Raw genomic sequence first — 72,089 nt, 5'->3', positions numbered from 1 at the left:
TAAGGATAGGGAAATAGTTCATGATCAAATGAGTAGAGAAGAGCACAGAACATTAAAATAGACACTTTTCATTTTTTATCATTTTTAGCAATATGATAGATAGCTTTGATGTAGAACTTCAGAGCAGCTTTAATTTGTTTTTACCTAATTATTAGTCATTTGGAGCATTTTTTCACATATCTCTTGATAGCTCAGATTTTTTTTCCTTTTAAAACTGCTTATTCATAGTCTTTGATCATTTGCATTTTTTTTCATTTCCCACTTTTGAGTATTAATACCTTTGTTGAATAGGTCAAATTGTTGCTGTCAATGATTCCTTGCCTTATCATCTTCTTTAGTCTTTTTTAAAAATATATATATACTCTTGGTTTTTACCTTTGCTCTTGTTCATTTATTCATTTGCTGCTCTAATAGGCCCACAAATATAGGATTCATAAACATCAGTAACAAAATATTTCTTTCTCAGTGAGATGGAGTCACTTTCTTTTTTATTGTGATATTATTCCATGCTCTCTATGTTCCTTATCTTTTGAATCTTGTCTTCAAGAAACTATGGAGTGATATTTCTAAGTATTTCATAAGTCTTTAAACTCATTCATGTCTTATTTTTTTTTAAATACTGAAAATCCAACAGGGTTTTACCGCTCTCCCCTATGCCCAAATTCATATAGAACTCACAGAACATTAACTATATATTGACTTTGTTTAGAAGATCTTGCCCAAATTCTTTGTAGTATGTAACCACCTCTTCATTCTGTGGAAGGGATGATGGCACATAAGCAACAAATACCTCCTTGGTAGTCTCTTGCTCTTGCGCTCTATGAGCAGCACAGTGTGAGGTGACTAAGTGACCCATTTTAAATAATTTCTGGTTGCGTGGTATTTAACGAACTCTTCCAGCTCCTTTATTTACCCCTCTAAGAAGAGTCTACCATATTTACATTCAGTTAAAACTTTCTTAAATATTCTGATTTCAGTTATACTGAAAATGTCAATATTAACATAGTTCAGTCGTTAGATAACAACTCATTAGTCTTTCAATAAGGATGTCTCATTTAGAATACTGTTTATATGTAATATAAAATCTGTGATTCTTGCACCCTCCACTTTTCCTACTCTCATTTGATTTCTTTTAGATATTCAATCACCATATGTAATTACAGGAGCAGAAGGGGCCAACATAAGATTGAAGGCTATTTCAATAACAAAGTGCTAACCACATAATAAGGACTCAATATGTACTGCTGAATGGAATTATTGATTATCTCCTTTAGTAACACTTTCCAGACCTCCCTTCTTATTACTGACAAAGACCATAGCCCAGAATCAAAAGCTGATGGGACCCAGTGGCATTGCTTTTTATTTAAGTTGGTGACAAAAACAGATGTTTTCCAGCTGGACTTGTTGAGATTTTAGCAACAAGAGTTAGTCACCTAGAGGAAATAGTTCCTAATCTTTCTCCTTAGGCTTACCTAGGGTCCTCATTCAGAGACCAGACTACCTAACCTAGAATTTGAAACCATCCCATAAACAACTGCCAGACATCTATAGATAATACCTTGAGAACCGCTCATCTAAGGCAACATTTAAGAAATCCTGAGCAATTGAATACATTTCATAGGTAGGTATTCAGATTGCTGACCCAGAATGCTAGCAAATGAAATGCACAAACTCTTATATACTGGCAACATATTTGACATTGAAGAAATGCTTGTTGAATTAGATTCAGAGAGCATGTAGTCTAGTAAAGTGTTGAACTTAGTCAGGAACAAATGGATTCAAAATCTACTTCAGATCCTTGGTAGCTGTATGATTGTGGAAAATCAATCACTTCAGTCCTCAATTTCTTTATCTGTAAAATGAGGCAAATTCAAAGACCTCAAAGGTCCCTTTCAGCTCAAAATCTATGATTCTATGGATCAAATTGAATAGACTAGGAAGTCAATTACAAATGGAAGTGTATTGTTTGGGGCAGGGCTCAGAGACAGAGAAGACAGAAAACTACTGTGCAGAAGCAAATGTTTCAAGTCAGTTAGTTTGTGACTCCCTGTCCATAGTGTACAATCTTCATTTGATACAAATAAATAATATGCCTTGCCTCTGCCATATCTTTTCTTTCAATTGTTATTTGTAGTTTGAGTCTTCAAACGTGACTTTCTTTTGATGTCTACTCTTTACTTATACTCAATTCAGTTATCTAATTTAAAGACAGAAGCCCACTTTATTTTCACTCTGAAGCCACACATATATTGTTATTCATTTTTACATATGCCTATAAAGTCGACATAGTATTTGAGTATTAATATATTTTACTAGTAATTTTTAATATTAATAATAAGACATGTTCATGTCTGAGGCAAATATTGTCATTGTTGTTTAGAAGCCAATAGGTTAAAATCTGCTTAAAATGAAGCCAAGTTTATGGGTTCCATCCCACTAGCTAACAGGCAGTTAACTTCACACAGAAAAGAATTATAGCCTGTTGGCTGTACATCTAGTCATTTGTTAAATGTGTGCTGTTGATCAACGAGAGACATGGGACAAAAGGGAAAGAAGTCCAAGAATGTGAATGATCCATCAATACCCATCACACCTACAGAAAAACAACTATCGAATCAAATGATAGAGTTATATAAATCACTTTGTAAATTTTAAAGCACCGTATAAATATCAATCAGTAGTAATAGTAATAATAACAACAGGAAGCGGGAGGAGGAACTATTGATAACAATTCAAAATGCATATCCAGAGATAGTGGTCAATAAAGTCATCCTTATTCAGATGAGAGATATGGAACATAAATTTGTGTTTATATCTATTTATCTACTTACCTATTTCTCTCTCTCTCCTCTCTTCATATATATAGATAGATAGATAGATAGATGTATATATATAGATAGATAGATAGATAGATGTATGTATGTATGTATATGTGTGTGTGTGTGGAACTGATTCAAATTCACAAAAACAAGAAACATTCCCTAACAGATAGATGGCCAAAGGATATGAATAGGTAGCTTTGAAAGCCAGAAATCCAATGTAACAATAAACATGTGAAAAATGCTCTAATCATTCATAATTAGAAAAATGTTAATTAAAACAATTTTTTGATTCTAGCTCTTTGCCATGAGATTACAGTCACATGGGGTTGTTTATTGTGGTAATATGAACTATCCACATGCTTTTGGGCTAGCCTTTCATGAGTTAGACTGTCTCTTGTAGAGACATTCCTCTCCTCATAATACGACTTACATAAAAAAAGAAAATGACAAATGTTGAATGGGGCTACAGGAAAAGACATAATGATGAACTGGTGGTAGAGCTGCAAACTGGTTCCGCCATTTGGGAAAAAAATTTGAACCTATTCCCCCAAATTATGCATACTATACTATATTACACATATATTATACATACTATACTATATTACACATATATTATACATACTATACTATATTACACTTTGCATAGTTGTTGAATTAATAATATAACTTACTAGACATATGGCCCAAAGAGATCAAAAAAGGAGGAAAAGGACCCATAAAAACAAAAATATTTATAGCAGCTGTGGTGGGGGAAAATAAACCTCTATAAATTAAGAGAGCATCCATTAACTGGGAAACTGGTTCTACAAATGATGGTATATAAAGAAATATTATTGCATCACAAGATATGATGAAAAGAACAGTTTCAGAGAAACCTGGGAAGACTTTGTCAGACTTGATACAGAGTGAAGCAAGCAGATTAGAACAACCCACACAAGAACAGCAACAACATAAGGCAAGCAAATTTGAAAGGCTATAGAACCCTAAACAGTGCAATAACCCATTAGAATTTTAGATGACCAATGGTGAAGCATACTACCCACCTCTTGACAGAGAATTAAATAGTTAAAATGCTGAATGAGATGATCATTTTTGTACATTCCCTAGTAGGAATTTGTTTTGCTTGACTGTGCATATTTGTCACTAAGGATCTGTTTTTCTTTCAGTGAGTTGGATAGAAAGGGGACAAGGGAACACAGAACTAGGATCCCCCATCCAAATGACAAGAAGAGAAAAATCACAGACAAGCAGGACGGCTTGAAAGTTATGTACTGAATATACGAAGGCAAAATTGTAATTATGCAATTGTATGGATGGTCCTCTCAAGTTACACATTCTTTATTTAAATGCTTATTTTATTTGGTTTTCATTAAGTTCAGAATAAAAAGAAAATACAACGAAGGAAGAAAAAAGATGTGATCAGCCTTGTTCCTAAGCAATTGGCAAGGTGCTTTGCTAGAAATCATGGTGTCGGTGTGAATCGTTTAATCTAATAACTGAGGACTTTATCCAGCCTTTTTGTTTTCCAGTTATACAGAGAAGCTAGAGTTTGTCACTTCCGCTGATGTAGTTGTTCTTTTGTTCATTATACTGACAGTATGCATGCTTTCTGTTTCCCATTTGTTCTAATTTGCCTGCTTTGATTCCTGTTGACTTAGTCTTTTGAATTTGACTTTCAAATACTGGTTAAGTAAATCTAGAATTGACATTTTTCTGGTTTTCTGGGTTCCTTTCTGCATGTGTCTTTTTGTTGTAGTTATTTTCTTTAATTAGATGATTTGACATTCAAGGTTTCTACCATGCCTTAAGTAAAACATTGATGTAATTTTCCAATATCTTTCTCTAGATATCTGATAGCTCTTTCATGTCACTTTTGCCATGATGGTCTTTGAGGCTATTTGCTTACTATCAATGTTAAAATTTCTAGGTGATTCTATTATCTATTTAAAGGAAGGTCTCCACAGATAACTGTAAACCTTTCATTGTGGTTAAATATTAGACGTGTTCATCCCATTAAATTTTTATTTCACAGATGCTAATCAGTCTCTTAACTTTCACAGACTACACACTACATGCTAAATTTATATTCCATACATACTATCTGAAGAAGACCAATGTATTTATAGGTATCATTTTTATATATTGTTTAAACTTTACCTCCAGAATCTAGGTTAAAGATTCTAGTTTCTATTCTTACTGATTTAGCATGAAGAATTTTTATTTATATATACTTTATACTTATTTAGTAATATAGCTAGTAACAATCTGAGGCAGGATTTGAACTCAGGTCATTTTTGGTCAATTACTGTTTATACTAGCTGGCCACTGAGGTCCCTTCCAACCCTGAGATTCTGTGATACAATCACACGGGGTTGTTTATTGTGGTAATATGAACTACCTACATGCTTTTGGGGTGGCCAGCCTTTCATGAGTTGGACTGTCTCTTGTAGAGATATTCCTCTCCTCATGCTTGCCACTTCTACCCTGACATTTTCCTTTCCATATCTCAAATCAAGTCAAGTCAGCAAACATTAATTAAGTCTTCACTATGTGCTGAGTCATCTGCTAAGTGGTGGGAATACAAATAAGAAGGAAAGAAGGAAGGAAGGGAAAGAACATGCTTTTTAGGAGCTTGCCATCTAATAAGGGAAGACAACAATCAAAAGGAAGCTGAAAAGCAGGAGTGGAAAAGGAGGGAAGGTACCACACACAGGAGTATGGTGGAAAAGCCAGAGGAGATTAGCCCAGAGGAGTAGAGATGATGAGAAATATATATCAAAAGCTCTCTACCTTTCATGGACTGACAGATGAGAAAACTTCATATTACAAATATAGACCTCAAAATGTCATTTAGAACTCAACCAATATACTATACTGAAACTAGAACATTGTTACAAACCAAACTATTCTTCCTCAATGTAAAATTGATCAATAAAAACTTAATATCAACATTTTAAATAAATGGCACCGTAACAATTATTCAAAATCTCCAAGCAAAAGGAAATAATAAGCTTTAAGATATAGAAATCTGGAAGAATAAGTCAAAATAATGTGGAAACAAGAAAAGGACTGTGTTGTCACCCTTTGTGCTAGAGGCAATTAGGTGGCACAGTATAAAGAGCACTGGGCCTAGAATCAGGAAAACCTGAGTTCAAATATGGCTGTGTGACCATTGGCAAGTGACTTAATCTCTGTCTAACACAGTTTCCTCATCTGTGAAACAGGGTTAATGATGGTATCTACCTTCCAAGGTTGTTGGAAGGATGAAACTAGATAATAATTGCAAAGTGCTTAGCACAGTACCTGGAATATAGTAAGTACTATATAAATATTATTATTATCATATTATTCCTGCTACTACTACTGCTGCTGCTGATATTACTACTACTACTACTACTACTACTACTGCTACTACTACTACCACCACTACCACCACTACTGGAGTTATACCAATGATTTTTCAGTCAACTCTCAGAAGATGAACTTAAATACTTATACATTTATTCCATTACAAAAAACTATCGGTTGAAAAGTATGAATAGACTTTTCCTTACTATAAGAAGCAGTATATGTGTAAAACCAAAAACCAGCATTCAATGCAATGTAAATAAACTAAAAGCCTTTCTGAAACAGTCAGAGATAAAATAAGGATGTCTATTATCACCATTACTCTTTGAGAGAATGTTAAAGTATTAACTATAGCAATAAGAAGGAGAAAAGAAGTTGAGGGAATACAGTTCGGCAAGAAGCCAATAAAATTTTGATTTTTAATGGTATAGTGGTTTACTTAGAGAAAAAAGGTCCATGGATAGGGGAATATTTCTTGTTAAAGTATAGAGATGAACATAGAAGATAAGAAGATGATATTGATTATATAATATTAATATATGGCATATATTAATATAACATTAGTATATTACTATATATCTATTATACGTATATATTTGTGAGAATAGAAGCCATTCTCCAGTTGATAAATGGTCAATGGAATTAAATAGGTAATTTTCAGAGGAAGAAATCCAAGCTATCAACAGACACATGTAAAAATGCTCCAAACTACTAATAACTAGAGAAATAAAAATTAAAAGAATTTTGAGGTTGTACCTCATAAATCACATAAGCAAAGGTGACCCCTCCCAAAAAAAAAGGAAAATGATGAATGTTCAAGGGACTGTGGGAAAACAAGCACATTAATTCACTTTGCATGGGACAGGGGATACAGAGCACTATGAACTGGTTCAGCCATTCTGGAAAGTTATTTGGAACTATGTTCCCAAAACTGTGCATACCCTTTTGCCCAAAAATACCACCACTACGTTTATACTCCAAAAATCTAAGATAGAAGAAAAGGACCCATATGTACAAAAATATTTTAGCAGGTTTTTTTTGGTTTTGTTTTTATGGTGGAAACTAGGGAAGTACCCAACTATTTGGGAATGGACATAAAAATTACAGTATATGAATACAATGAAATAATATTGTTCTATAGGATAAACCAAGGAAGACTTGTGCAAAATATTGTAAATATTTTCTCCACAATAGCTGTATTTATAAAATAATAGTATTTTAAAACACTTCAAGTTTTACTAAGTTGTGTGTTATCTCAATTATCATGAATTATCAAAAATCCTGACTAGGATCTACATACTGATTGTGTCAATGAACCCCGTCTTTATGCATATTCTCCAAAGTCCACATCAGTCAAGCTCCCCACACATGTTCATAAATGAAAAATACCTACATGTGCATCCAAGTTTACATAGTGATTGCATCAACCACATACTCTGTACAAGTTAATACGAACTGGGCTTTCTGCCAGCCCCCAGTTACATTTAACAAATTCAATTAACTGTGTGTCCCACTATATGATTAGTTTTGGTAATAGACATTCTTCATCCATTTGGTTTTTCCTGTGTGATTTTTAGGCTAATCTTTTTTGAATGCCTAAGGAAGAAGAGAATGGTCTGTATTGCATTTCAATGATTTTGCAGATGAGAAAACTGAGGCTGAGAGAAGTTAAATGACTTCCCCAGGATGACACAGTCAAATGTCTGGAGCAATTTTCAACTCTGGTCTACCTGACTCAAAGTCCAGTCCTCTAGTTACCATTCCACATAGCTCCCTAACCTAGCCTAGTTCTACACTAGCATGCACAAAATGTAAAAAACATTAAGAGAAAGGCCTCCAGCACACTTGATAGATTTCATGCAGGAGATTCATGAGAAGATGATACTTTACTTTCTCTCAGCATCAAATTACAAGAGAATAAGAATTTCACAGGATGATAAGGCTGACATTTCAACTGATGGGAGATAGAATACACTTTTTTGAGAGCATGGATCCACTGGATTTCTGAAGTAAAAAGCCTTGTATTTACAGAGGTCACATCTCAGTGTCTCCAAAATAGTGCTAATTACAAGAAAAGGATCTGAGGAAAATGGTTGGGGGAAAAGAGGAGGGAAAGGAAAGTGGGAAAAGAAAGGGGTAACAAGAAAAGTAAAAAGGGAGAGGGAAGAAGGGGAGAGAAAGGGAAAAGAGAAAAACAAGGCAACAGGGAAAACAAAAATAGAAAATAGAAAAGGAAATGGAAGAAGGAATAAAAAATGAGAAGGGAGAGTAAAAAGAGCAGACGATAGCAGAGAACAAAGGAAAAAGTGAGGAAAGAAGAAAGGAATTTTAGCAAGACTTCTCAAAGAAACTATCCATCATTAGATCATGAAAACTGATTTAGATTTTAGAAAATATAACTTCATCATTATTGTAAAACATAAAGCTTTCCCATCCCTGCTTATTTTCTGGCCATCTACCTCTGACAAGTAATAAACTTCAAAGAACAAAGTTTGAAGTTATAAATTACGTTTTCTTCCTCTCTCCCCTTCTGTGTTTGAAAACACAGGATTCCTGAAGAAACCTGTCTTTCCACCAGCTGTAAATTAGCAAAATCTTTTGTAGTAAAAAAGAAAAGTCAGGCTGAAACCACTGATTTCTAGAATCCTCCATCACTATTCCAGGAATTAGATTTGTGGTCAACTTCATATTACTGCCATGGTCATTGGGTGCTGCATATCTTCACCCAAGCTCATAGCAAAGCTGGGGTTTTTGCAAGCTGTAGCTAATTAGATTCATTTGCCTCTCCCACTCAATAAGTCACTTCTCTGGAGAGCACCAAGCATAACTAATGCCCGGGCAAGCACTTTGACCGTAGTTTAGCTCATCCCTCTAGCATATACCAATTCCTAAAAATGAGTTCTGTCAAGAGATTTCCTGGTCTTGTTATGCTTTATGGCCTGATTTAGGTAAGCATTAACCATTTAGGGATACAAGGTTAAAGGTGCTCTCAAATAATGGGGTTTTTAATCTCACATTTTAAAAAAAGAAAAATAAAGCAGATGCATAAAGCAGTGCTTCACTTTCTCTCACAGTCAAAGTTCAAAGACCATTATTTTGACCGTTGTTGTGAAATCTCACCAATGACCATGATCAATTACTCCTTAAATCAAGATAGATTTGGTGTTATGTTGTTCCAAAAGTCCCAGTACCATCACTTGCTGGGAGATGGGTCAGTCAGATGGACCTGAACTTTATCTTTTGCACTCTGAAGATAGGGTCACAAGAGGGCTGTGACAAAAGGCTCTTCGAGAAAGTGTTGCTACAACACCACGAGCAGAGGAAGGGAAAAAACATAGTTTCTATGCATCCCACCTTCCAAATGACTTTCTCTTCTTTTAAGGGAATATCTGTTGCTCAAATTCAGGAAGCGGCTAAGTACGCAATTCACAGAATAATCTCATTCTTCTCATGAAAAGCTCATAGCTATTTTATTTCTTAGTACAAGCACATTCAAGTTCTAGAACCACAGGATATGTTCCCACTGGACTCAGGACAATTTAGTTTTAGCTTCTTGCCCTACTTTTTCCAAATGAATTTCTTTGCTCCCCTTGAAACCTCCCAGGAATCAATAAAAACTGTTGACTGCAGTGATGACTTTATCAGAATTCCTGACATTCAACCAGATGCCAAAGTAGGGATTTTAAGAGTTCTTGTCTGTGTAAGAAGCAAGACCTACAGGGCTGAGGAAACCCTTATTTGAAACAGTATTAAGCTTAATTCAGAACATATAGCACTTATAAGACATAAGTTTTTAGAACTTAGAATTTAACAGGTCTATCATACATGATGCACTAGAGGAAGTTGTTTGTTACCTGTTGCTTTTAGTTGCCTTATCTATAAAATGAAGGGGTTGCACTACCTGGTCCCTAAAGTCTGTTCTATGTTTTAACCCTATGATCCTATGATCTCTAACATCCCTTCAAGCTCCATCAATCTAAGCATTTATGAACCAATATAGCCCTTTGGAGGTGGCGTATAGGACAGATACTTACATATAATATTGTGAATGAAGATGTCCTGATGTCAGACAGTAAACACTGTTTCTCAGATGGGTTTTATATGCAGCTCTACTACATTGTGCTTCCTCTTCTCCATATCCTAGGGTTTATCCTTGTTCTGAAGTAGGAAATCCAATGCTACCCTAAAATTACCAACTGCGGCTTGAATAGAGATGTCAGGAAATATATCAAGGGTTCTAGTATGTAAGGAAAACTTGAACCATCTAGTTTATATCTAATAGCTCCTTAGATCCCCAAGGAAGCCCAAAGCAGATCAGAAATTAGGGACCATCACCCTCAAAATCTCATGTCTTGTTCTTGAGGAGAGCGAACTTCCTGGAGTGGCTGCCTGTGGTAGACGTAGACTAGTCTAAATCACGTTGTTTTGATCACATATCCCTCTCCGAAGTGGCTCTGGGTTGTTTATAAAACTATTGTTAAGTCATAGTGTCTTTCAGTACGACCCGTGTCCACCACCAAGAAGAAGAGTCAATGAAGATTGAGAATTAAAATGTAATTATCCTTTCTTTATCTCATATCCTACTCATGACTGGCTACTAAAGACTTTTTCACATAAAATTTGCAGTCTTGAAGAGGTCAGCTTCCTAGAACTATGAGCTCAATCCTGGGAACTAAACAACTCACCTTGGCTAAAGCTATGATTCTTTGGGTAATCTCACGCAAGATGCCAATCCCCAACTGTAAATTACTGCCTTCATGGTCAAAGAGAAAAAGAAAAAAAAAACAGAGTAGTCTTGTCAACCTCTACATCATTATGGGCCAGTTATTTTTATATTCCCATAAATAAAAAGACTATTTCCCATATAGAATCATAAGATTGGAAGGGACTTCCCTGCTTTATATATATATATTTTTTTTCTAAATTCAAGATAAATGCAGTGTCTGACTCATTCTTAAAGATCTACAATTTCCACTTTCCCCCACTTATCTGTTTTAGTGTGCAAATTTTTTGAGTAGGAATTTCTTCCTTCCCTAGTGACTTACGCAATTACCATTCATTTCTTCACATTCCCTCTGAAATCAAGGACCGCACAATATAATCTAGTAAAAAAAATTGGCTTGCAGTCTGCACTCTCAAACTTTCATAAAAACTTTTTTTGACTTTTGTCTTTTGCCATCTCATCTCTTTTACCTTGATTGTTTTGCCCTGACTCTAACCACCAAGAGAGACAGCATGAAACATTATTCCCAGTGTTCCCAGCTTCAAGTTTAGAAGACTCGAGTTCAAGTCCTCCTTCTCATACTTGCTAGCTGTATGACCCTGGCAGGTCACATTATCGGATTATCTACATGCATCAAGCAACTCCCTAAGGAATTATTGGCTAAGTCACAGAGGATGAGTTGGTAAAGGCAGCTCTCACAACAGAAGATCCCTACATTTAAGAAAATCATGAACCCTTCCAATTCCACCTTCACAGGAAGCCTTACCTACCCCTTCTTAATTCCAGTGGTTTCTGTCTTTTAATTATTTCCTATTTGTCCTTTATATAGCTTTCTTTGCATATGTTTGCATGTTGTTTCCCCCATTAAATTCCTTGAAGTTCCTTGAAGGCAAGGATTATCTTTTGCCTCTTTTTGTGTCTCCAGCGCTTAATAAACAAAGTTTATTGAATTTAATTGAATTGGTATTTTTAAATCCCCACTCCTCCTGTATTTCCTTAAGTGCAGAACAGCATATCACAACTATTACTGGCATCGATGGTCCAAAACCTTAATGCCATCTCCTCAGAAGAAAAATGGAAAATATTATAGAATAGGACTGGGACAATTTTTTTAAGATAGAAGGATTCAATTTGGTTCAAACACTTTTAAAGCATCTACTGTGGGCAGAGAACTATTCTAGGTAGTAACAGGAATACAAAGTTTAGAATACTGTTTTCCTGGATATTTTGTCTAGTAAGGAAACAAGATGCACACACAAATGTCAATAGAATGCCCCCCAAAACAAGGGGGCATCATAGAGGTACAAAACAAATCGGTATGTACCCTCTAAATGAGAGATCATTCCTGACTCTGGAGTGACCCGGAAAGGCTTTACAAAGTAGGTGTTATGTGAGTTGAGCTTTAAAGGATGGGTAGCAATTCTATAGGCAAAGAAGGGAGGGAAGATGTTCCCAGCAGAAACAAAGGCCCTGGAGGCAACAAAGGACAGAGACTGTTCAGAAACAAAAAGAAATTCACATGAAAGAGAGGTCAAAAGATGGGGAAGGCCTTCAAAACAGTGGAGAAAAAGAATATATAGGAAGAGGTGTGGAAGGGCAGAAGATGTAGGCCTCGATGTAGTATCAAACTTTCCAGCTGCCCTTCTTCACCTAGAAGTTAAACCACAATGTTCCATGGCAAAATGACAGTGCATGGGGATGACTTCAGGATCAACAATAAGAGGCGCCATATGAGATCAGAGTACAGGACAAACAATAGCCAGAAGTCAGTTAGGGCTATTGAAAGCAGGATAAATAATAGTCAGGCAGTGTGTCTTCTTTGGAAGACATTGCCATTGCTCATTCAACACAGGAATAAATAATCAGCCCCAGCACTGACAATCAGCCTTGTTCCTGCTTCTTGGTGACAGCAGATCAAAGTCTTGGCTAGAGACCAAGAACACTTGACTCAGGCGGTTTGAAGCCAAGACGAATCTTTTTGAGAGGATGATTGGTGAGAGGGGATGTTGTCAAGGTCCTATGGATGGAGTGATTCATCTAACCAGCCTAAACTCCACTGATGGCCTAGGAGAGAAAGCGGGGCAATTTTGTGCCAGCCGCACGCAGCTTTACGTCGCTCATATTAGAGTAGCAGCAGTATGGCAGCCTGAATATAGAAAGGAATGGCAGGAATCAGCTAAAAGAAATTGGAAAGTAAAATTAAGATGATATAAAAACAAAAGATATCCAAGTTTAAAAAAATCAAAAAGTAGCCCACCTAAATTTTTTCATTCTTCATACTTTTTTTTTCCAGATTTTCCTTTGCTAATGGGTTAGTGATAGGAATCAGATTGTCTTTCTTTTTTCAAACATTTTAATTTTGTTAAATATTTCTCAATTATATTTTTTTAAAAATTTCAACATTCATTTATAACAATTTTAAGCTCCAAATTCTCTCCCATTCTCCTGTCCCTCTACCACCCCTTGAGAAGACAAGTAATATACATAACAAGTCATTCAAAATGTATTTCCATATTAACAAAAAGAAAAATTTGGCAAGTGGAGAGAAAAAGCATGCTTAAATATGCACTCGGAGATCATCAGTTTTCTTTCTGGAGGTGGATAGCATTTTTCATCATGGGTCCTTTGGAATAGTCTTGGGTCATCGGCTTGATCAGAGTAGCGAATTCTTTCACAGTTAATCATCTCAACAGTATTGCTATTGCTGTTCTTCTCACTTCCCTTTGCATCATTCATACAAGTCTTCCGAGGTTTTTCTAAAAGCATCCTGCTCATCATTTCTTACAGCATAGTAATATTCCATCACAATCACATACCACAACCTGTTCAGCATTCCCCATTTGATGGGCATCCTCTCAATTCAGACCGTCAGCATAAGTTCCTCCATTCTAATGTAAGCTATTAAAGGCAGGGAGTGTTGTGGGGTTTTTTTCCCCCTTTCTTTGTATACCAGTAGCAAGCATAGTGCCTGACACAATGAAAGCACTTAAATATCTATTAACTGACTCCCAGACTCACCTCCAGTATCACCTAGTGTCCCTATTCCACTCAGCCTCTCAGCACTTAACCACCTCTTTTCATCTCAGTCTTCTGCCTATTGTAAAATCTTGCTCTCACTCCTTTCACTCACACATAATCACAAAATAGCAGAATTAGAAGGGACCTCAATGGTCATCCAGTCCAACCACACCTAAAACACAATGTCCTCTAGAGCAGAGGTTCCCAAACTTATTTGCCCTGTCACTCTCTTTTCAAAAAAACAAAATACTCAGCACCACCCTGGAAATCTACTTTCTTTAACCCTTTAACAGTTTTATTTTGAAATTTGCATCATTTCAAAAAAATATTTTAAATGACACATCTTAAATTTAATAATTTATTATGAATTTGTGTTTTTTTTCCTGCATTGAAATTTTGATGACACAATACTGAATCATGTAACCGTGTAGTATCATACTGTAAGCAAGTCATTACATGCACACATTCTTGCTGAGGTATACTGAACTTCCTGACAATGCACCACACATTCATATGCCAACACTTGCTTGTTAAGACCCATAGACGGACTTGGTCACTGATTGGTTATAACTTGCATTTTGTGTTTTCATTTGGAATATAATGTAATCACTATGACTTTAACTATGTTATACAACAGATGAAACATGTATGAACGGTTTTTCAAAATTTTCTCATCTTCTCTTCCTTCCTTATGCTTTCACCCCCTTAATTTTATTCAATGCCCAGCGATTGCACCCAAGGCTACTACCACCCCCCGGATTGTTCCAGCACCCCCAGAGGGCAATATCATAGCGGGCAGTATGCTTTAGAGCATACACAACAGATGATCATCCAGTCTATTTAGGAACTTGTACTGAAAATCTAACAGTTCTCAAGACAGCCCATTTGATCCCCTCTTCTCTCACCTCATATTTTCTTCTCATTTTAAGCATTCCTCTCCCATTTTAAACATGTTCAAGGATATTAGGGTCTTTAAAAATCCTACCTCAAACCTGGCACCTGCTCCAGACAATTGATTTATCTTCTTTCCTTCACATCTAAGTCCTTAGTTGAGGTTTTGGGTTTTTTTCCTATTCCTAAAGCTTCCCCTTCTCTCCTACCCCTCTTCTTTACTTTCCATTTGCCTCCTAAGGTTGGCTTTCCATAGGATTATAATGACCTCCTTTCAGCTCAAAGGAAAATTCTTGTGTCCATTCTCAAATTTTCCTTGACACTGTCAAGTGCCTTCTTTGCCAAAATACTGTCTGATCTGGGCTTATACAACAGTGTCCTCTTCTGCTCTTCTCCCTTCAGGATTTCTTCTGGCTGCCCTCTCTCTCATAAAGTGTCAGTGCTGGCCTACTGCTTATCTTCTCCTCTTGACCTCTCAGAGATCACATAAGTTCACGAGACAACTCAGAGCATACAGATGATTCTAATTTATTTATCTGGCTCTCACCTTTCACTCATTCCCCAGAAATGTATCTTTCCCATCTGCTGCCTACAGAAGTCCAGCATCCACTCAAACCTCAACGCATAGCAGTGGAACCTCCTCTGATCACTCTTATCTATCACCATTTCAAGCCAGGCAGAGAGTAGAATTACATAGAATAAAAAGTGGTGAATGGGATGTGATTTGGAGATCTCAAAGTTCCCACTTGCCCCAAAATATTTACCCTGCCAATATGCTCTGCATGTGAAATACTCACCATTAGATTCACTTCTTTGGTTCAAGGCACTATGTCTCTGGGTTAGGCTCACTTGAGTGCAATTAATTATGTTAATTGGGGGAAGTGGCATATTTATTATTACAGAAGCAGTGTAACTATCTTACTAATAACTTAATTTTTCTTTGTTATATACAATATAGTAAGTTGGTTTCCAAAATTACAGCAACTTTAAAAAATTGAAATAACTCAACAAGCATTCTAGGTAAATATTTGGAACTTTCGATTATTAAATGTAAATGTGTCCAATTTTTGTATTGTCTCCAATTTTTAAAACATCAAAATAATATCCCTTCATTCTGGATAAATGCATAATTATTTTAGAGAGGAAAATATCCTGGAGCAGTCAGTCCAAAAACATTTATTAATAACTTATTATGTTCCAGACACTGTGCTAAGCTGGGGGGGGGGGATGGAAAAAAAAAACAATAATAATCCCTGCCTTAATGGATTTCACATTCTAAGAGGAGTAGGGAGACAACTTGCAAAAAAATATTTACATGGGCAGCCAGGTGGTGCAGTGGAATGAGCACCAGCCCTGGAGTAAGGAGCACCTGAGTTCAAATCCGGCCTCAGACACATAACACTCACTAGTTGTGTGACTTTGGGCAAGTCGCTTAACCCCAATTGCCTCACCAAAATAAATAAATAAATTTTTAAAAAGATTATTTACATCTGAGATATCCACCGTGTAGGTAGAAGGTTATCTCAGAGGGAAGGCACTTTGGGGAAAGAAACCAGGAAAGGTGAAATATGAGATTTGAGCTGTGCCTTAATTGAAGTCAGCAAAGCTAGGAGGCAGAGGTGAAAGCATTCCAGGCATGGAATCATGGAGGCATGAAGTCAGGAGATGTAGTGTTGTCTATGAAGTACAACAAGGTGGCCAGGGTAGCTGGATCATAGAATGTGTAGAGAAGAGAAGAAGGAAGTATAACAAGAAAAGGTGGAGGATGTGGTGAAGGGCTTTAAATTCCAAGCAGAGGAATTTATATTTGACCTTGGAAATAATAGGAAGCCACTGGAGTTCACTGAGTGGGGAGGGGGGAAGAGAGGCAGGGGTGGAGGGAAGGGTAAGATAGTTAGTCATGAGCTTTAGGAAAATCACTCTGGCAATTGTACAGAAGATAGATCAGAGAGGCGAGAAACTTGTGGCAAGGTGGCCAGTTAGAAGGCTCCTGTAATAGTGTAAGCAAAAGGGGATGAGGGCCTTTATTATAGTTGTGGCTGTGTAAGTAGACAGAAGAGAACCTTTACAGAAGAGGTTTTAAGGTAGAAACAAAACAATTTAGCAATAGCTTGGATATGTGTGATGAGTCTAGATGAGGAAAAGGGGCTGACATCAAGGTTGTGAGGCTTTGTGACTGATACAATGGTGATATGAAATAATGAGTTCTAGACTCTAGACATGTAGAGTCTGAGATGCCTACAGGATATCCAGTTGAAAAGATCAGAAAAGCAGCTAAATCTTAATACAAAGAAAGACAATAGAAACAATTTAAGTATCAGAAATTCAGAAAAAAAAAGTGAGAAGCACAAATCCAGAAAAATTCAACCTACCATGTCACTGGAATTCACAAATACTGTTATTGATGGAAAGGAAAAGCCTCTCTGTTTGTCATCCAAACAGCTTGAAGGCACAATGGATAGGACATTGGACTTTGAATCAAGAAGACCTAAAGTCAAAATTTGGCCTCATACATTTAGTGTGACCAAGGCAAGTTATTGAACCTCTCTCAGCCTCAGTTTCCTCATCCGTAAAATAGAGATGATAATAAAATTTACCTCCCAAGGCTGTTATGAAGATTAAATAAGATATTTGTAAAGTAATTTTAAAACCTTAAATCACTATATAAATGTTAGCTATAATTATCATTGATGTTTTATGTAAATGGTTACTACAGTGTTCCTACATCTGATAAAAGAGGAGTTTGGAAATATGTTCAAGGAGAATCAATTCAGTTCATTAAAAACAAACCTAGAAATCTTTCAAATAAATTGACCTCAGACATTCACTAATTCAGACACTGAAAGCACTGTCCCTGAAGAACCAGCATATACCTGGATGATGGGGTTCATCAGGTGACTTAATGACTTTCTTTCTTGATCCCTCCTTACCTTATTTACAGATTCCTGCCTCAGCACATTAATATTTCCTCAAATACTCTGGCCTCTCTTATTATTAACTCCCATGACCTACAGCTTCACTCCTTCTCAGTCATGGTCACATCCTTGATCTTATCATTATCCTCAACTCTCTCACTTCCATGGTCCAGGGTTCTGAAGTTCCTCTGACCAGAGCCTCCTATCATTCCATCTCTCCCATTACATTACTCCCTTTAAAATTCTTCCCATCATGGTGTTTATCCATCACTGTCTTCTCAACATTATCTCTGTTCTTAATTCCTTTCTCTCCCTTCTGAGTCTTAATTGGTCTGATTGCACATTGTCTTCTACCCTAAAAAACCTTCTCCATTTGTCCAAAAATTGATCATGCCTGAACCCTGAATATTTCCCTACCACCATCTACCATCTCTGTTCCCTCTTATGTGCTACAAAACAGTACTGCAGGAAGTCAGGTAACTGCATTGGATAGGTGCACCTCAAATATATGTTATTGAATCCCAACTGGGCCTCCACTGCTGAAATGGGATCTTCCCTAATCAACTCTAACCTTCCTTACAGTGGCTGCTGAAACCCTTCTCTTTTCTCCTTACGCCTCCCACATCCCTTCCTTCTCACTCCCTCTCAGTGGAGCACTTCACTTCATCAATCACTGAGAAAAATAGAGGTCACCTGCAGAGCTCCTCTTCCCCTACTCTATATCATCCCACATTCCCTCTGCCTATTGATGAGGCTGTCCTTTTCCTTGCCAATGTCAACTTCTATAATTGTTCCTTTGATCCCATTTTCTCCCATCTCCTCTGGCAAATTGCTTCCACTATTCCCCTGCCCCTGCAAATTCTCTTTTCTGTCTCTGTCTCTGTCTGTCTGTCTGTCTCTCTATCTATCTATCTATCTATCTTCTCCTTGCCAATGGCAACTCCTCTACATATACCTTTAATTTCATCCTTTCCCATCTTCTCCAACAGATTGATCCCACCTCCCAAACATCGCTTTGGTCTGTGATCTTCATTCTTCCCTGCTGCCTGCAAACATGTCCAGAGTTCCCCCAATCTTAAAAAATAAAAATATTTCCCTATACTTTTCCATCACCTCAAGCTATCATGCTACATCTATCCCTTTTTCTCAGCCAAACTGCTGGAAAAAGTTATCCATACTTAATGCCTTCATGTCCTTCCCTCTTGCTCGCTTCTCAATCTACTTTCTGACTTAATAACTCAACTGAAACTGCTCTTTCCAAAGTTAACAGTGATTTATTCACAGATAATCCAATGGCTTTTTCCGCAGTTCTCTTCCTTCTTGAAATTTGTGCAGAATTTTACACTATGGATCCCTTCTCCTCAATGGACTTTTATGATTCTTCTCTGTCTTGGTTTTCCTTCTGAAAATCTTTTCTTTAGAAAACCTTTCCTTTCCATGCAGTCTCCTTTGCAGGATCATCATCTCTGTCTTTTAACTCCCTAAATTAAAACCTCTACCCTGGGCCCTCTTCTCTTTTGTATACATTCTGTCTCTTGGTGATCTAATCAGTTCCCATAGGTTTAATTATGATCTTTAGGTAGATAACTCCCATACTTACAACCCTAATCTTTCTCCTGAACTCCAATTACCCACAAACCAGCAACCTATTGGCTATTCCTGACTTGGAATTCCACATGAATCTTAAATGAAGTATGTCCAAAACAGAACTATTTTTCTTTCTCCCAAAACCTATATCTTTTCAAGAACTTCCCAATTTCTGTCAAGGGACACAGCATCTTCTAGTTAGAGTTATCCTCAATTCCCTTCTTTCCCTTGTTTCCCATATTCAATCCGAGGTCTAGTCTTGTTGATTCTACCTACACAATATCTTTCTACCTGCCCTCTTTGTAAACATATTCATACAACTACTAATCTTATTCAATCCTTTCAAGTAACTCTTTTATAGTTTTTTGCAATAACCTCTTACTTAGTCTTTCTGCCTTATCTCTCCCCTTTCTGATCTAGCCACCATTATTGCCAAAATACTGTTACTAGCCACACATGGAAGCATGTGACTTTCATCTCTGCTGGAAGAGAGGCTGAGGCTGGTGCATCACTTTAGTTCAGGAATTCTGAGCTACAGTGAATTAAGCTGATCATATGGTTACATTAAATTTGGTTAGCCCCCCAGGAACAGAGGACGACACCAGGCTGCCTAAGGAGAGGCAAACTGGCCTAAGTCAAATAAACAGAGCAGATTAAAGTTTCTCTTCCATTCAGTACTGATGCCAGGCCTGTGATAGGCCATTGCACTAAAAGCCTGGGCAAGATAGGGAGGCGCATTTTCAACAACAACAAAAGATGTCATTATAGCACAAACCTGACCATGTCACTTCATTACTCAAAAAGCTCTAGTGACTGCCTAATTGCTACAAATGTCTCTAGTGTTTAAAACACTTCACCATCTGGCAGCATCTTACCTCCCCAGCCTTGTTTTCACATTATTCCCCTTCAAGCACCCTATAGTTCAACCTACTGGTTGTTCCTCATACATAACATTCTTTTTCCTGCTTCCATACCCTCTCATAGGTTGCACTCATATCTTGAATTGAAATCCAATTTACTTGAAAGTCATGGCATCATCTTCCTGATGTCACAGTCCACTTTGAGAATGAAGGACAAACAACAACCTACAAGTAGTAGGAGCTGCCCTACTGGCCAGTTCCAGTTGGGCAATGCAGTTCCTTCCTTCCTTCTTTCCTTCCTTCCTTCCTTCCTTCCTTCCTTCCTTCCTTCCTTCCTTCTTTCCTTTCTTCCTTCCTTCATCCCTCCCTCTCTCCTTCCTTCTCTCCCTCCCTCCTTCCCTTCCTCCTTCCCTCCTTCCTCTGCCCACATATTGTGGACCTTACCTGCAGGTGCTCTGCCCAAAGGACTGTTAATTTTATACCTGAAACGTCACAAGATATCTTAAGGTTTATGAGCTAGATTTCTTTCTTGAGCACCATGCCTTAAACCCAAATTACTCTACCTTTCATTGATTGGCTAACAATAAGTCCCAGTCCAAGCCTTGCTTGGTCATTGTTTGGGCCCTGATGGCTCAGAGTGAGTGTAAATAGCAATTGTTTCTGTTTTGGCTAAAAACTCTGAGGGTCTTCCCCTCCCAGATTGATTGATTGATTGATTGATATTTATTTACTAGGTAAAAAAGGCCATTCTTTGCCTCATTTCTTACCTAGCCTTAATCACTGAATGGGCATTGCCTCAGTCAAACTGAGACCTAGGAAATATCTTAACCTAAAAAGGCCAAGGTCTCCCAGTATACCTGGGTCATCTCCAGTCATCCTGATCTGTATCTTGCCACTGGACCCAGATGTCTCCGGAGGAGAGAGTGAGAGTGGTGACTTTGTGCAGCCCTCCTTCACTTAAATCTGATTCACTTGCAATCTGATTCACCTTCCTGATGTCATGGTCCTCTTCTAGAATGAAGGACAAACAATAACAACATGTCTTGAATTAATTCCTTTCTTATTTGTGCCTCTGAGAATTCCTAACCTCCTTCAAGGCTCAGCTAAAACACCTCAGGATGCTAGAGGCTTTTCTCTTCAATTCAGTTCTCCTGGCACTTCTCCTCCCCACCTAAATTACCTATTTACTTTGTCTTACATTTTGTCTTTACTTAAATATGTATATCTTGTTTCTCCTGATAGACTATAAACTCCTTGAGGGCAGGTACTCTTTTATTTTTCTCTTTATATCCAAAGTACCTAGCACTGTGCCTGATAAACAGTAGGCATTAAATAAATTCTGATTTATTGATTAATTGATTACATTTAGGTTGATATCATTTTTTAACTTCCCAGGTCATAACCATTTTTATTCCAAATGCTTTTCCACATGGAAGTCCTCTCTACCTAGTATGCCCTCCCTGCTACTTTCTGTTTATCCAAATCTCACTCTTCCTTCACAGGCTAGTCCAAGCCCTTCTCTTTCAGGAAGCTTTTCTTGACAGCTTTAGCATATACTGATCCTTCCCTTCTCCAAATTCATATTTATAGTCTCAATATATGTAGTTCTTAATTATTCAAAAATTTGTATTGTTCCCCATTTATTTGTGGGCATCATTTTCCTCCATGATCAAAAGCCTTCAAGACTCAGAGATCATGCCTTAAGCTTCTTCTACAGCCCCTGTCCTTCACAGTAAATGATAGCTTAATTAGGTTCACTGACTTTATTGCTACACCATTTGGAATAAAAATGGTGGGAAAATGGGGAAGAAATGCTTTTGCACCTCTTTGCAAATAACAACATGCATACTTAACCGACCAGTCAGAGGCCATCAGTCTCCAAGGATATAAATAAAAACAGTTATCTACTATGTCTGGAAAATATGCAAGTCCTGACCTCAGTCTGTTGGACATTCAAGGTTGCAGACTTCATCATTTTCCCATCCAAAGCTCTATTCTAACAAAAACTCCAAATAGTCAAACTCCATGAGTCAAAAAAACACTTAAAGACAACACTCATCTATGTGATGCAAAGTGGTCATGGTCATGGATGGATCACTCTGGAAACAGGCTGGTATCTTCTTCAATTCCCTGGCCCCAAAAGTTATTTCATCCAGGCAATATCTCTTCCAAAAGTTTGACCTGCACACTTTCTGGCTTCAGAACACTCTACAAAAGTGAACACATTCAATGAATCTGCTATTGGATTCTGTAATACATCTGAAAATAAAAACAAACTTAGCCCTCCCTAGGGTCCTTCAGACTTCTTTTCTCTTTCATTAGAGAATAATTGCACCCTCTTGAGCATGATGCTCTTTCTGCTCTAATGCTGGATACTCATCTTCAAAGGTCTCTGTGAAAGAGCAATCACACTAAAGAAAGTGCCACAGCCTCATATATGCCATCACAAATATTTCCTTGCTCCACCTTGTACCCCAAAAGCATCTAGAGAAAATTGAGCCTAAATACTCAGAGTTAGTCATCTGGCCAAATCTTGAGAAATATAAACCAGGTTAGAATGTCCAGGACTAATTTGGTGGCAAATGGTGATGATTTTATTAGGCAATGACCTGGCCATGAGCAGCTTAAATTGTGAAATGATGACCTAAAGAGGGCCTCAAAGAATACTACAAATAAAAGCAAAAGAAGTAAGTGGTAACATGGTATATAGCAGAAAGAATTCTATCTGTAGAGCAAGAGGACCTTGGCTTCAAATCCCACCTCCATTGCTTAGGACACTTAGTTACAGTAATGTCTCTGGGCCTCAGATTCCTCATCTTTAAAATGTGGGAGTTGAACTAGATGGCTTTTGAGGTCCCTTCCAGTTCAAAATCTATAAGCATAAGCTCTGAGCAGGAATGGCTGTTATTACAGTAACTACATATTGAGCATTAATACTATGTTACTTGCTATAGGTTTTATCACTCCCCTCACAAAAACCCTTTGAAGGAGATGATGCAATTATTAATATTATCCCCATATTACAAAGGAGAAATTTGAGGCAAAGAGAAATTAAGTGCTATGTCTAAGATCACACAAATTCTAATTTTTGGAGATGGGACTCAAGCCAAGGTCTCCTCAATACAAGACCAAAATATCTCCATAATTCATTCTAATATTGAGAATGGGCAGAGCCAAGATGGTGGAATAAAAGCAGTGACTTGCTTGAGCTCTCCCCCAGACTCCTCCAAATACCTATAAAAAATGACTCTAAACAAATTCTAAAGCAGCAAAACCCACAAAAAGACAAAGTGAAACAAATTTCCAGCCCAAGACAACCTGGATGGTTGATTGGAAGGGTATATTGTGCCGGGTTGGAAGAGGAACACAGTTCAGTGTGAGCTCGCAGGTCGCAGCAAATCTGAAGCAGGCCTCAGAGGACTGAACTGCAGGCAGCTGTGGCGGTTTCCAGACTTCTCAACCCACAAACACCAAAGACTACTTAGAAGATCAGTGGGAAAAGTCTGTTTCTGTAGTGGTGAGAGAGAAGCACAGGGTCCCAGCCCCATTCCCCAAGCTTGGCCCCAGGGCAGCGGCTGCCTCCTGATCTTTAGGCCCACAGACTGAGTGGGAATCGAGTGGCTGATCAGAGGGAGATTGCAGGGATCTCTCTGCTGGTGCAGGATTCTCTTGCTTTGCCCATGCTTGGATCTGGGTCACAGTTCTGGGTGGCGGTCCTGGGGTGAGGAGGAGCACTGGTGTGGTGGGGCTTGTAGTAACTGTGCAAAGAAAATCCTCCTCACAGTTCCAAGACAGAAAAGAGTGCTTGTGACCACTAATAGACCAGAACACAGGACAGGAAAGGAGTAAACACCTTGCCCTTGATCATAGCACCTTGGAAGAACTGAAAATTTACAGGTCCCTAGAAGTATCTCTGAAAACAGCTGCACAAAACCACTGAAGCTTGGGACAGTACACTCTCCACACTGGAAACAGACCCTTACCTTAACAAAGAGTTTATAACTCAAGTTAATTGTCTGGGATCATGAGCAAGCAGTGCAAAAAGAGTCAGACTATATTATCTTACTTTGGTGACAAAGAAGATCAAAACATACAACCAGAAGAAGACAGTGAAGCCAAAGCTCTTACATCCAAAGCCTCCTAGAAAAACATGAATTAGTCCCAGGCCATAGAAGAGCTCAAAAAGGATTTTGAGAAACAAGTAAGAGAAGTAGAGGGAAAACTGAGAGTGATACTAAAGGAGACCCAAAAAAAAAATACTGGAGAAAATAATACGTTAAAAAATATTCAAACCCAAATGGCAAAAGAGGTCCAGAAAGCCAATGAGGAGAATGCCCTAAAAAGCAAAATTGGCCAAATGGAAAAGGAAGTCCAAAAGCTTACTGAAGAAAATACTTCCTTAAAAAGTAGAATGAAGCGATTGGAAGCTAGCAACTATATGAGAAATCAAGGCACTGTAAAACTAATCCAAAAGAACGAATAAAATAGAAGAGAATGTGAAATATCTCACTGGAAAAATGACTGACCTGGAAAATAGATCCAGGAGAGAGAACTTAAAATTATTGAACTATCTGAAAGCCATGATCAAAAAAAGAGTTTAGACATCATCTTTCAAGAAATTATCAAACTGCCCTGATATTTTAGAACCAGAGGACAAAATACAAATTGAAAGAATCCACCGATCTCCTCCTGAAAGAGATCCCCAAAGGAAAACTCCTAGGAATATTGTAGCCAAATTCCAGAATTCCCAGATCAAGGAGAAAATATTGCAGGCAACCAGAAAGAAACAATTCAAGTATTGTGGTAACACAATCAGGATACCACAAGATTTAGCAGCTTCTACATTAAGGGGCCAAAGGGCATGGAGTATGATATTCCAGAGGGCAAAGGAGATGGGATTACAACCAAGAATCACCTACCCAGCAAAACTGAGTATAATCCTTCTGGGTAAAAAATGGTCATTCAATGAAATAGGGGACTTTCAAGCATTCCTGAGGAAAAGACCAGGGCTGAATGTAAAATTTGACTTTCAAATACAAGACTCAAGTGAAATGTGGAAGAGGTAAAACAGGAAAGAGAAACCATAAGAGACTTACTAAGGTTGAACTGTTTACATTCCTGCAGGGAAAGATGTATTTGTAACTCATGAGTCGTTTGTCAGTATTAGGGTAGTGGGAGGGAAAAAATTATATGTATGTGTAGATAGATAGAGGGCACAGGGTGAGTTGAAGATGAAGGGGTGATATCTGGAAAATAAAACTAAGTGGTGAGAGAGGATTATGCTGGGAGAAGGAGAAAGGGAGAAGTAGAATGGGGTAAATTATCTCACATGAAACAGACAAGAAAAGGCTTGTACAGTGGAGGGGAAATGGGGGAAAGTGAGAGGGAATGAGTGAATCTTATTCTCATAGGATTTGGCTTAAGGAGGGAATAACATACACAATGGGGTATGGAAATCTATCTTACCCTACAGGAAAATAAGTGGGGAAGGTGACAAGAGAGCAGGGGGATGATAGAGAGGAGGGCAGATTGGGGGAGAGGATAATCAGAAGCAAACACTTCTGAGGAGGGACAGGGTCAAAAGAGAGACTAGAATAAATCAGGGGTAGGATAGGATGAAGTTTTTCATCCATAGTTTTTCACAACATGACTACTATGGAAGTGTTTTGCATAACTACACATCTATGACCTGTATCAAGATGCTTGCTTTTTCAATGAGGGTGAGTGGGGAAGGAGGAAGGGAGAAAATTTGTAACCCAAAGTATTAAAAACACATGCTAAAATAAAAAAAAATAATATTGAGGATGTTATCTGAGAAACAAATTATTTCTCATTAAAGGTTTACAAGAATCAAAGAAACCAATCATATTATGGAACAAAGCATGACATAATAGATAGATAGTCAGCCTCAGATTCAGATATACACACTCTTGGATGAATGGTTATTTGTTGCAAATTTGTAATTTTTTAATGGCCTGTGATATTCAGACTCTAGAGGATTTTCCCCCAATAGATAGATAGATATACACATGTAAATTTAAATATCGATGAAGTTACATATAGTCACATATATCTATATATAATGTTATATAAATGTGTTTATATTTTATATGCATATATGTATACACATATGCACATTTGCACACATATACACATAAATATAAAATTATATACATACCTAGAGGAATTATCATTTGTGGTAAATTTATAATTTTTGAATTGCTATGATATCCAGGCATTAGAGGATGTTTTCCCTAGTACACAGAGATAAGATAGAAACACGTAGAGATATAGAATATTGCAAATAATTAAAAAATTGCACATTTGTGACAAATAACAGTTTCTCCAAGAATGTGTATACTTTTATATGTGTATACATGTGTGTATATATGTACATGTATAACATATATAGCTATATGTGTACAGGTATACATGTTTGTATATATGTGTATAAATGTGTACATATGTTATAGTTATTTGTATATGCATGTTACGTATGCATATGTGCATATATAAAACTATACACAGGGGAAATTCTCCATTAAAATTACATTTCCAGACCTCTCCTAAAAAAAGTATCAATGCTATATCATTTCTTGATTAGAACACATATATATATATTTAAAAGTCATTTCTAGAAATTCTAGCAAGAAAATAAAAGCCGTTAGAAGCTGTATTGTCACAGACAATACAAAAATTATAAACTTGAAAGAAACAACCATTCCTCCAAGAATTAATCTGATGTTGGATAATATAATTAGAGGAAAATAAGTTAAATACCATAATAATTAATTTCATAGATGAATATTTTTAAAAACTGGAGAACAAGATGGGGTACATTTCACACCTGAAGCTTGGAGAAGAATTCATAACCAAACAAGTAATAGAGGAGATAAGAAAAGATAAAATAGACAATTTTGGACATGTGACATTAAAAAGCTTTTACAAAAGTAAAATTGAGAAAATAAAACTAACTAGAGGAAAAAGATTAATCTATGAAAACATCTGTATTGAATGCAAGTGATAAAATTCTGATACACAAGAAAGATAAGGAATCAATACTAATATATAATAACAAGAAGCCATTTTCCAAAAGAAAATTGGTCCAAAGTTCTGAAATGACCACATGAACATGTGCTACCAATCACTAACTGTAAGAAAAATACAAATTCAAGCAACTCTGAGGCAACTCATCTTATACAGTGCAAATAATTAACAATCACAAAAACTAAAGCTAAATTGGTGCCCTCTGCAAGAAGCAGAGGGTCTCCTTAATCTTGGTGCCTTCATTCTGTTGATTATCTCCAATTTATTCTCTATATATCTTGTTTGTACATAGTTGTCTACATATGCTTTCCTCCATTAGACTGAACTCCTTTAGAGCAGAGACTATTTTTTGATTCTCTTTGAATTACCGGTGCTTACACAGTACTTGGCCCATAGTAGGTACTTAATAAATGCTTGTTGACTGGAATTGACTGGACTTGTTGACTAATACAGCCTTGGCTTTGTGACCCTCCCAAGACTGAAAAGGTAAGAAGGGGACAGGTTATGAAGAGCTTTAAAAGCCACACAAAGGCTTTTATTTGATCCTGGAGGTAATAGCTAGAAGTTTGTTGAAGAGGGAAAGAGGGGTAACAAGGGTAGACTTTTGCTAGGAAAATCAATCTGACAGCTGAATGGAGAGGGAACTTGAACCCAGGTTGTCCTGAATTTGAGATCATTTCTCTATCAACTAAACAACCCTGCCTCTCAAAGGGTTAAAGGATGCTGTCTCTTTTATACTAAATAAATAAAAGGTCATTTCAAATGTGAATGAAGAGAATCATTCGTTTGTTCTTGTCATACAACCAGTTCAGAATACACTTTCCTATACTATGTCTTAGCACATGTGCCTCCTTCTTGGCCACAAGGATATCATCAGAGGATATGTGAAATTTCTTACTGACTAAAACATCTCTTCTGACAAGATGTCTTTTGTGACCAACCATATGTACTTGTAAGATGGATGAATAGAGCTAGACACTTGTTCTGTGGCCATGGATTCCACAGCACACATAATTATTGAAACTATGACCTCATCTCATTAGCCCTAACCAACTAGTGACTATGATTTTCTATTAAAGATCTTAACATATGTATTTAATTGCGATTTTATTTGAAGTTTTTGTAGTTAAGATTGAATAAGTAGCAATAAAAATAGACATGACCAGTGGAACTTTTTTTTAAAGTATTTAAAGTATTTTAAAGTATTTTTTTAAAGTATTTTGATCCCAGAGTCACACAAAAAGTTAGAATAAACATGAGTCCAGAAGCATTCGAGATTATGGTTGCTCTTCATAATTCACATAAAAAGTATTGTTTCCAATGTTCAAAAGCTAAAAATTTTCCCCGAACTTAGCAATTTTCTTCTAATGGTATCTAAATTATATTTAATTCAACCAGATCACATATAAGAATTTTTTTCCATCACCCATTTAGACAACTAGATATCCGTATCAAACAATGCACATTTATTGAATAGTGACAGGTATTATACTAAATATTGGGGGCCTGAAGACAAAGATGAAACATCTTCTGCCCTCAAAGTACTTATATTCTAGCAGGAGATATATATTATTTCCAGATTACGCCAATATTGAAGAGTGAAATAGAGTGGCACCTGATGAAGGAAGGAAGGAGAAAGGAAAGGAAGAAGAAAACAAGCATTTATTAAGCATCTATTATGTGCCAGGTACCATGCTAAGTGCTTTGCAAATTATTGCATTTAATCCTCACATCAGCCCTGGGAAGTTGGTGCTATTATCACCCCTATTTTACAACTGGGGAAACTGAGGTAGACAAAGATGAAGTCAATTGACCAGAGTCACACAGCAAGATAATTCCAGTGATCTTACATAGTTTTATCATCAATAATAATAACTCATATTTATTTGTTCTTTGAGATTTACAAGGTATTTTCCTCTCAAACCTGTGAGGTAGGCAGTGAAAATATTTTTTGTCCCCATTTTTCAGATGAGGTGAAGCCTCATTCGTGATCATACAACTGGTAAGTGTTGGAGCCAGGGCTTCTCTTCAGATCCTCTGACTTCAAATACAGGTCTATGCTGCCTGATTTTATTATCTCCCTAAACCCTCACTTCAGCAACAACAACAAAAATAACACCTTTTTCCAATTTGATTTTCCTAACTTTTTTATAAAAAACAATCATCATGGATATCTCAAATTTCCACATGTCTAGTTATCTATCATAACAGATGACTGGCAACAAAAAAGTGACTTAGGAATTCCATTCATTCTGAAGCCTTTCTCCTGAGCTCTAAATAGATCAAATAGTCCATTGAAAATTTTACTGCCATTAGTGCTTCAGAAATGTGGACCTAACTACTACCTGGACTCAGCCTCAAATCACAAGGCTTTTTAGAGCTCTACTCCCCATCTCAGTACACAGTAGCTAAATTGTAGAAAGGATGTAGTAAAAGTCTTTTTTTTTTCTTTTTTTCCAGTAAACAGTAAACAACACACGGCAGCCCTCGGCAAAGAGGAACTGATATCAGTTGTCTAATACACTATTTAGTGGTACAATTAACTAGATTCCTAGAGTTTGGGTCTTTGTAAACCCCTTGAAACTTGGGGCTTCTCTATCACTCCTCCCCACCCAAAGGATCCCACATTTTACTACAGTATATACAGGTATACAAGGGGGTTAAGTTTTCGGACCATAATTATACTAGGATGACGTAACTTTATTTTTCTAGATTTTGATAGGTCTGAGAAGGTATATTGGGAAAAAAACAACTTGGGAATCCTTCCTACTTGTTCTTTTCCTTTTCTCTCCCCTTTTTGATGGATAACAAAATGCAAGCTCAGCAGCTATACAAAGTTGCAAAGGTAGAAGATATTTTTTCCCAAAATACCATGAGCTTAAGGTGTACGGCTGATAAACACTGAACAAGGTACCACTGGAATCTAGCATGAGCTGGGGTCTCAGGCAGGGAGGCGACCAGAGTGGCAAGCAATCTTCCCTATTAGCAAGATACTAATGTGAGCTGCCAAATGCGAATGACTATTGAGCCCACAGAGGGACCAGAGTTGCCCTCATGCAAGGTTCCAACACTCCTCTCTGACTCTAGAAAGGCTGCTCTGCTTCTTCCTGTTGAAACGATGAAGAATGAGAAGGCTCAAGACACAACTATTCCACGAGGGAAGGAAATATGACTACTTGGAAGAGAGGTTGTTATTACTTTCTGTTCAATTATAAATGTGATTTATTTAATTCAGTTCTCTTATGAATAAATGTTTTGGGTATTTTTATGGTTGTTTCAATGCCACTGGGAGTCTTGCTTCATCAACAGATTAGTCAACTTAATTCAATGAAAGTGATTTAACTCTTTCCTTAACTCCAACTCAAGAATTATCTTCTTCACAAAGACTCTCTTACCCCTCCACCTGCTAATGCCCTCCCTTCTAAAATACCTTTTATTTCATTTGTATTTTATGTGTATTTGTATTTTTCACACTATATTCTGGATGTATTTACATGATGTTCCCAATTAGAATGTAAGCTCCTTGTGGGAAGGGATTGTTTCATTCTTTATACTTATATCCTCAGCACCTAGCATAGCGTTTTGCTCCTAGGTCCTTACTAAATACCTTCCAATCGATTGCTTCTCATTTCTAGATTTTAATTTTAATGTAACATACAGGCCTAAATGTAAGACTAAGTATATGAGAGGGTATCAAAATACATAGTTGCAGCTTAAGGCTATACATGATGTGAGGTTTGGTCCACCCACCAGAGAGTTGAAGGAGAATCATTCCTCAAGTAATGCTACCTGGGGGGAGGGACAGGAAGGCTCCAGCTCACTCAGACTGAGTAATCTGTCCTCCAGGACTTAAGGCCAAAAAAGGGATTCTTCCTATTACCCATTGTCATACCTAGACCTTGAAGAACCCTGTCCTAATCTTTGGTGAACTACAAGGTTTGTACCTTCTTATTCCTATACAACTTCTCAAGGGAAAAAGGCAAAGTGTCTAGGGCTTCATGCTATGCTGCTTGAGGATCCAAAATGACATGCTCACATATTCAGGAAATGGTAGAAATATTAAAATAATGCTTCATCATTATTATTTTTCCCCTCTGGATTCTTTAGCCTACTGACCCTTTACAGTTTTTTAGGGGTAATTTGGGTGGATTTTTTTATTGTTTTGTTTTGTGTTGTTTTGTTTGGCACAGGCTCACTATTTCTCTCAGGGCCAAGTGGCATGGATTTATTTAATTGAGGCTGTAAATTTTTCATTTTTGTAAAGTATCCCAGATACTCTGAAATGAGTACTTTGGAAACAAAGCAAATAAGTATATAATTTCACAGATTTTAAAAATTAATGCCAAGTGGATACTGAAAACAACCAAATTACCAAATTGTTCATTCGGAAAAAAAAAAAGGACTTGCTACATTCAGTCACAGATCACTACTTTTCTAGCCTGGGCAATTAGAAGGCCAATTTTCCTTCCCTTTCCTAGCCTCTCTCAATTTCCTACAATTATATGAGGTGAATGGGGTGTTTAAGGAGGATTAGCACCTTGGGTGTGAGGGCTTGTCAGGCCCTTTTCATCTGCTCATCCACCTTTGGTGTACAACTTTTTACCCAACTGTCATTTGTGGCTCTAAGAAGCTGTAGTATGCACAGCAGCCACACCCTAGTAAAACTATCTCGGCAGATGGACAAAACCAAGCTGAGAGTAATTCACAGGCCTCAAACCCATCGGTGAGTTAGAAGGATGTCTACCCCAAGAATGTGAAGACTTCCCTGATGAAATAAGCAGATGTGAACAATTTCTTCCAATAAGCCATGAAGGAGGCTGAAGGAAGGACGCTGAAGATGCCAAGGTCATCCACTGTATCTTAGAGCCACTGACAGTCATCTTGACTTTTGTCCTGCCACTGTACTTCGATGACTCTGGAAGAGAGAGTGAGGCTGATGACTTGGCACAACTCTGTCTCACTTATATCCAATTTACAAGTGAGTCAAAAGATATCATCTATACCAATTTACATTTTAGTATTTCATTGTTTTACTATTCAACTATTTTAGCATTTTATTGTTACTATTTTACTCACAAATTTAGAGGCATCTGCTTCCCAATAGTCTGTTCATACCCAACCTGTGATAGAGCCTTCCAAACTCGCATTGCTTTGATCAGTCACAGTCAGACAAATTGTACATTGTCCCCAACATTGTGATGTCATTTTGGCCCTCTTTGGTTATGAAGTACAACAGCAAACAATTACATAGACTTTCCTAACTAAAGTAGGTCTTCCTACTTCCCACTTCTAAGACAGCCCAGTAAAATGAATAGGAAATTGAACTCAAACTCTCTAAGCTGTAATCATAAAAAATAAAATCATAAAAAGCTCACAGAGCTAGAAGGGACCTTAAGAGATTACTTTGTTCAAACTTTGTGTCTTAGATGATAGAACTGCAGTGAGACAACTTGCCCAACGTCACAGTAGCAAGTGACACAGTCAGGATTGAACTCAAATACTCCAACTACAAATCAGGTACTCTCCATTACAACTTGTCAGGGCTTAGAGAAGTGCCAGGAATACCAGGAAAGAGTCTTCATCTTCCCAAGACTGGTGATACCAAGCTGATATCAAAAATGGTAAAAGCGGCCAGGAGAGCAGCCACATTACGAACTCAAAATGTTAAACCCTCATTTACGAGTGAAGAGTAGAAGAGTTATTGGAAGGGGGTACTGAGAGATGCATAGTTCAGAAAACCTCAGGTTTCACAGAATCATTTCGAAGGCTCAAGGAAATACATAACAAGTAATTATAATTTAGAATGTGAATGGGATGAATTTACTCATAAAACAGAAATGGATTTAACAATATGAATTCAATAATATGTCATTTTCAGGAGACATAATAAAAATGAGAAATACACAGAGATAAAATAAAGGAATGAAGTAGAATTTATCATGTAAAAAAAGCACGGGTAGTAATCATGATCTCAGATGAAATTAAAGCTAAAATAGATTTAATTAAAAGAGAAAACTACACTATGTGTCACCAATATTATTCAATATTGCTTTAGACCATTTAAAATAACTAGACTGTATAAAATACCTGAGAGTATACTTGCCAAACCGTTCCCATTTTATGAGTAAATGGAGTGGGAAGGGTGGGGAGGAAGAGAGAAAGAAAAATAAAATTTTTAAAAAGAGTACACAGCAGAGAACAAAAGAAAACCTAGAAGGAAGCACAGAAAAGCTGGGTTGCTTTGAAAACAATGTGTAGGATTTATTACATAGTTTTTTGTGAAATGGAAATTTATTGTTTTATATTGAATCTTTTCTGTTCTAGTATGCACATGGAAATATTATTTTTTTTTCTGGTTTTGTATTTAAGTTTAAAATGAATAATTTTTTTTTAAAGGCACATGGAGCCAAGTTGACATTAGTACAAAGTCAGGATAAAAGGCTAGTTTAATTCAGCACAGTTTTCATGTTCTATTGATAGGAGTCAAAGGATTTAGACTTAAAAGAGATCTTAGAGATCATTAAATGCAACCTCGTCATAGAAAGAAACTGAGTCCCGGAGACATCAAGCAACAAGGCCACACAGATAAGAAGTTGTAGAACTAATTGGTGCTGTTCTTCAGTGGTGCCTGACTTTTCAGGACCCCATTTGGGGTTTTCTTGACAAAGATACTAGAATGGTTGGCCATTTCCTCCTCTAGCTCATTTTACAGATGAGAAAACTAAGGCAGACAAGGTTAAGTGACTTGCCCAGCGTCACACAGCTAGTAAGTGTCTGAGGCTAATTTGAACTCATGAACATAAGTCTTTCTGACTCTGGTCAGACATTTATCCACTGAGCCACTTAACTGTCCACTAAGATCCCAACTAGCTCTAAAATTCTGTGATCCTATGTGTTTATAATTTATGGAGGACTAAGTGATCGGTCTCCACCAATGAGGAAAGTCTTATTCCAATAGGCTTTGAGTCGCAGGTTACATAAGGAGTAGAAGGGAGCTTGGTGCAGTAGAAGAAGTATTGGGTTTGGAATCGAAGGACCTGCCTGAGTGTAAATCATCGTCCTGTCACTGTTCTCTAAGTGATACTAGGTACTCAGGTTGTTGCTGAGTCATTTTTCAGTTGTGTCTGATTTCTCATGACCCCATTTGGGGTATTCTTGGCAATTGTAATGGTCTACCATTTCCTTCTCTGGCTCATTTTACAGATGAGGAACTGAGGCAGACAGAGTTAAGTGATTTACCCAGGGTCACACAGCTAGTAAATGTCTGAGGCCAGATTTGAACTCACAAAGAGAAATCTTCCTTGGAATCCTATCCACTGCACCATCTCACAACCCTAAGCTGCCACATTAAGCTTTGCCCAGTATTAGCTGAAAGGACCACAGCAGGAAGGCTAGGTCCTTTCTCTTTGCTGGTCTACTGTGGGCTGAAGAATTACCAAGGCAGACCATTCTAAATCTTAAACTCAGCATGTTCAAAACCGAACTCATTATGTACCCTCTCAAACTCTCCCTTCCTCCTAACTTCCCTTTTACTGTCAAGGACATCACACCCTCTCAATCTCCCCAGGCTCACAACCCAGCTCCAACCTCAGCTTCTCCCTGTCACCCATCATGTACCATCTGATGTCAAGTCTTACGCATTCCACCTTTGTATTATCTCTTATATAGACCCCCTTCTCTCCTTTGAAACTTCCACCCCCTTGGCATAGGCCGTCATCATCTCAAGCCCAGGCTATTGTAATAGTCTTCTGGTTGGTCTCCCTTATTCAAATCTCCCAATGCCAATCCATCCTCCACTCAGCTTTCAAATTGATCTTACCTAAAGCACAGGGCTGATAATGTCACACCCCCTGCCCTCTTTCAGTAAACTCTAGTGGTTCCCTATTACTTCCTGGAGTAATTATAAAATCCTCTCTTTGGCTTTTAAAACCCTTTATAACACTTCCTATCTTCTCAGGGTTGGTTTTTTTTTTTTTTTTTGATACCTTACTTCCCTCCACATACTCACTGGCCTCCTTTCTATTCATTGTGCAATCCATTTCCAGTCCCCATGATTTTTCATTGGCTGTCCTTCATTCCTAGAACTCTGTTATATCTCATCTTCACCTCCCGGTTTTCCTGGCTTCCTTCAAATCTCAGCCCTGGTCTCACCTTTTACAAGAAGCCTTCCCTGTTCCTCTTTAACCTTAGTGCATTCCCTCACCTGAATATCAACACTTTACCCCGAATATATCTTGTTGCTACAGAGTTGTTTGCACACTATCTCCCCAATTGGATCATGAGCTCCTTAAGAACAAGTATTGCTTTTGCTTTTTTGTTGTTGTTTTTACTTTCTTTATATCCCAAGCACATAACATAGTGCCTGGCACATAACGGAGATTTAAGTAAATGCTTCTTGATTTGACTTGACCAACATGTTTACTTTTACTACAAAGTCAGAGAGCACAAGTAGTTCAAAGCAAAGGCATTTAGAAACAGCATAGTAAGAAAAGCAGCAATACATTTTTCCCATAAAGCTGGGACACACATTCCTTTGAATACATGTTCTATTAGTAAAGTGGACACACCTAGAGAACATATGTAGGGGTTTGTCTATTTAGAGAAGAAATGTGGCAAGGACATATGTGTGGAAGAGTACATGCATGATGAGGGAGGGGTGTATGGTTGTTCAAAGAGGACTAGCACCTCTGATGTGAGGATTTGCTGAGCCTTCTTCAGAGCTGCTTATTCACCTTGGTATCCACCTGGAACTCAACTCTCACTTGTGGCATGCACAGCAGCCACATCCAGAAAACCATCTTGACAGACAGGCTAAACCAGGATGGCAGTAAGCAACAGGGAACAAATGCATAAGTGACTTAGGGATGCCTACCCTAAATATGTTAATACTTTCCCTGGCAGAATGGGAGCATGAGAACAATTTGTTCCAATAGCCATGAATGTAACTGAAGCAAGCACTGTGGAGTACTTAGAGCCAGGTCAGACATCGAAAGATGCCAAGGATATCCACTACCCTCCGAGCCATCGTGGGTCATCCTGACCTTTTTCTTGCCACCGGACTTCTATAACTCTGAAAGAGTGAGTGAGGCTGACAACTTTGTGCAAGTCTGCCTTATTTAAATCCAACTCACGCATAAGTCAATAATGTCATTGGTCCTCTTCAAAAATGAAGGACAAACAACAAAACAACATGGTGAGGTAAGCATTCCTCCAATGCTAAAGGGCTACTGATGTCTTACAATGCATTTTCATCACTCTTGCAGGCCCAAAAGAGTAGGTAGCGATATGGTCACTGGGTTAAAAACATTGAGGAGCTTCTTGCTATGTTAGGCTTCAGCTTGAGTCCTCAGCTAAAGATGAACCCTTTAAAAGAAAAAGAATATATTCTGCAATGGGTCTTTTAATCTGGAGCTCCGAGATTTAACTCCATCTTTTAAAGAGGGATGTCCTTTCTACTTGGTTGTTGTTTTGTTTTTAAATCATTCAGTCATGTCTGACTCTTCAAGAATCTTCATGACTCTTCATGTCCTTCATTTTTGAAGTGGACCATACTATCCAGAACCTCTTTCTGCTTCAAGATCACTTCAACCCTGGAAGTCAAACCTAAGTACCCTCTTTCCCTGGGGCCCCTTCCTTTGATTGGAGGGTGGAGAGCTCTTCCCAGAACCTCCATTTAAAGAGGGTGGCCAAGCCATCTATCTCTTCATTTCTCATCAGTTGCACTCCTTTAGATTTTTCAGTCATGCCCCACTCCTACCTCCACCCTTTCATCCCCACCCCTTTCAACATCCTGTGTGTTTCCCCCCCATTAGATTGTAAGCCCTTTGAAAGCAATGATGTTTCTTTTTCTTATTTGTATTCCCAGTGATCAGCATCATACCAAGTACATACTAGGTGCTTCATAAATGTTTATTGACTAACACACATCCAGTATCAGTACATCCTTCAAAAAAAATCATTTTGAGAGTTTTCCTTAAAAAAAAAAAGAGAGAGAGAGAGAGTTTTCCTTTCACCCAGCAGCCAAGTGGTGACTAGGTCTAAAGCCCTTACTTTTTTTCTCACCTGTGCACTCCTCCCTCAACTCTTTTGAATCTCTGAAGCAAATGAAAGGCAGTAGAAACAGAAGGGACAGAAAGGTATGGTACCTCACACCTTTGTTTGAAACTTCCACCATTATATGGCCATCAACCAGCCTCCAGAGTTTAAAGCCACCTTACCAGAAGTCATCTCTTGACAGGGATCTTTAACAGAATAATCATACTGATTTAAATATTAAAAGGCATCTTAGAGATCATCTTTTTAAGCTCTCATTTTTAAAAAAGGGAGAAAGAGAGAGAAAGAAAGAAACTTGCCAAGTCATTCCTAGAGTTGGTAGCACAGAGAGCACAAGACCTCAAACTGCCTCTTCCTTTATTTTCTACTCAATCTTGGGACAAGTATTTGTTAGTCTATAAATAAACAACTTACTGGAAACTCCCTAGAAAACCCTTTTTCATTTAACTATTTTGTAAAAGGAATTATTTCTTTGAGTAGAAGTAGATTTTTTTTCTTAAACTGTATGAATCTATTTTACAGATTAAAGACATGGGGCTATAAATGCCATTTTATAGCCTAGAGTCTACCATTTTTACTCCAACTCTTTTCCCTCTCCATTTCCTAGTCTTCTCTTTTCTCCTTTTTCCTCCTCTCTAGTCTCGGGATTTTCCATCTATAGAGTACAATGAGAACTGAGAACATTTTTCAAGTCTTTAAATTGATCCAATTGAATTTAAAAGTCATAATAACAGTTAACATTTATGTAGTATTTAAAGTTTCCAGAGTACAAACATTTTAAGACACTGTGCTAGGATACTAGAGACACCTAAAGGGAACAGTAGATAGAGAACTGCACCTGGATTCAAAAAGGTCTGAGTTCATCTGATACTTACTAGCTCTGTGACCTTAGGCAAGTCACTTAACCTTCTGCCTGCCACAGTTTACTCAAGTCTAAAATGCCCCTCAGGACCCTCCTTCCTATTGTGGAGGGTGGACATTGAAGAGCTCCTCCCACATCCTCTGTTTAAAGAAGGGGCCCAGGGCAGAATCTCAGTATTTCCCATTTAGATGCTTGCTTAGACTTCACCATTGTTTCCAGAAACTCATCTTCTTGCAAGAATCACATCATCTCTGAAACTCCGACTTCCTCACTAACCCCTGTCCCTTGGGCCCATACCTCTCTCTGATTAGAGATGGTAAAAGTCGAAAATCTGAGAGTTTCTCTCAGGTGCTCTATTTAAGGAGGGGACCCAGGACAGACACCTCATTATTCCCACCTTGCTATATGATTTCATCATGCCTGTTACCATGTATCCTCCCTCTCTCTCCACCTTTCAGTATCTTTATTTTAATGAAAATTCTAATTTTTTTCAAATTTTAAGTAAAAACAATTTTTAACTTTCATTTTTTTTAAATTTTGAATTCTAAATTGTCTCTCTCCCTTCTTCCCCTCCCCCTGAGATGGCAATCAATTAGATATAGATTATACATGTGCAGTCATGAGAAAAATATTTCCACATTAGCTGTGTTACAAAAGAAAACACAGACCAAAAAGAAAAGAAAAAAAACAAGAAAAATAAAGTAAAAAAATGTATTTCAATCTACATTCAGACTCCATAAGTTCTTTCTCTATAGGTGGATAGCGTTTTTCATTATAAGTCCTTCTGAATTGTCTTGGATCATTGATTTGCTGAGAATAGCTAAATCATTCACAGTTAATCATCATGCAATATTGCTGTTACTATTTAAAATGTTCTGGTTCTGCTTACTTCACTTTGCATCAATTCATATAAATTGTTCCAGATTTTTCTCAATGGATCGCCATTTTTATAACACAATAGTGTTGCAGTTTCATGGTGTGTTGTGGGGGTCATCTCAAAGAATTCAGAGTCAGACCATGTCTAATCCAAGTATTGACATTTACTGAGGATTGATGCCCCTCAGAAGTGGGTTAGGTTCCAAGATGAACCAGCAGCTTAGTAAGACAACACAGGCAATTTTATAGTGTAATAATGCTGATTATACAACAGAAATCATGAATATTAAAAAGGAAGGAGGGGTTTGTTAAGGGATTAGGTAATGGGGAGGGGTCCCTTCTATGGTTTGCTGGTCAAACATCTTGGTCATGCTGCTTTCTGATTGGCTAGCTATTGTTGTTCTGTCTGGTCAAGATGGATTAGTTAGGTATTGTAGTCCTGTCTTAGGCTAAATGGATGATGTGATTTTGGTTGATTACAAGGACACACCTGTTCAAATATATGAATTAGATCTGGGGGAAGTGGCTAGTTAGGGGTAGTGGCTGTATAGAGTCTGGGGGCCTCAGGTGTGGTTAAATCCACATTGTGTGGTTAAATTAGGACATGCCTGCTATTCAGTTGGGACCATAATGAAGTTAAAATATTGGGGCGTGGGGCAACTTTATTAGGATTCCATCAATAGTATTTCATCACAATCATATACCACAATTTGTTCAACCATTCCACAACTGATGAGCACCTCCCCCCAATTTCTAATTCTCTGCCACCACAGAAAGAGCTGCTATAAATATTTTTATATAAATTGATCCTCCCCCTTTTTCTCTGTTCTCTTTAAGTTATAGATTTAGTAGTGGTCTTGCTGGGTCAACAGATATATACACAGTTTTACAGCCCTTTGGGCATAGTTCCAAATTACTGTCTTCAGTTTCTTCTTATATCTTGGCTTTCCCTATTAGATTGTAAGCTCTTTGAGGGCAAGGACTGTCTTCTGCTTTTCTTTGTATTCCCAGCCTTTAGCACTATGTGCCTGGCACGCAGTAGACACTTAATAAATGTTTCTTGACTGACTAAAATGGGGATCCTAATAGCAACTACCTCACAGGGTTGTTGGGAGGATAGTATGAGACATTATCTGTAAAGCACTCAGCACAATGCCTAGCACATGATAGGTACTTCTCAAATGTTTTTTTCCCTTTCCTTTCTCTACGCAGACACAGAGACAAAATGAAATTGTCAGAGGGTCATAGATTTAAAGCTGGCAGGGAAATTAGATGCCTTCAAATCCAACCCCCTTATTTTTCAGAGGACACTGAAGCTAGGAGTGGTTAGGTGCTTTTAGGATCACAGAGTTAGTAAAAGACTAAGACAGTATATGAACTCCCATCTATCTGACTCCAAGTCCAGCATTCTTCTGACCATGCCACCTAGCTTTGTGGAGAAGCTTACATCCTACTATGAAGTTAGGCTGTGTAAGAGATTAGTACATACAGGCTAATTTGAGGAGGACAACAGAAGGAGATATCACATGAACCAAGCCTTGAAGGAAGAATTTTAACAGCTGGAAAGGAGGAGGGCCTGCATTCTAGGCACTGGGGACTTCCTCTTCAAAGGCAGAGGCGAAAGATGGCATGCCAAGTGTCAAGTACTGAATTTGGAGAACAGCCAATGAGCCAATTTGGCTGGAACCGTATGTAAAACAGAGAATGGGAGTAAAAAGGAAGTAATGGGGAATAACCATGTTAGGCTCAAGTCAGAAGGGCTTTAAATGCCAAGTTGAGGAATGTATACTTTATCCTAAAGGCAATAAGGAAACAACAAAGTTAGATGACTAAAGGTCAGATTTGTTTACAAAGATCATTTTGGTAGCTGGGTGAAAGATGGAAGGAAGAGGGGAGAGACTAGAAGCCAGGTATAGACTTACGTTGCTGTTGCTAAAGTCCAGGTGAGAGGTGAAAATGTCCTAAATTAATGATGAATTAAAAGAAGGGAGTAGATATGAAAGAGATAGTGAGGAAATAGAAGACTTGACAAGTCACTGGATTGGGTTGGGGGCATGTGAGGAAGAAGAAACAGGCAAGGCATTTCATTTTTCATTTATAAACTTGGGTGGTGGAAATAATAAACTTACTCTTTTACTTCTGACAATATGATCTCTGATCAATGTAACAAGGTACTTAAAATCTATTTAATGCTTTCACCATCTTTCAAAGGGAGGGAAAGATTAATTGTGTATCTATGTCATAGCAGATTAATGAAATGCTGTTCCTTAAGCTCTTGAAAGCCCTAGAATTAAAAAATAAAAAGGGGGATACTTAAGAACTACAAAGTATCACAGGGACATTGTGAGCCATAATTATTATTTACTAAAGTGCTTAGAAGAAATCTACTCTACATAAGCACAGGCATTAGAGAAAGGAAAATCATACATGTATTCAGTGATTAAGAACACTTTGGAGAGCTATTTCTCCCTGGTGTTCACCATTAATTCCTCAGGTATGGTTAATGTGCCCTCATTTCGACATTTCCCACGTGCATTCTGCTTCAAAAGATTCCACAGCAAGTTAATCCCTATAAGACATTAATAGCTGTGTGAATTAAGAAAAAAGGGGATGAGTATATTTATCTGTAAATTTGTCCAGATTCTTCTATAAAAGTCCATTAGCATCTATGATGCTAGTGCCTGGGGCAAACTACTTAGGAATTATAAGTCAAATGCTTTTTGGTCATGTTTAATTTTATTTTCAGAAATATTTAGAAGAAAAAAGGAAGCATGTTTATCAAATTTGCCCAGTGACTCAAAGCTGAAAGCATAACTAATTGATGCCAAAATTAAGATTCCAGGGCCTCTCTAAGAGCCATAGCACTTGGGAGCCACCAAACATATTTTGAACAAGAGAGAGATATGCTAGCATGTGGCTACATTTAGATGAAAGAGAAACCTGGATTTGAATCTAATTCCCTCTATCTGGTTGACAGTGGGAAAATCATTTCTTCTCCCTGAGTTTTTGTGTTATTGTTGTTGTTTTTTTCTTTTGTTGTTCAGTCATGTTTGACTCTTCATGACCCAGATGTCAATACTGTCCTTGGGGTTTTCTTGGCAAAGATACTAGAGTGGTTTGCCATTTCCTTCTCCAGTAGATTAAGGCAAACAGAGTGACTTGCCCAGGATCACATAGCTAGTGACTGTCTGGGTCCAAATTTAAATTCAGGTCTTCCTGAATCTAGGGTCAGCAATCTTGTTTTGTTTTGTTTTTCCCTTAGCCTGGTTTTTCTCTGACAGGCTATGCTCTGCAGATGGCACCTTTTCCTTTTGGCTACCCTTGCTCTGTCCCTTATCTGGAATTCTCCTTGCTGGAGGCTTCTATCTCTAGTGCAAACTTAATCATTGATGTCCGACTTGGTAATATCAGAGGTGGGAAACTAATCACAGGGGAGATTCCCCTACTCCCTATAAATCATATGCTTCTCTTTCACATCACTAAAGATCATCATTGAGTAATCCAGTCCAGGTAACAAACATGGAAGAAATGAAGCAGTGACTAAGATCCTGGCATAATCAGAGTACTAGGAACATTTCCCCTAAATCATTGATCCCCTCCTTCGTATTGAGCCTTAAAATCATTGCACTCAGCAGGCAGACTTCAGAAAAACCTGGAAAGACTTATATAAACTGATGCTGAGTGAAATGAGCAGAACCAGGAGAACATTGTACACAGTAACAGCCACATTATACGATGACTGGTTTTGACAGACTTAGCTCTTCTCAGCAATGCAAGGACCTAAGAAAACTCCAAAAGACTCATGATGGAAAATGCTATATACATCCAGAAAAAGAAACATGGAGTCTGAACGCAGATGGAAGCATACTATTTGCTCTCCTTTTCTTTTGTTGTTTTGTTTTATTTCTTCTTTCTCAAGGTTCCTCCCATTAGTTCTAATTCTATACATCACGACTAATGTGAAAATATGCTTAATATGAATGTATAAGTGGAGCCTATATCAGATTACATGCCATCTTGGGGAGGGGAGAGAAGAGAAAGGGGCAGAAAATTTAAAACTCAAAATCTTATGGAAGTGAATGTTGAAAACTAAAAATAAATAAATAATTTTTTAAAAATCATTGCACTCAGGGAAGCGAGGTGGCACAGTGGATGAAGCACTGACCCTGGAGTCAGGAGGACCTGAATTCAAATCTGACCTCAGACACTTGACACTTACTAGTCGTGTGACCTGAGCAAGTTAGTTAACCCCATTGCCTAGCCAAAAAAAGAAAGAAAGAAAGAAAAGAAAAAAATCATTGCACTCAGAATCTGGGCCATGTGAATGACTCCTGTCTCCTCCGTAGATCTGTCTTGATATCTTAGATCCAGAGAGTAAAATAGAAATTGAAAGAATCCACTGATTGGATTGGAAGAGGTGATGGTCAGAAGCAAAACACTTCTGAGGAGTGATTGGATGAGAAGAGGGAGAAAAAAAGGGATAAACAGATGGAAAAAGCAGAATGGAGGCACTGTGAATAGGAATGAGATGAACTCACTCATGAAACATAAGTGGACAGCAGAATAGATTAAAAACCATAATCCTACAATATGTTATTTACAAGAAACACATTTGAAGCAGAAAAAACACACAGAATAAAGGTAAAGAGCTGGAGCAGAATTGATTATGCTTCAGTTGTAGTAAATAAAAAAACAGGTAGTAATCATGATCTCAAACAAAGCAAAAGCAAAAACAGATCTAAGAGATCTGCAGGGAAATTACATTTTACTAAAAGGTGCCATAGAAAATGAAGATAAAACAATACTAAACAGAAATGTACTAAGAGGTATAGAATTCAAATCCTTAAAGGAAATGTTAAATGAGTTACAGGAGGAAATAAACAGTAAAACTGTACTAGTAGGAGGCCTCAACTTTCCCCTCTTAGAACTAGAGAAACCTAAGCAAAAAATAAACAAGAAAAAAGTTAAGAAGGTGAACAGAATTTTAGAAAAGTTAGATATTATAGACCTCTGGAGAAAATTGAATGGGAATAGAAAGGAATATACCTTTTTCATAGTGGTACATGGCACCTAAAAATTGACCATGTATTAGGGCATAAAAGCCTCACAATCAAAAGCAGAAGAGCAAAAATATTAAATACATCCTTTTCAGATCATTATGCAATAAAATTATATTTGATAAAGGACTGTGGAAAATAGAATAAAAATTGGAAAGCAAATAATCTAATCTTAAAGAATAAGTAGGTCAAAGAACAAACCACAGAAACAATCAATAATTTCATTAAAGAAAATTAAAACAATGAGACAACATACCAAAATTTGTGGGATGTAGCCAACAAAATAATTGGAGCAATATCCATATCTTTAAATACTTGCATCAATAAAATAAAGAAAGAACAGGTCAATAAATTGGGCGTGCAACTAAAAAAAAAAACTTGAAAAAGAACAAATTAAAAATATTCAATTAAACACCAAATTGGAAATCCTGAAAATCAAAGGAAAGAGTAATATAATTGAAAGCAAGACAACCATTGAACAAATAAATAAAACTAGGAGTTGGTTTTATGGGGGGGGGGGGGGAGAACAAAATTGATTAGCCAGTGGTTAATTTGATTTTTTTAAAAAAAAAGCAGAAAACCAAATTACTAGTATCAAAAATGAAAAGGGTGAATTTACTACCAATGAGGAGGAAATTAAAGCAAATAGAACTGATTTTGCCCAATTATATGCAATAAATCTAACAATTAAGTGAAATGACTGGTAAGTAAGTGAAATTATTAAAATTGCTCAGATTAACAGAAGAGCAAATAGAATACTTAAATAACCTTATTTTAGAAAAAGCAACTGAACAAACCCATCAGTGAGCTCCCTAAGAAAAAACCCCCAGGACCAGATGGATTCACAAACGAATTCTCCCAAATGTTTAAAGAGTAATTAGTTGCAATACTACGTAAACTATTTGGATAAAATAGGCCAAAAAGGAGTCCTACCCAGTTCCTTTTATGATATAAATATAGTGCTGATACCTAACCCAGAAAGAGCAAAAAGAGAGAAATAAAATTATAGACCTATTTCCCTAATGAAAATGTATGCAAAAATTTCAAATAAAAGACTAGCAAGGAAACTACAGAAATACATCACCAGGATCATACACTATGACCAGGCGGGATTTCTGCCAGGAGTACAGGGCTGGTTCAATATTAGGAAAATTATCAGCACAATTGACCATATCAATAACAAAAACAACAAAAATCATATGATTATCTCAAAAGATGCAGAAAAAACTTTCGACAAAATACAATACTTATTCCTATTTTTAAAAAAACACTAGAAAGCATAAGAATAAATGGGGTTTTGCTTAAAATGATGAAGAATATCTATAACCATCAGCAAGCATTATCTGTTAATGGTCATAAGCAAGACCCCTTCCCAATAAGATCGAAGCACAGATGCTCATTATCACCACTACTATTCAATATTGCACTAGAAACACTAGCTATAACAATAAGAGAATAAAAAGAAATTGAAAGAATTAGAATAGCTATGAGGAAATAAAACTATCACTCTTTGCAAATGGTATGATAGTACACTTGGAGAATCCTAGGGAATCAACTAAAAAGAATCTAGTAGAAATAATTAACTTTAGCAAAAGTGCAGAATATAAAATAAACCCACATAAATTATCAACATTTCTATGTATTACCAACAAAGCCCAACAGCAAGTGATAGAAAGAGAAATTCCATTTAAAATAATTATAGACAATATAAAATATTGGGGAGTCTACCTGCCAAGACAAACCAAAGAGCTATATGAACACAATTACAAAAGACTTTTCACACAAATAAAGTCAGATCTAAACAACTGGAGAAACCTTAATTGCTCATGGGTAGGCCAAGCCAAGATAATAAAAATTACAATTCTAGTTATATTAATTTATTTATTCAGTACAATACCAATCAAACTATCAAAAAAGTGTAGAGCTAGAAAAGTAATATAGATCTCAAACTACAAGTGGTAATCATCTAAACAATCTGGTACTGGTTAAGAAACAGAGTGGTGGATCAGTAGAATAGATTATATACACAATACACAGTAGTAAATGACCATGGTAATCTAGTGTCTGATAAACCCAAAGATTCAAGCTTTTCGGACAAGAACTTACTATTTGACAAAAACTGCTGGGAAAACTAGAAAGCAATTTGACAAAAACTAGGTATAGATCAATATCTCATACCGTATAACAAGAGAAGGTCAGAATGGGCACGTGATTTAGATATAAAGGGTGAAACCATAAGGAAATTAGGAGACCATGGAGTAGTTTACCTCTCAGATCTATGGAAAGGGTGAAAAAATCACAAGGAAACAAGAGATTAAAGCATTATGGGATATAAAATGGATAATTTTGATTATATCAGATTGAAAAATGTTTTACACAAATAAAACCAATGCAGCTAAGATTTAAATGAAGGCAGAAAACTTGGGAGGGGGTAAATTTTACATCAAGTTTCCCTGATAAAGACCTCATTTCTCAAATATATAGAGAACTGAATCAAATTTATAAGAATACAAGTCTTTCCCAATTGATAAATGGTCAAACAATATGAATAGGCAGTTTTCAGATGAAAAAAATCAAAACTATCCATAGTCATATAAAAATGCTTTAAATCACTATAGATTAGAGAAATACAAATTAAAATAACTTTGAGGTGCCACCTCATACCTATCAGATTGGCTGTTACTGTTCTTGTTGTGTTTGTCCTGCATTCTCGAAGAGGACCATGACATCCAGAAGTTGATGACATGACTTGCAATTGACTTTGATTTGAGTGAGGCAGGGCTGTGCAAGATCACCAGCCTCACTTCCTTCTCCAGAACCATCTGGGCCCAGTGGTCAGATATTCATCAGGTTGGCTAATGTTACAGAAAAGGAAAATGAAAAATATTGGTGAGGATGTGGGAAATTTGGTTAATTCACTGTGGGTAGAGTTGTGAAATGCTCCAGCCATTTTAGAGAACAATTTGGAACTAACCCCAAAAGGCTATAAAACTGTGCATACCCTTTGGCTTAGCAATACAACTTAGCAATACTCTGTATCCCAAAGAGATAAAGAAATTAATAAACAAAAAGAAAAAGAAGTTATATGTGCAAAAACATTTATAGCAACTTTTTTATGGTAGCAAAGAATTGAAAATTAAGGGGAAGCCCAACAATTGGGGAATGGCTGAACAAGTTGTGGTGTAGGATTGTGATGGAATACTATTATGCTATAAGAAATGAACAGGATGCTTTCAGAAAAGTCTAAAAAGAGTTACCTGAACTAATGCAAAGTAAAGTGAGCAGAACCAGGAGAACATTTTACACAGTAACAACAATATTATATGATAATAAACTGTGAACAACTTAGCTATTCTCAGTAATATAATGATCTAAGATATTCCAAAGAATTCATGATGATCCACTTACAGAGAAAGAATTGATGGAGTCTGAATGCTGATCAAAACATACTTTTTTTAACTTTATTTTTCTTGGTTTGCTTGTGTTTTCTTTCACAACACGACTAACATGGAAATTATGTTTTGCATGACTGCACATGTATAACCTATGTAAAATTGCCTGCCTTCTCAATAAGGAGAGAAGACAAGGTAGGAAGGAGGGAACTTGGAACTCAAAATTCTTAAAAATTAATGTTTAATATTTTGTACATGTAATTGGGGAAAATGAAATATTTGGAAAAAAAGAAATATGTTTGGCATGACTACACATGTATAATCTATATCAACCTACATGCTTGCCTTCTCAATGCGGTGGCGAAGGGGGGTGGGAGAAGAGAATTTGGTAATCAAAAATTTTAAAACATGAATGTTTAAAACAGTTACATGCAATTAGAAAATGATATATTATATGGATTTTTTCCTCATACATCTAGCATGGAAATTTTTAATCCGACAAAAACGTCCTCCCATTTTAGCATACAATTTACAATGGCTTTTGTCATTTTTTTCATTATGTTATACAGGTTTCTCTTAAAACAAACTACAAAGTCAAAAAACAGTGTTGATTGTTTATTTTTAATTTAATAAGAACTTTTGCTGAGATTTAATGACAGACTTCAAAACTTTCTTATGGAAATTCTCAAGTACTTTTAAAAAACAGAGCTAAAATGATTAATGCTTAAATGCTAATGAAAGACAACTAAGAAATATACTCCTCAATGTATCAGAGATCCTAATTTGAGGGAGAAAAATATCTGCTTAAGTGATTTGAATGAAAGTTTTCTAAATATGTGAGTGTTCCATTAATGATAATTATCTTATATAGTCAGAAATCTTCCCAAATCTTCCATCTCAAATTTTTGTGAGTTGGGAAGACTCAAACAAGTTCTATTTGTAATCACAAGCCAAGGGGATGTTGTAACAGTTAGATCTCAAGTTGTTTTTCTAGTAATCAAACTTCCCAGAAACAAAAAAATAAAAAATGTGTTTAAGGAACTTTAAGAGATTATCCAGTTTGTTGAGGTTGACATTAGGCTTTTCAGTGGTCAATGTCACTGTCAGACTCTTATGTGCTCTATTTGTTTTCATTGATTGTAGAACTGGATGTTACTGAGAGTTACTGACCGTACCACGTCGTTTACTGAGAGTATTTAAAAATAGGCAACATACTATGCATTGCTGGCACTCAAGGATAAATAATAAAACACTTAGACTGAGTTAGACTGAGAAGTGACCTTAGAAGACATCTGGTCCAAACCTTTTATTTTACAGATAAGGAAACTGAGGAACACAGAAAGGAAGTGATTTGCCCCAAGGTCACAAAGAGACAAAAAGAGACAAAATGTGAACCTAGGCCTTCTAACTCCAAATCCATCACTCTTTCTACTATATTATATTGCTTCTCTCATGAGGAGTAAATATTCTTGAAATTTGTTTTAAAAATTCTTACCACGGGAGATTCTTACACGCTGAGGATAACAATGATGAGAATCGCGTAAGGGTGACAGACAACAGTTTGTCCAACTCTGCTCTGGTTAGATCACATCTGGGGAGGGTATCAGAATTTAGAAGGAGTATTGACAAAATGAAATAGATCCAGAAGAGGGTGACAAGGATGTCACTCTCAAAATCATGCCACATAAGGTTCTCTTCAAAGAACGAGGAATTTTTAGCTCAGAAGAGACACAACTTCAAAATTATGGACTTCAAATATTTGAAGAGTTGTTATATGAAAGGATCAGATTTATTCTTCTTGGCTCTAGGGGGCAGAACTAGAGCCAATGGGTATATATTACAGGGAGGCAGATTTTGGCTCAACATGCAAAAGATTTTCTTAACAATTAGAACTCTCCAAAAAGGGAATGAGATGCCTCAGGAGTTGGTTAGTTCCCTGTTACTAGAGGTCATCGAGGTGATTATTTGTTGGAGATATCATCAGACAGATTTATATTTCAGATAAGTATTGGACCAAATGACCTCTATTGCTTCTTCTAGCTCTCAGATTCCATAACTTCATGGATGCTAAGATTTCTTCTTAGAAGAAAGATTAGAACCACAAATTTGTAGTATAATCTTCAACTCAAGAGCACATTTCCTCATCAGTAATTTGATAGCAAAGCCTATCAGAAAAAGACAGGGACACCCTGAGGTAACCTGTCTACCTGTCAGTGCAACCCGCTGATTACTCTCACAGGTCTTCTCCTGAAGGGCTCAGCTTTATCAGCTTTGTCACCAAGATGGTGCTGAAGTATGAGTAGAGAGGTAGAGGGCCAAAAAGATGGATCTAGGTTACTTCCACCAACAGTACTTATCCTCCTCATTTCTGCTACTGAAATGTGGAACATAGGATCTAGGTGAGATAGGAACTACAGATGAAAAGGTAATTGCATCCAGTCTCATCTTTTACAATATGCAAAATTAGTCTCAAAGAGATAACATGATGTTCCCAAGGTCACACAGGTAGCAAGTAGTAGTCTGAATTTCAATTCAGTACCTCTGTCTCAAAATCCAGTATTCTGGCCTGCTTTACCATGCTGCCTTTTCATTACTCCATACTGAAACTTGAACACTGAGGTTCAGAGGGGAAAAATCACTTGCTCAAGGTGCACTGGACTTTTACAGGGTCAGGAAGCTAAGTAATGCTATGGATAGCATTACTGGAGACTGGAATTCCTGAGTTCAAATCCTGCCTCAGACAGTTATTAGTTGCATGACCCTTAACCCTCAGTTTCTTCATCTGTCAGCTGAGAATAACTTATGTCACAGGGTTTTTCTGAGGTTCAAATAAGATAATATTTGTAAAGCTTTTTGAAAACCCATATTATTGTTGGCCCAGAACTCTATCCACTGCATCACCTAGCTGCCCACATCCTATCATTAGCTATTGCCAATACAGAGCCAGGTAAGTGGCAGAACCAGACTTTCTGCTTCAAGGTGTGTCGTCTTTTCCACTAAATTAGCAGAGAACCCCACTTCATACTTAACTGAGAAAATAAAGGTTATTTTCCATGAGCTTTCTCTTCTCCCCTACTCTATACATCTCAAAACTTTTCAATGCCATTCCCCATTCTCTCTTTCTTTTCCAGACTCGGATTGAGAGATAATCCTTCTCCTTACCAAGGCCAACCCTTCTAATTATTCCCTTAATCTTTTCCCTCACTTACCTCCCCTGCAACCATCCCCTCTGGGGCAATCAGTCCATAAGCATTTATGAAACATCTCCTATGTGCCAGACACTGTGTAATGCACTAGGGATGCAAAAAGACAGTTCCTACCTCCAAGGAGCTCACAGTCTAATGGAGGAGACAACAAGCAAACAAATACATACAGATATGTTTTACCAGGTAAAGGAGGAATTAATTAAAAGATGGAAGATGTTAGAATTAAGAAGGGTTGGAAAAGGTTTTCTGCAGAAGATTTTAATTGGTACTTGAGGGGAGCCAGGGAAGTCAGTAGACACAGATGAAAAGGGTGAGCATTACAGTAGTGAAGAATAGCCAAAAAGATTCCTGGAGCTGAGAGATGGAGTGTCTTGTCTGGGAAACAGCATGGAGGCCAGCATCCCTAGATCAAAGGATACATGGTGGGGGACAAGGCATAAGAAGACTGGAAAGAAGGATTTGGTCATTTATAAAGGGCTTTGAATTCTCCCCCATACTCTTCAGTTTCTACCTGTCTACTGATTCCTTACCTACTGCCTACAAACATGCCTATCTCCCTCATCTTTTAATAACCTTCACTCGACTCTAGCATTCCCTCAAAACGTTCTCCTGTATCTCTCATTACTTTCACAGATAAACTCCTAGAAATATTTATGGCCACTGCTTTTTATTTTCCATTCTTTACAAACTGGCTTCTGAATTCATCATTCAGCTGAAGTTGATCTCTCCAAAGTTACCAATGATTTTTTAACCATCAAATCAGATAACCTTTGATCCATCCTCTTTCTTGATATCTCTGTAACATCTGACAATGTTAAATAACTTCTCATATAGTCTCTCCACTCAGGGTTTTCACATTTTTCTCCCTCAGTTCTTCTCCTACCTGCCTGGCCATTTCTCAGTCTCCTGTCCTGTATCATCATCCATAAACTGTTCCCTAATTTTGAGGGTACCCCAAGAATCAGAGACCTTTTTCTCTTCTTTCTCCTTTATGTCTCTTACTGATTTCATCAGGTTCTATCAATTTAATTATCTTTCATATTCAGATAAATCTCAGGCCTACATATACAGCCCAAATCTATGTCTTAAACTTCAGTGCTGTATCACTAACTATCTAGTGGACATTTCCAACTAGATTTCCCAAATATCTCAAACTTAATATCCAAAACAGAATTGTTCTCTTCCCCACCCCGCCCCATTCCCCCACCAAATCCATCACTCCTAACTTCATTCTTTACATTCATGGTATGACATCCTTCCAGTCAAACAGGTTGACAACTTCAAGTTCATCCTTGACTATTCACTCTGCCTCTCCTCCCATATCCAATCAATTGCCAGGTCTTGCTGCTTCTACCTCCAAACATCTCTTCCATTTGTCCTATTCTCCCAACTCACAATCACCATGCCACATTGTCTCATCACCGCACGTCTGAATTATTTTGATAGCATCCTTATAGTTCTACCTTCTTTCAATCTCTTTCTTCTTCAGTCCATATACTAAACAGCTGCCAAAGTAATATTCTTAAAACACAGATCATGTCTAAAACTTGGATCATGTCATTCTCCTTTCTCAAAAAAGCTAGAGTGGCTCCAAATTATCCTTAGAATAAAATATAAACTCCTCTGCTTGGAATTTAAAGCCCTTTATAAATAAACTCTCTTTCCAGACTTATAACTCCCTTATTAGTTATTATTCTTTTCATGTACTTTGTTTCTTAAAAAAACAAAATTTTTGTATTCCTGGGCCCTAGCACATTGTAGGTGCTTAAAGAATTCTTGTACATTGTTTGATTGATTAAAGCTGCAAGCTTAAAGCGGGGAGTCAGCTTATATTTATAGGGGGAAATGGGGAGGGGAATGTATAGAATTTACAAGGATTCCCAAGTGGGATTGTGAAGCAAGTAAGAAAATTCTCCAAAGTCTCCTCAATGCTTTCCCAATTTGAGTGTCACAACTCTGTCACAACTATCACACTCTCCCACCAGTGGTTACTTACCTTTCTAATAAAAGAAAGGTCTAACACGTTCTACATAAAAGTCACATGGCTACAAACACCTCACAAAGTCTGAAACTATTTGTCTCAATCTGAAATAGGGTGTAATTTCATCCACTAAGAGTAAATGGAGTGAAAATGAGCCTGAATAAATAATGCGAATTTTCTGTGTCTGAAGATTTTCAAGTATTCAAATGAAGTTAAATGAATATTGTATGAACAGGTCTTCAGGATCTGTTTTAGTCAATAGAAAATAGCTTGTAATCACTTTGTCCATTGTAAGCAGAACTCAAGAGGTGTTGTCCAAAGAAATTTTAAAATGGCAGAATTTTTTCTTCCTTTTTTCTAATTATAAGAGATGAGTTTTGGGGGTATTTAGGAGAAATGGGGAGAGAGGAATACATTAGGAAATGAAAGTAATAAAAGCACAGAAAATGTTTTTTAAATTGAGGGTTGGCCTTCAAGTCTGACAGAGTTGAGGTCAAAGTTCTCCTCTCACACATGCCAGCTGTGTGACCAGAATCATACCAATCACACTCTCGTTGCCCCAGTAAATTCTAAGTTACATGTAAGTTACTGATATGAATTGGTGAACAAAGTTTCAGTACCAAGAGTTGCCCACACCGATGAAGTCACATGTTTGTGCATTTGCTATAATTTTTTTCTACACTGTCAATTTGGTTATCTCTACTAACAATAGCAACAACGACAATAAGAGTCAATTCACCTTTACTTTACCTTTATTACAATTTACAAAACTTTTGTTGTTATTGAATCATTTTTTTCAGTCGTTTCTGACTCTTCATCACCCCATTAAGGGTTTTCTTGGCAAGGATACTGAAGTGATTTGCCATTTCCTCCTCCAGCTCATTTTACAGTGAGAAAACTGAGGCAAACAGGGTTAAGTGACTTGCCTAGGATCACACGGCTAGTAAATGTCTAAGGCCAGATTTGAACTCAGGAAGATGACTTCCTGACTCCAGACCCAGAATTCTATCCATTATACCACCCAGCTGCCCCTTACAACACTCTTACTCAAACAATGTAATTTTACAAAGGAAGAACTAGAGCCCTGTAGAAATTAAATGGGTTGCCTAAGAATACAAATAGTAAATATGGGAGCCAAGACTCAAATCAAGGTCTTTTGTCCAAGTCCTATGTGCCTTCCTTTCTGCCACACATTACAAACCCTCTCTTCTGTATAGAAAAATGTAGTTTCCCAAAACCTATCCAAAATGTCTATCATTCCAAACCACATCTACCTTTCAAGGATCTGTGATTGTCACTATGGATGTCTCCACTACCAATTCAGATCCCAAAAGATCTACAGGCAAAGCCTCAAAGAAAAATATCTTGACTATAATGTCAACTAGAATTCCTGGAAGAAGTGAAGCAAAAGTTTAAAAAATAATATAAGTAAAATGAGAGCAGTAGAGAAGAAGATTGGACAAGAAATGAGTTTTGGAAGAAAAACCTGGAAAGAGAATCAATAGTATAAGAGGTACAAAACCTTACCCAAATAACAGACTGCCTGAAAATTAGAAGGCTCAAACAGAAGTTAATGACTCCATGAGACAACAAGAAATTTTAAAATAAAATCAAAAGATTGAAAAAATAGAACAGAATATTAAGTATATCATATGAAAAGCAACTGGCCAGAAAAACAGATCAAGGAGACATGATTTAAGAAACATTGGACTACTTAAAAAACCATGATCAGAAACAGAGCCTGAGACATCATATTTCAAAAAACCATGAAATAAAACTGATGACCCCAATTACGATCAGAGGGCAAAGTAAAAATATAAACAATCCATCTATCACTTCTGGAAAGAAACACCAAAATGAAAACTTGAAGAAATTTTATGGCAGAATCCAGAGTTTCAAGATTTGAGAACTCTGGTCAACACAATGACCAATCCCCATCTCAGAACAGTAACGATGCATGCTACCCAACTCCTGACAAAGATGTGATAGACTCAGGGTCCAAATTGAAAGATAATGTGTTTTGAATATGGCAAATGTGGGAATTTGTTTTACTTGACTATGCATATTTGTTTCAGAGTTTCCTTTCTTGATTAGGGGGTGGGAGGCTGTCAGAAGGAAGGGAAAGAAAACAAATGCTTGTTAATTTTTTAAAAAATGAAATATACTAGGGAAGAGGGAATATAATAAGCATTTATATAGTACCTGCTATGTGCCAGGCACTGTGCTAAAAGGTTTTTATAACTCTTCTTTTATTTGATACTCACCACAATCCTTTAAGGTAAGTGCTATTACTGTTCCCATTTTATGGTTGAAGAAACAGAAGTTAAATGATTTGCCCAGTGTCACACAGCTAAGTTAATAAGTGCCTGAAGCTGGATTTGAATTCAGATCTTCCTGACTCCAGACTCAATGCTCTATCCACTGTACCACCAGTGCCTCTGGTATATTAAGAGTATACCAGGTAGTATATTAAAATATTTAAAAGCATATTAGTTTTATTCTCATATTACTCTGACAATTTGCTAAAATAACACCCTAGTTGCAAATTATCCGTCTAAATAACTAACCTTCTGGAACATAACTGGCTTACTGCCAATAACCATAGGATGATTAGGATCTTCCCTAAAATAAGATAGTCTGGACTAGAAAAATGCAATCTTTTTATTTTTCCTGTTTCTTCTTTCAAATGATAATCTGTTCAATCATAGGACTGCAAATTTAGAGGTGGAAGAGCCTTTAGAGATCATCTTGTTCAATGACCTCATTTTATAAATGAGGAAACTCAGACCCAAAGAATTTAGGTGAAATGACCTGTCCAAGATCACCCAGGGAATAAGTGGCAGAGTCATGATTTAACTTAGATTTTCAGGCTACGGGCCATGGTTACAAATAGGGTGAATAGACAATATTTTATATGTCCTTGCATTATATTTACTTCTGAATGATTTTAACAAAATAAATCATATTTTGTATGCTGACCTTTCAGTCACTATCTCTTTATGTTATCTTTTTGTGTTTCCAGTGATTACTCTTTTTAAAAAAATGTTACTACAAGGGGATTCTTACTGTTGGATTTCAGAAGGAATTGCTCAAATTGGAATTGAGGAAAGTTGCATAGATCCTAAACTCTGATATTCTGCCTTTCCCAAAAACTTATATTAGAAAACATGTTATATTCCTATCCCTCACCCCCAATCCCCACCAGGCTTTCCATTCTGAGTATTTCAGAACTTTTCAGCATTTGGATCAATGTTACATCATACGGTTAACATTCTTCTTTAATTAGGAGTCTGAGACAAGATAATAAACCATGCCAGATCAAACTGTTGTTGTGTACATGATTGCCTGGGCCAATAGGAGGAGTGTCAAATCTTGTTTCTGTTGCTTACAGCACTAAGAGAAAAATGATAAATTCTCCAAATTATCACCTTAAAAAGGAAGGGGAAAGAGGAGAAAGATTTCTGTTTTGGAAATTACCAGAGAGAGAGAGAGAGAGAGAGAGAGAGAGAAAGAGAAATAGGAAGAAAGATTGGGGAGGAGAGACACATAAGTGCAAGCCCACAATATTTTGCAATGGTTTTGAAAAGCTACTAGAAAATTGTGCCATTCTTTGGCAGATGTTCATTATTGAGCACCAGGAATTCCTAATGCCACGTAAGCACATTTTTTGAGGAGTAGCAATGATTCTGTAGAAACCCTCTGCAACCTTTTCCTTGGAAAAGGATTCTCCTTTGATTTCTTCTCTGCATATGTGTCTCATTTATCTCAGAAGCCACTTAGTTCATCCACTTCATATATGAGGAATTGGAGGACTTTAGAGAATAACTTTGCTTAGCCACACAACCACTCCTCCCACACTTAAGCAAAAGAGTATAGATGATACAACACAATTCACAAATGACGTCAAACTGAAGCCTCCAGTAGGGCCAGCAAATAACATGAAGACTTAAGAACTCTAAGTACAGATCTCAGCTCCTCCATGGGTCATTAACTGGGAAGAAGATAGTATAGTAAATCCTAACAGTTATTGTTTTTTCTTTCAATTTCTTGCAACGGGGCAGGGACCCACAGGCTATTTTTCCCTATATCTAGCTCATTGCTTTTGGAACAGAAGTATAGGTAAGGGCAGGTCAGATATATACTTTCTGCCTCTTCTGTGCCTTCATCATCTCTGATCTCAAGCCCTTCATTCAGTTAAAGTCACCAGTGGCCAAGAGGAGTAGCCTATTCTTTTTCAGTTTCTAAGTCCTTGACTGTACTTACTTCATCTTTTCATCTCTGTTTGCGTACTCCCTTTCTCTTCATTGGTAGACAAAGCCTCGCTACTCCATGCAGCAGAAGAGGAGCGCACAAGGTAAAAATAGTACTACATGAACTTCCTGCCTATGTTATTGTGAGGAGATCTTTATGAAGCTGTAGCCTAACATCCAACTCTCTAGGAGAGAGACAGAGAGACAGAGACAGAGAGATAGAAAGACAGAGAGAGAAACAGAGAGAGACGGACAGAGAAAGACAAAGAGAGAGAGAGAGAGAGAGAGAGAGCTGGGGAAAACCCAATTTGACTGGAATGGCACTAGCCCTCTGGATGCATGTATGCTAAGGAACTGGCCTGGGGACTACGGTGGAGAAGGGAGATCTTGAGAAGAGCCATTGTCTCTACAAGTATATCTAAAAGGAGAATCCAGGCTAAAGGGTAATTACAAAAAGGTCAGCTTTTCCCCAACTTCCCCTTTCTAATGTCTATCTATCCAGAGACACTATAATGTAACCTACTGTTTTATTACTCAACGTTCCTATTCAACTAAATTTTGCTTCAACCACAAAGAAGGCAGGCAAATTAACTAGAGACATGAATAAATGGATGGTTTGCAAAGAATACAACTTCTGCCTTGGTGTTAGGAATTTTCCTGACTGAATTCAGAACTTTTCTTGTACAATAAATTCCCTAAAGCCAAAGAGGAGGGAACAAAGTGGGCCTTGAGGTCACCAGGTCTAAAAATGAGCTAATTCTTTGTAATAAGGTGTCATACTTAAGAAACTGAAGTTTAGGGAGGGAAGATAAGCTGCGCTGGGTCACAGAATTAGCCAAGGAGAGAAGCAGATTTTGAGGGCAGATTTTCAGATTCTCAGTCCAGAACTCTGTCCATTATACCACCCAGGCTCTCAATAAATCAACAATCTGATAAAGCATTACCCTGCAAGTATGAGTGTCCCCATTGTATAGACAAGAAAATTGAGGCCCAGAGAAGTAAATTGCTCAGTATCTGAATCATGCAGCAGAAACCCTATATCTTAACTGAAAGTCCCGGGTTGTATTCTACATAGCCAGTGCACTGTGCCATAGTATCTCTCGTCTATTTTAGGCAGACTTGATCAAGAGTATTGTGTTCCATTCTGGGAGCATATTTAAAGAAGAACAACAAAAAGAAATTTGCATGATAACTCTATTACATATTTAAAGGGAATAGAAAACTGTACATAGTAGATTTGTAGTTTCATGTGCAATCATCTTTTTTATTATACGATAAATAAATTTCTTTTAAAAGAGGAACTTTAGAAAGCTGAAGGGCTTCCAGAGGCATATAATAGAAGCAACAGTCAGAGAAATCGATGGGAAGAGGAGGTGACTTAGTGAAGGTATGGAAAAGAAGGGAGGAGAATACATGATCCTTGTATTCATGTATTATAAGGACAATAATAATTGACTTTTCCAAGTTCTGTCTTTTAGGGAAGAAGTTTCATTCCTTTTCTTTGTGACATCTCTTGTAATATTTAAATAATGTTTACCCTGCCTTCTCTCCAGGTCAGATATCCCCAGTTACTTCAACCAGTACAGCTATGGAACGGGAGAATATAAGGAGCCCTTCTGTGGGGGGGAAGGGGGTGGCAAAGCGGAAATGAATGAACAAAGGCTGACAGCAAAGGGCAGAGAACCTGCTGGACCCTACTACTTTTAGACAAATCCATTGTCTTTCTATGGCTACAACAATCGGTAGGAAAGGTTAATCTTAGTGTTAATTTCACAGAGTGAAGTACTAATTAATATTTCCCATCAATTACTTTTGGAAATAATTGAGAAAAAAAGTTCAGTGGCTATTTCCCACTTGATTTATCACATAGAAGAAATCCTAATTATTTTAAAACGCATATTTAAGAAATCACTAGTTCTTTTTTTCATTGAAAAAGACTGCTTTTAGAGCAAATAGAAAAGAACAAGGAGAAAAAGGGAACTATTGCTGAATCTTCAGTTTAAAAGAAAGGAGAAGACATCTTTTTTATGTATCTTGTGTTGATGACATGACTTTGGAGGGTTGTCAAGGACGATGGAACAAAGCAGTCACACAGAAGATTACTTGGGTGCATTTGGGTCATTGACAGATATGTGACTCATGAACCAAAAAAGGCAAGGAATCCTACCCCAAATGAGAACCTACAGCCCAGAGGAGCCCTAGGAAGAATTATGGAGGGTGCACTGAAAGAATTCCTCGACGTTATTTTCAACAAGTAGAAGTAATTCTTTGTAGCAATATATACGTGTGTGTGCATGTGGATCTATGTGTGATGTATCATTCAGGATAATAATTACAAAAGTTGACATTTACATTTATTTTCAACTTTATGTAAATTATCTCACAGGTTTATAAACTCAAAAAAGTTAAAGCTGAAAGGAATCTTAGAGAGCAGCATTTTACACGTAAGGAAACTGAGTTCCAGAGAAGCAATACGCCTAAGATCACATAGCCCAGGCTCATATGGCCATTACAGTAACCCTCTCTCTTGCTTTATGGTCTGGATCCCTCTCCCTCCCTTCCTCCCTTCCTCCTTCCTTTTTTCCCTTACCATCACTCTCTCTCATTGTCTGTCTCTTTCGTTCCCTCTCTCTCTCCATTCTCTCTCTGTGTATCTCTCTCTTTGTCTCTTTTTGTTTTTTGCTAGGCAATGGGGTTAAGTGACTTGCCCAGGGTCACACAGCTAGTAAGTGTCAAGTCTCTGAGGCTGGATTTGAACTCCAGGGCTGGTGCTCTATCCACTGTGCCACCTAGCTGTCCTTGTCTCTCTCTCTTTCTGTCTTTTGTTCTCTGTCTCCCTTGTTCTCTCTCTCTCTCTCTCTCTCTCTCTCTCTCTCTCTCTCTCTCTCTTTCTCTCTCTCTCTCTCACACACACACATACTCACAAAACACCATATTGTTTCATGACTTCATGGAATACTAGTGGAGCATATTTGTTTCTCATCCGTAAAACGGGGTTAATAACATCTACAACAACAATTTTACAAAATTGTTGTGAGGAAAGTGCATTGCCAACCTTGAAGTGCTTTTGAAATGGGAGTTATTATTATTCTAATTCTAGGTTCTAGTTGCTGATTTAGATAGACGTGCTCTCCTGACCTAACTAATAAGTATAATTTAAAAGGAGCCTGAGAACAGGGAAGAAAGGATCCAGTCCCAGTGAGAAAGGTTGAGGTGGGAGTTGAGGTTCAACATCTCTTCAGAGAAAAGAAGTCACTACCAGCTGGTAAGCAAAGGCTGCCTCCTCCCCATCAACCTCTCTGCCTCCTCCTCACCCTCCAAATCCTCTTCAGAAGTCGATCTTCTAATACCACAATTTACAAATTCAAAAAGAAAGTTTGTTTTCTTTCTGACTGAGGGATGAGCTGACCTTAGAACCAGGTCATTGGCCATCTGGAAAAAAACACACTGGACAAAGGAAGACAACCCCCTCCCCTCCCAGCTTGGATCAGAGCAGAGGAAATCTTCCAGGAGTCAGGAGGTTTTAGCCCATGTAACCTTTAGAACATCCAGAAGGAACCCATCAGCTGCAAAGCTCTGGGATTTCACTCTTGCAGCAATTTGAGATCTTGTCCAAAACTGACAGGACAATGTGCACAGAGAAGATCCTTTTGTCAAGTTTGATTAGATGATCCATTGCCTTTAACATTTCATTAACTGGAAACTTAATCATTGAGTGAAAGAACAGTAATGCAAAAAAAGGGATCATCTACTCTTTTCTTTCCACTTCACAAATGAGCAAACAGACTCAGAGAGGTTTAGTGATTTGTGCAAGATCACACAGCAAACATTTATCAATGTTTCATTTCACATCATTGTATTTCTAACAATAAACGCATGTTATTAGCCCTAGAGTCCACTTCAGTCATGTGACCTTTACATTACAATAGGTGAACATAACATGAAAAGATTCTCAATATTCTTGAACGAGAAAGTCCAAAAGCAACCCTAACAGAAAAAGAATCCTGCTCAAGAATAGCTCAGTGACAACTTTTGAGTTAGTATCAACTGTTTCACAATACCATCTCCCCTCTCAGTGCTGAAGGGCATATTTTTGTTTTGTTTGTTTGTTTGTTTTTTTGAATGAGAGTCAGTAATTATTTTTATGAATTTCAGAACTTCCTCCAAAATCCCTGAATCCATCTGGAGCCAAGAAGACTAAGTCAAATCCTTTTTCCACATGGTGTCCTCCAACTATCTGAAGACAACTGGCAAATATTTCATCAAACATTCAACCAAAATCAAAGTTTCTAGATAACGGAATCATATAGAAGATACCTGGAAGAGGCTAAAGCTGGGCCATTGTCTAACATAAGCATTTTTCATCGGAATGATAGAGTGCTAGAAAATAGTTCATAGCTCAGAGACCCTTATTATATAGTGAGCATATGTGATCGTTTTGTTTTGGTTTCGCTAAACAATTAGCTCAGTGCAACACTAATTTCTTTAGAAAAAAATGAAATTGGAAAACAAAACTCAAATTGCTTGTTTTCTTTTATTATATTAATGCATTCCAATAGAAAATAAACTTTTTTTGACATGAGAGTCTTGATTTTTTTGTCTTTGTAGCTCCAACAGGTAGCAGTGTTCAGAAAATATTTAAATGCTTACTGAATTAAACTGAACTGTGACGCATTTCTGCCACTCAGAATCACTACATTCCATCAAGCCTCAAACATTATTTCCTTTGTGAAGTCTTCCCCTATTCTTTCCAGGTATCAGGCTCTCTCTCTTCAAGTAATTTCATGTTTATTTATGTAACAGGGTTTTATTTTTTGTATACCCAGATCACCTTACATGGAAGCACCCGCATGGTAGGAGCTAGGGACCAGCTTCTGAAAGAAAACCTTCTGCATTCCGCCAGTACGTGGTTCAGAATGCCTTCTTTCTACATAGGCAGAATAGACTTGGTCTTTAAAAAGACCAGACTGGGAGACTAGAAACTGTCTCTTTCTTTCTTATGATGTTCAAGGGGATAATGGTCCTGCTTACCAACAACTCAAGTGCTATGAACAGAATTGGTGAAGGGAAAAACTACTTTCCCCTTCCCACTCCCACTCCCCCCATTTTCAGGCCCTGTGGCTCAAAGAAACAAGCTTGGGTTTGTTTTGGTTTGGTTTTTTTTTCATGGTGGGGGGGGGGGGTTCTGGTATATTTCATTTGTTGTTTTCAGTTCCAGGTGCAGGCACTAGAATCCCTACCACACCTAGACTCAAGGCAGGGTGACCTTGGAGACAGAATTCCAGCTATATGTTGCAGTGTATCCATTAAGGAAGCCAAGAGAAGCCATGGTGCCCAGGTCTCAAGCCAAGTGCGGTTTTGGATTTGGAAGCTGGTACAACTATATAAACTAAGATGTGAACCTATTCTCCTTTCCCCTCGCCAGAGAGTGGGGAGTATGCAGGGTGCATTATGCCCCCAAAATATTTCAAGGGACGTCTTATATTTATTCCTGCTATGGTAATTCTATCTTTGTAAAAGCTAATCTGATTGTTAAGTTATTAAATGCAACTGGGGTGCAGGCCCCCTTACAATTGAGGGAACACAATCAAGGGGCTAATGACAGAGAGACTAGACACCGCCAAACCACCCAAAGGGTACCAAAGAACCCTGAGGGAAGGGAAAATGTACAGATCTGACCTTCCAACAGTAGGGACCAGGGTAATCTTTGTTACACTTATCTGTGTTCATAATATGTCTCTCAAATAGAATACTAGATACTTAAGGGCAGGGACTATTTCTTTTTTGTCTTTGATTTCCCAATAACTAATATAGGTCTTTACACAAGTAGGTACTCCATAAATATTTTCTGAATTAAGTTGAATTGAGTAATATGGATCCTATGTGTCTACTCTTGGCAATCGGATTATATTCAACTGTAGACAGTTTCCTCCTAATTACATCTCCATAGCTAATATCCTTTTCTGTGATCCTCACCACTGCCCAAGTGTTTATTTGACTTTTTCTACTTTTCTCTCTCTATCTGAAATTGGTACTTAATTTTCCTATAAGGAACGAAGGACACCTTTAAACATAATATTTTGAACATAAAGTCTATTTATCATAAAGCTTATAAGAACAAAAATGGGGCTCACCTCTGTCAGCAGAAAAATCAGGCTATTTTCCACCTCTGTTCCCAAAGAGGTTGGTCCTAGTCCCCACATAAGCAAACACACAAAAGCAACAGAGAATACTACATTAGCATGAGTTGGACAGGTACTTGAGTGGAGGCAGTATCTGCATCTTTTTTAGCTCTGGTCTTGCATCGTCCCCTTCCCCCTCCTCCCCATGTGTCACCATAGTGCAGTCAAATGTTTTCATCTCCCATGCTCTAGTCTAGAAGCCAATGAACAGTACTGATGCTATGGCCTGATCACCACCATGAATCTCGGATATCTGTCATTTCCCATAAGCCTCCAATCAGCACTCTTGCTTTGGGCTCATGGCACCAGAAATTAGTCTTCCCTATTGGTTATTATATCCCCTAAAACACACACACACACACACACACACACACACACAGAGCAACGCAAACTAGGAAAAAATTCCTGTTATTCAAAAGGGATTATAGACTAGTAGCTTTAGTCAGGTGAACATGGTTTTTTGTAGTTGTTAATAGAGTCGCTCAAAAAGATTCCTCGGGGCAGCTAGGTGGCGCAGTGGATAGAGCACCGACCCTGGAATTCAAGAGGACCTGAGTTCAAATCCAGCCTCAGACACATAACTCTTACTAGCTGTGTGACCCTGGGCAAGTCACTTAACCCCATTGCCTAACCAAATAAAAAAAAAGAACAAAAAAAAAAGAAATAATAATGATAATGGTTCACATTTGTATATTATTTTATATTTGCAAAGGGCTTTACATATTTTATTTCATTGGAACTTGTCAACATCCATGTTAATCAATGTTATTATAATTCAAGTTTTTCAGATGAGGAAACCAAGGACCAAATAGGATAAATGACTTTCCCTGTGACACTTAGCTACTAAGTGTCTTAGGCAGCATTAAAATCTAAGAATTCGTGATTCAAAGTCCAACACTTTTATCAACTATGACACTTTTTCAGTTCTAACTCTAGAAGGAGATTTCTTGGATCATAATGTTCTTAAGGTTTTTGTTTTTGTTTCTCACAGAGACCAATGCTAACATTTTATGTTTCTAGTTTTTCTCTTAAATATAATTCCCAATCTTGTTTAAACCCAGAGGCAAGGGTACAATACCCAACCACTATAATCTAGAGAGAAGTACAAGGCTGCCATCTGCTGGATACCAGCATGTATCACAAGGTTTAGGATTTCCAGAATGTATCTTTCAATGAACAGCAAATACAATTACTCAAAACTTTTAACCTGTCCTGTGGGGCATGGGGAAGAAATCGAACCCTTGGCCCCTGCCCTCAAGAGCTTGTTAACTAGATGGAAGAAACAAAATACATAAATGAAACTATTAGTGTAAAGAACACTGGCTCTGAAGTCAGAGCTCCCTGGTACTCTCTATAAAATCTTGGGCAAGTTACTTCCCTGGGCCTCAGTTTCCTCATCTGTAAAATGAAGAGCTTGGACTTGATGGCTTCTAAAGTCCCTTCCATCTCTAAATGGAAGATCTATTTGAAAACAATAATTGTTCAACTGACTTTGGGAGGGGGGTAAAGGGTCAATTTGGACTAGAAACATATTCAACCAGAGATTAGCTAACCACTTGACAAGGATGCTGCGGAGTATATTCTCATGCTTACCTAAGCAACAGTACCTAGCTGTTTGGGAAGCTCTATTAACATATTCCATAAGCACTATGGGACATACATGAGCAGGAATGGTTTGTTTTCAGGTTGCGTACATCAGCAGGATATAATAAATGGAATTTGATGAGTTTTTCTCCATATTACCTCTGGGAAGGCACCCAGGAGATTTATAGGGAGGCACAAGCAACCAGAAGAATGTTAGTAGATCCAACCTCCCTCTCTGCAAGAGAGAAAGAAAACCAGGAAAGGTTATAGAGAATAATAGTTTTAAAGCTTTGGTTGGCTTCCCTTAGATAACCAAAAGAGCATGACTAACAGTCATTTCTAGAAAGGTCCATGGGATTCAGAGGTGGGGAAGGGGAGGCCAAGAGGTTTTCTTTAAGGAGCTTGAAGATCTCTAGTCCTCGGGGTTCCCTAGGGTTCTAGGAAGGAAGGAAATGTGCTTTTATTAAGCACCTACTGTGTACGGCACTGCGTTGAGCTCTTTTCAAGTATTTCATTTGATCCTCATAAGGAGGTAGGTGTTATTATTATCTTTATTTTACAGCTGAGAAAAGTGAGACAGACAGAGGTTAAGTGACTTGACTCAGGTCATAGTTGGTTGAGGGGGCCAGGTTTGGACCCCGATCTTTCTGACTCCAGGTCTGGCACTCTAGCCTCAGTACTACCAGCTTCCTCCAGGCAGGGAGGGATAAAGCAGAAGGTACTTACTATTGTTCACTGGGAAACATAGGGGATGTCCTTTGAGGGTAGCAAGAGCTAACAATAAACATTTCAAAGCCACATAATTACGTGATTCAAAAGTGCTGGCATTCCCCTTTATCAATCTTCACTTTGGTGGAGAAGAAAAAGAATCAGACACTAAATAAGGGGAAGAGGGAGAGTGGCAGAAGGAGATTGAGGGAAAGGGCATCAACATAGGGAATGAATGGATTTATCAAGCCTGAAGTAAAATGCTAAGTCCCCTGGGAATATAAATTCAAAAACATATAGTGCCCATCTTCAAGGAGCCTACATTATGGTAAACATATCATCTAGACACCTTAAGTGACCGTAGAATAGGCATCAGAATTGGACCTGTAATTTCACAAGTATAAGGCACTCCCAGATGAAGAATCTCCCTCTATCTATGTAGGTTAGCATCTTCTCTGCAATGTATCTGGTCAGAGCTGTCAGGACACTGAGAGGTTAAATGATTTATGCAGAGACACATAACCAATATGGGTCAGAGATGGGACTTGAACTCATGTCTTCCTGAATCCACAGCCAGCTCTCAATCTACTTTGCATGTTGCTTCCCTCAGGAGAGGGGGAGAGTACAAATAATAATAATCAACTTAACCCTATATCACCATTTTACTTAGGGCTGGTTCTACACAATCTTCAGCCCAGGCCAACAATGGGGGTGAAAGGCAGAAGAGGGTAAAAAGATATTGTCCACCTGTGAGGAACCATGATCAAAAACACTAGGAGTTGTGTTAAGAAGGACCCATAGTCCAATACCCTACAAGGAGCCAATAATAAACATAATGCCAAGTCAAGGAGGAATGGGACTGTTCTACAGTCATTTATTTGGCCCCCTGGATCTCTCCTCCTCCATGCCCTCCCCAATGCCATCTTACACAAAATACCAACGACCAATACAACAGCATTTGGCCATATCTATATACGTCATTCAAAAAGCGAACACCAACCCTTGTTAATATTAGAGAGATGATCCACAAATCTCAGTACATGATCCACAAGACAGAGAAAATTCAAATCCCACTAGTTGCTTAAAGTCCCAGAAATTTGGGGTGGGAGAGGCACAAAAGGGAGAGAAAATAAAGATTTTAATAAAGATTATTAATTAGTTTATTATTAAAGATTATTAATTTAATAGATATTGTTCCTAAAATATTTATTTATTTAGGCAATTGGGGTTAAGTGACTTGCCCAGGGTCACACAACTAGTAAATGTCAAGTGTTGGTCTGAGGCCGGATTTGAACTCAGGTCCCGGATTTGAACTCAGGTCCTCCTGACTTCAAGGCCAGTGCTCTATCCACTGAGCCACCTAACTGCCCCCATAAAAATCTTTAATAAAGATCACCTACTATGTGCCAGGCACTTTGCTAAGTGCTTTTTACAAATATCTCATTTGATCCTCATAACAACTCTATGAGATCAGTGCTATTATTATCCCCTTTTTGTAGCTGAGAAAACTGAGGCAAAAAGAGGTTACGTGACTTGCCCAGGGTCATGTAGTTAGTAAATAAGGCCACATTTGAATTCAGGATTTCCTGATTCCAGGCCCAGAGTTTTGTCTTCTATACCACCAGCTATCTGGAATTTGAAGAGCTGGTTTGAAACAAAGAATGAGACTCAAATCAGGAAGTCCCCAGACTTACTGTGATGAAGTTTCTTCTGTAGTCAAAGGATATGAAAAGTTTTTGGAAGAAACGCAAATGATAAATTTAATGTTCTAAATAACTACTCATAAGAGAAATGTAACAAGTCTAAAGTTTAATTTCATGCATTGCAATTGGAAACATAGTTAAAAAAAAGAAATAGTCAATGTTGTAGAAGCTATGTAATGACATGATTAATCCCATTTATCTGGAAAACAATATTGAATTATATGAGAAAAGTCATTAAAATGTCTATGCTCTGAGACCCAAACATAGCAGTCCTAGGCAAAATAATTTAAGGTCAACGATAGAAAGAAAACTATATATACCAAAATACTCACGGCAGCATATCAATTAGGAAATCACTAGACAAATTGTGCTATATAACTGCTATGATCTATTTACTGTGGTCCTTGTTACATAGACTGAACTAGCTTTTCCTAAGGCCCTATCCTAACTCAGGCTGGTTTTTTCCTTTAAAATATTTGAAGCCATTCTTGAAACTTCATTGGTCCATGGAACTAGGGCTAAAACAATTGTTGCAGCTTCCTGGTGGCTTATATCCAATGCATGAGAAATCAGGGGCAGTTCCCTAAGTTTTCTGCCCCAGGACCCAGCATGGCTGACAGGAAGACACAGAATAAATCATTGTGGTGTCCTTGCTGTGTATCTAAGTCTCTATTATGGCTAAGTATACCTCTTTTTGTTAACTGTTATATGTTCCAGGACTATCTCATTTCGTTCCTATCTCAAACCTCAAACACTAGCCAAACCTGAGTCAGACCTAGCAGATAAATAACTGTAATGAAATATTGTTGAGTCTTAAGAAACAATTAATATTAGGAATTCAGAGAAATACAGGAAGATTTGTATGAAGTGATATGACACATAGAATGCAGTATCAAGAGAACATAGGCCAATGATTACACGAGAAGAATCATGCAGTGTAAAAAGACAGGAAGAAGCACATCCCTTTTTGAGAAGCGGCTAGGGAAGTAAGGATTTAGTATGTTGCATATTCTCTTAGACGTGGTTGCCTTGTCCATCAGTTTTGTTTTCATTATTTTTTTCTTGGTTTTCATTATTTTTTCTTGGTTACCAGGACTACATGGGGACTACCTAGGGAAATGAAAGGGGGGAAATGTCACCTAAACATATAAAGATGAAGCTATTTTTCATTTTCCAGGAACCTTGAGATACAGGGAGTGCCCACTAACTGTAAAGCACCCAAGCTGGGAAAGGGTTGTATACATTGCTGCCAGTTGCTTACATTTTCCTACTGGCAACCCCAGCAAAACCCAGAGGGAGATCACAGCAGATGCTCCCACATTGAAGAAACTACCAGTGTATCCCAATCTACAGTTTGACTATTCCTTTATAAATTGCAGCCAAGACTTCCAATTTGTAAGGTATGTTGTGCCCTATGAAAGCGAGTTATATCTAATGACAGGATGTCAGTACAGTCCTGGCCCAGTATAAAGAGACAAGGAAGACAGGATATACTCTTTATTAGACTTGACTGGTGAGACTAAGGCATGACCAGTAAAGGCTAAATAGGCAAAAAATGCTGGTTTCATCAAAGCATCAAGTTTCTCATGGGCAAGACTTTCAACCTCAGTGGCCCCACCAAAATCTTTCAAAAAAGTGACAAAACAAACTGAATTTATTCCACAATGGTCTTTCTCAGTTTGTCCATATTCGCCATACAAACTATTATTAGCTGAACTCATTACTTGAAGAGTAAGTCACAAAATAAGTGAATCAGACACTTTGTCCCAATGTCAGGAGTAGTTTTGGAGTCTTCTTTTCCTAATGCTCGACTAAATAAAGGTGGTAGATTGCAAGTCAGACTGGTCCATTTGGACTTGGGATTCCCCCTTCCCACTTTCAAGAGCACACAGGTAAATAGTTTCTAAGATGTGGATTCAAACTTTTCTGCCTCAGGGCAATCAGGATTAGAGAGAGAAGGTGGATCAAAACTGTTGCTTTTTTTTTTTAACAACATTTCTTTTTTCAAAGGAAAAAAACCCCACTGATTCCTACTATAAAACATTCTCTTGGTTATTTCACAGATCACACTTGGATTCTGCTTTCACCATATTTTTTCTTTTCATTGGCAAGTACCTAGGAGTAACCAGCTCATTTCTAAAGCTGCTTGTTTTTATATGCCAGCTAAGTATATACAGAAGGAAAGCACAGACGGTCAGAGCATTCCTTTCCTAATCACATGCCATATAGATTTAAGACTTGAACACCAAAGGCCTTTAAGCCTCCTGGAAGTTTTGCAGTGCTTAAGGGATCCCAATAATTCATTCCAGAAATATGGGACTGCTTAGAGAAAAAAAATAAGTGGACCATACAAGCGTCTTTTCCTCCCACCTCATTACCCACAGTTTGGGACAATAAGCAGATCTTCAGAGGTAAATAAGTCATAGAAAAGAAGCCATTTGAAAATGTAATCATGTGTGAAGTCCTTTAAGGCATTCCAAAAGACTAATGAAGCCCGCAGAGAAGCCATAGCAGCCCAAAGAGAGGTGTCAGTGCCAAGCATTAGAGAACCCAAAGGATTATAGGATTTAGAAAGAGAAAGGACTTTGAAAATCAACTAGTCCCATGCCCTCATTTTACAGATGAAGAGACTAAGACCCACAGAAGGGACTTCATTAGAGCACACACCCCAATGAGGTCAAAAATAGAAAGTAGGATTTTATATATTCACAAAAGTATTCCTAGCAGCACTTTTGTGGGGAGAAAAGACCTAGAAACAAAGTAGGCACCCACTGATTAGAGATTAACCAAGCTAATTGTTATAGGAATGCAATAAGAATATTACTGCATTAGAAGAAATGACAAATTTGAAGAATTCAGAGAAGCACAAAAATTCTTCTGTGAACTGATGCAGAGTAAAATAAAAAGGAATTGTGAAACAATATTCCCAATTACTATAACATGTAAATGAAAGGAACGACCAAACAAAACTGAATGCTGGGTAATTTTTTTTATTAATTTATTTTAATTTTTCAACAATCACTTCCATAAGCTTTAGAGTTTTAAATTTTTCTCCCTCTCCCTCCCCAAGATGGCGCATAATCTGATGTAGGATATACGTATACATTCCTATTAAACATATTTTCACGTCAGTGATGTTGTAAGTTAGAACCAATAGGAAGAACCACCAGAAAGAGGAAACAAAACAAAACAGAAGAAAAAATAGCAAATAGTGTACTTCAATCTGCATTCAGATGCCATAGTTCTTTCTTCGGATGTGGATAGCATTTTCCATCATGAGGCCTTTGGAGATGTCTTAGATCGTTGCATTGCTGAGAAGGGCTAAGACTATCAATGTTAGTCATCGCACAGTGTGACTATTACTGTGTACAATGTTCTCCTGCTTCTGCTCACTTCACTCAGCATCAGTCCATACAAATCTTTCCAGGTTTTTCTGAAGTCTACCTGTTCATCATTTCTTACAGCACAATAATATTCCATTACATTCATATACCACAACTTGTTCAGCTATTCCTCTATTGATGGGCATCTCCTCAATTGCCAATTCTTTGCTACCACAAAAAGAACTACTATAAATATTTTTGTACATGTGGGTCCTTTTGTATGATGTCTTTGGAATACAGCCCTAGAAGTGCTATTGCTGGGTCAAAGGGTATGCACATTTTTATAGCCCTTTGGGCATAGTTCCTAATTGCTCTCCAAAATGGTTAGATCAGTTCACAACTCCACCAACGATGCATTAATGTTCCAATTTTCCCACATCTTCTCCAACATTTATCATTTTCCTGTTTTATCATGTTGGCCAATCTGGTAGGTGTGATGTGGTACCTCAGAGTTGTTTTGATCTGCATTTCTCTAATCAATAGTGATTTGGAGCATTTTTTTCATATGACTATAGATGGCTTTAATTTCTTCATCTGAGAACTGCCTGTTCATACCCTTTGACCATTTATCAATTGGGGAATGACTTGTATTCTTATAAATTTTACTTAGCTCTATATATATTTTAGAAATGAGACCCTTATCAGAGACACTGGTTGTAAAAATTCTTTCCCAAATGAAAAATTTCTTTTAATAAGTGACTTGCCCAAGGTCACACAGATGAGAATCAGAAATTAAAGCTAGGTCTTCTAACTTCAAATCCAAAGAAAACCAAAGGAATTTTAAAGACTATTCTATGAGGTAGGTAGGTGCACAGTGGATAGAGCACCAGCCCTGGAGTCAGAAGGACCTGAGTTTAAATCCGGCCTCAGACACATAACACTTACTAGTTATGTGACCCTGGGCAAGTCACTTTACCCTATTGCCTGACAAAAGAAAAAAAAAGACTATTCTAATAATCACAAAGTGTAGCTAGAAGGCATTGACATCAATAACAGCCACCTGAAGAGACCATCTCTGCCTGTGGAGGTCCCACTCCAAGCTGTTCCCCAATCAAAAATAGACAGCTCACCTCATTCGTGTATCCGGGGGTTTTTCTGTTTTTGAAGCCCTGGTATAAGTTCTCCTGGGATCACAAGTTTAGAGCTGGAAGGAAGCTCAGAGGATATCTAATCTAATTTCATTATTTTACAGATGAGGAAACTGAGGCTGAGGGAGAATAAATTACTTAATGAAGATCACACAGTGGCAGAGGCTTTCTTTCCCAAGGAAAAAAATTCTTCTTTTCTTTTCACTTTCTCACTGGTCCACCCTCCATCTACATGTTTAAATGACTCCCAACTGTTGTCAAGGGGCCATGTTTGTTGTTATTCAGTTGTTTTTCAGTCATGCCCAACTCTTCTTGGTGCCATTTAGGGTTTTCTTGGCAAAGATACTGCAGTGATTTGCCATTTCCTTCACCAGCTCATTTTACAGATAAGGAAACTGAGGCAAATGGGGATAAGTGACTTGCCCAGGGTAGACAGCAAGTAAGTATTTGAGGTCAAATTTGAATTCAATGAAGATGAGTCTTCCTGATTCCAAGCCCAGTGGTCTACCCACTGTGCCACCTAGCTGATGTTAATTATTAACATCAGTATTAT

Source organism: Vombatus ursinus, unplaced genomic scaffold (genome assembly GCF_900497805.2).
Source record: "Vombatus ursinus unplaced genomic scaffold, bare-nosed wombat genome assembly UNPS02014820.1, whole genome shotgun sequence".
NCBI lineage: Eukaryota > Metazoa > Chordata > Mammalia > Diprotodontia > Vombatidae > Vombatus > Vombatus ursinus.
This window is presented reverse-complemented; position numbering follows the sequence as displayed.